This window comes from Gadus morhua, chromosome 17 (assembly GCF_902167405.1).
Source record: "Gadus morhua chromosome 17, gadMor3.0, whole genome shotgun sequence".
Classification (NCBI taxonomy): domain Eukaryota; kingdom Metazoa; phylum Chordata; class Actinopteri; order Gadiformes; family Gadidae; genus Gadus; species Gadus morhua.
In genome coordinates this window covers 20,392,491-20,464,579 of record NC_044064.1, presented here as the reverse complement: position 1 = coordinate 20,464,579, position 72,089 = coordinate 20,392,491, and the positions used below count along the sequence as shown (strand labels likewise).

Here is a 72,089-nt window from a genome sequence, read left to right as displayed (position 1 = left end):
AAGGTGGTTCCCGTCACACCATCCCACAAAGTTCTCAACTAGTTCCCTATACTCTTCCTCCCTATTGTCTGTGATGCATCCAACAATGGAGGAGTCATCAGAGAACTTCTGCAGATGGCATGCTCGGGAGTTGTAGCAGAAATCCGAGGTGTAGAGGGAGAACAAAAACGGTGAAAGTACAGTTCCCTGGGGTGTGCCGGTGTTGCTGGTCACCACGTCTGACAAGCAGTGTCGCAGCCTGACATACTGCGGCCTGTCCGTGAGGTAGTTTGAAATCCATGCCACCATGTCAGGATCCACCTTCATCACTTGGAGCTTCTCCACCAGCCGGACTGGCTGGACGGTGTCGAAAGCACTGGAGAAGTCGAAGAACATGATCCTAACCATGCTCTGCGGCCTCTCCAAGTGTGTGTAAGCTCTGTGAAGCAGGCAGATGATGGCGTCCTCCACGCCGATGTCGGTCTGGGGGGACAGGGACTACGCAGGATGTCTTCCAGTGTTGGCACCTTTTTCAACCTCAGGGAGAGGCCGAAAAGATGCGTGAACACTCCTGCCAGCTGCTCTGCACAAATCTTGAGCACCCTCGGGCTGATGTCGTCAGGTCCTCTGGCCTTGTATGTCCTGATCCTGGTGAGCTGCCGTCTCACGTAGCTGGTGTTGATGATGGGGTTTGTTGTTGCTGGGGTCACTGGGATAGTTGGGGGTGTGATGAGGGAATGACTGATCCCTGGGCTTGACATTTTCCAGCCACCTTAGAATTGTGGAAAGGGAGAGAGAGAGAGGGTGGTGCTGGGAGGGGAGGTGCAAAAGCTGCCATCCCCGGGTCTTGTGGTATAGCAGAGAGATGAGTAGTGCAGGAGGGGGAGGGGGGTGTTGGTCTGGCCCCAGATGGTGAGTCAAATCTGTTAAAAAACAGGTTTAGCTCGTCGGCCCGTTCCTTTGTCCCCTCCTGTGATCCTCCAGACTTTTTCATGCCAGTGATGGTTCCCAACCCCGGCCACACCTCTCGGGGGTTGTTCTGCTGCAGCTTCCCCTCTATTCTGTTCTTGTAGCACTCTTTAGCCCTCCTCAGTTCCCTACTCAGCTCTCTCTGTATTTCTCTCTGTGTGTCCTTATTGTATCCTGCCATGAAGGCTCTCCTCTTCCGGTTCAACAGGACTTTGATGTCCCTGTTGATCCAGGGTTTGCTGTTGGGGAAGCAGCGAACCTTCTTGGTGGGGACAACACTCTCCTCACAGAACTTTATATAGTCTGTGACGCATTGAGTGAGACCCTCAATATCGTCGCCGTAGTCTTCCTGAAACATCTCCCAGTCTGTTGTCCTGTAGCACTCCATCAGGGCCTCCTCAGCCTCCACAGACCACTGCTGTACAGTCCTGGTGGTGATTGGCTGTCTCCTCACAAGAGGTTTGTATATAGGAGACAGTTGTATCAAGCAGTGGTCTGATTTGCCCAGGGGGGGAGAGCTGTTGCACTGTATGCCTCCTTAACATTGGCATACAGTAAGTCCAATGTCTTATCCCCTCTGGTGCTGCAGGTCACATACTGAGTGAAGTCAGTCAGTGTCTTTGAGATATTAACATGGTTGAAGTCTCCATTCACTATAATGAGAGCGTTGGGATGCCGAGTTTGCAGGTCTGCGACGGTGGAGTGAATGACGTCACAAGCCCGCCCCGCAACAGCTGACGGTGGAGTGTAAACAACAACAATAATGACAGCCGAGAACTCACGGGGCAGATAGTAAGGCCTCAGTCCCACAGCCAACAGCTCAACATCAGGCGAGCACGTGATTTCCTTCGTAGTAACATGTCCAGGGTTGCACCATTTGGAGTTAACAAAGACGGCCAGTCCACCACCCGACTTCTTACTGCTCTGTTTGTCTCTGTCCGCCCGAACTAGCGTGAAGCCGGCTAGTTCCACAGAGCAATCTGGTATCTTCCCGTTCAGCCATGTCTCCGTCAGGCACAACACACTGCATTCCCGGTATTCGCGCTGTCCGGTAATGAGGGCTGATAGTTTGTCCGTCTTGTTGGGCAGTGAGCGTACATTCCCCATGACGACCGAGGGAAGACGGGGCTTGTATCTCCACCTCCTCTCCGACTTCTTGTTCCTCACCATGGCTCCTGCTCTGGTCCCACGCCGCCTTAACTTCAACTCCCTCGGGATCCCCTTCGGGCACACCACTGGTTGATCCCGGTGCTGGAGGAGCTTGTCTCGGGAATAGACGTTGGCCCTGTGTTGTTGTTGTTTGGTGGTCGCGGTGATCGTCACATTGTTGCACATTGTTGTTGTTGCACAACCGTTTAAGAGCCCTATTGATTTATAATTTATCTCAAGAATTAAACCTACGTATTAACAAAGCCTAGAGTTGAAGTTCTAAAAAGTATATCTAGATAACAATTTTTTAAATAAAAGGAAATAGGAAAAGGGGGTCGGGAGCTGCTGTATCGGGCTGCCACTCGCTGCGGCGCCATGGTAACCGAGATATAGATATAGCATATAAATTATTTCTCATGGCAACATCAGAACTTGGCCACCATGTTGAAAGTTGTCAAAATCAGTTGTACATTTCCACAGGCCACAAATTATTTCCAATCTTCATGAAACTTGGCATATATGATCTTCAGACCAAGTTAAACAAATGTATCAAACAGCTTCCACAAATTCAAAACCGTTTGGCCGTGACAGCCAATCAAACATGATGGTGCTCATTAATGGGTAGACACTGCACTCGTGTGGCGATAAGCGGTACTTAATGTTTAATGCAGCAATGACTATATTTACCCTTCCGCCCACTTCCTATATAAACTGGATGCTCAAATTCAAAACCGTTTGGCCGTGACAGCCAATAAAACTTGACGGCAAAGCAGCCAAACAGGAAGTAAGCCTGTTCTCAGCACTTCTTTAACATATCATAGCCAAACTTGGTAAATAGACTCATGACATCATTCTGGGGGCATCCAAACTATTAGCTAACCTTTGACCTCAGGGGCACGTCAAACAGGAAGTGAGCTCATATCTCTGCAAGGCCTTCATGCATCCAAACCAAACTTGGCTCATAGTCTTATGACCCTATCCTGATGCCCAAATAATTGAGAAGGGTCCAGCTGCAGGCTTGGGCGTTTCCGTCATGACACAAAAACGCCCATCGGGCGTTCCCGTCATGACACAAAAACGCCCATCGGGCGTTCCCGTCATGACACAAAAACGCCCATCAGGCGTTCCTGTAGCGTTTCATCGATCAATCAAGAAGAGGTGAGTTTTTCGCAAGGCATGCTACCCTTCCTTTTTTGGCGGTTTTACCTCGTAGTAACTTTCCAGAAAAACAAAAGGGTTATGATGAGAGATTATGTCAGTAAGTATGATATTGTTTATTTGACAACATTGGCTGTGAAGTATTCTCATTTAAATCACTGATTTAGCTGTGGTATCGTTGTATCCGAATTCGATATAAATACTCGTGACAAGCATGGTTTGGTAGCAGCAAATGCTATGCTATCTCGTCCATAAACGTAGCATATACTAGCCAGAAATCAGCAACGTTTAGGTTTAGGTTAACATTACCAAAGTACATTGTTAAGTTTGATGTTATGGTGTCAGCTTGCATGGTGAGACATGAAATCGGGGCCACGCTGCTTCGTTGTGGTGACACAAGCATCGGATTAAACTGTGCATGTAAAGTACGTTTAAACGAACTAGTACGTTTACATGCATGGCATATCAGAGAATTCTGTCAGTTCGGTCGCGGTGCAACGAATGAATAAAGATCGTTAACACTCTGAAAAACAGATGACAGATGTGCCCGAAGTTACTACTTTATTACCTCGTTGGTGACCAACGTTTAGGAAAACATGTACTTTTAATTCACCCGTGGGTGAAATCGAAGCGTAGTGTGTACTGAATGCATGTTGATGATGATGCATATGAATTGCAACTTACACGTATTCCAAACCTTTTCAGTACCCTGGCACATGCTTTGTCCAATGGACCATGGAAGGGACTTTACTTGGCTGATGAGGTAAAACGTGTGGCTGGCGCACGATTCATTGCATCTAGTAGAGTAGCATTCACTGGTAGACAGGCAGGCCTCTTGATTGTTTAGTAGTGTGAAGTGTTCCTATGTGACGCTGATGGGCCCTGGTTGCTGCTAAATGCTTGTTGAAAGTGCATTGTGCACTTTTTGTATGTAGCTACAAAATGAGGGTGGATATCACTTTATAGTTTATAGGCATTATGTACTAATAAGAATCATTGACAAATCACATTCCCCTTTTACCACCACAGGACGCACCTCACCAGTATCAGAGCAACAGCTGTGGGGTGTTCATGCTGATGGTGAGATGCATTATTTTCAGAAATGATGACTGATGACTAGTTTGCAAAACAACTAACTCATTTGTATGTTAATTTCAGTACGCAATGTATTCTACCCTCCAAAAGCAATATGATATCAGTGAGGTGAGTTCTTTCAAATCTCAATCAGATGTGTAGCATGAAATATAAGGCTTTTAATAATTTAGTCATCCTATCTGGAGGCTACAATTAACATGCATCAATAGGTCATATACCTTACTTTGTCTTCAGGTACTGCACTTACGGGGGGAGATGGCTACATCTTCACAATCATTTACACTGCCATAGTACACTGCTAAACAGTACTGTAACATGGATTTGTATCAGGCTATGAAGTCATTTAAAGCATAACTTTACTTTTCAGGGGGACATGCTCTCTATCAGGAGGTGGTGGTGTGGACAGCTGTTGGAGACCTTTATGCTTGAAAGGTTTATATACTGTGTCCATGTTGCTATTTACTTATTTTTGGTGCTCATGAAGAGCGTAGCAAATACACTTGTCTCTCTGTCTCTAGCCCTGCAGAACTAGCTGGCTCCTTCTCACCCTCTCCATCTCCCCATCTCAGTCACACCTTCCATTCACTAAGCAGTGAAAGGTATTACCGTATTGGTCCGAATATTAGACGACCCTGATTATAAGATGACCCCCCGTTTTTCAACACAAACATTTAGAAAAAAAGATTTGCAGACTAGATTTGCCGAACAAAGAACTTCATTTTATTTTAAAATAACAATATTAAAAACACAGTGAATTAAACACAAAGGCAAAATATGTACAGTATGATTAAAAATTAATATCAAGCAATAATAAAGCAACATTGTGAACATTTTTAAATAACAGAAAATACAGGCCACACATTTAACTAAACTTAACAAAAATTCGCCCAACTTCTCCTCCGATGTCTCTCTATCCCTCACACACGTCCTCTGCCCCGCTGTGTTCGCTCTCGCTGTCATCGCTCCCCAGCTGCTCCGCTTCCACCGGCTCCTCCCAAACCACGTCATCCTCGCTGCCGTCCAATGCATTTGAGATGCAACATTTTTTAAAGCCATCGATGATGCTCTGTGAGGGAACAGCATCCCATGCATGCAGGATCCATTCACACAGTAGACGGACTGACGGCTTCTGTTTTTTCCCGGTCGGTTTGAGTGCGTGGTTGCCAGACAGGAGCCACTCTGTGTATTTTTTTCGCAGGTTATCCTTGAAAGGCTTGTTCACAACTACGTCCAACACCTGTAGCTGGCTTGACATTCCCCCTGGTATGATCACAAGATCCCCGTTCATTGCTCGCACCTGACTTTTCACGGGCTCAGTCAGATGGCCGCGGAACGCATCCAGAACGAGCATGTTCCTCCTCTTCCTCAGTCCCCCGTAGCGTGCGCCCCACACAACCTTTAGCCAGTCCACTACAAGCCCCGACTCCATCCAGCCCTTCTCCTGGGCGCGCACAATAATGCCAGCTGGCATTGGGTCCTTTGGCACTGTCTTACGCTTAAGAATGACATACGGGGGGAGTTTGCTGCCATCAGCGAGACATGTCAACATGACAGTGACGCGGCTCTTCTCGTTGCCCGTTGATTTCACCAACACAGACTTTTCTCCCTTTCTATTTACAGTCACCGATGTTGGCATGTCGAAATAAACGGGTGTCTGATCAGCATTGCCGATATGATCCAGCGGGTAGGAGTGCTTCTTCCTCAGGTTGATAACAAAGCGCTGAAACGAAAGCAGCTTCTCTCCGAAGTCTGACGGCAGGTGTTGGGCCAAACTCGTTCTCCGTCTCAGTGACAGTCCATTACGCCGCATCATCCTACGACACCAGCCGAGGCTGGCTTTAAATCCAGTGATGTTGAGCTCTCTGGCGATTTCCAGGGCCTTAAGCTGGATGACAGCTCTGGTAATGGGCATTCCCTCACTTCTTTTTTCCCTGACATATTCATAAACCCTCCGGTCAACCTCAATGAAACGACCACTTTGAGGACCACGGAAGGATTTTCGCTGACTGTTAGCATCTTTTAGACGTTGTTTTTCTGCTCGCCATCTTCTTATATTACACTCAGTGACCCCGAATTTCTTGGCAGCTTGGCAGTTGTTAGATGACTCTGCCTTATTGACAACCATTATTTTGAAATTAGCATCATAGCTCCTCCGCTGTTGTTTATTGACCTGGCCCACTTTTGAGCCACTTGTCTCTAAATGAACAGCCTGTCTTTCCATCTTTAAACACCGGTAACGGGCTGGTTGTTAAGGACGCTGGACTACCTCTTCCCTCCGTCCGGAACGAATTTTTGGTGCCATCTGTGGCCGCGAATCTGTATTGACATTTAAAGGGAGCGCTGAAGAAGAGAAACTGCGCTCTGAATACTAGACCCCGAATATAAGACGACCCGACTTTTTCTGACCTATTCCGAGGGGCAAAAAGGCCGTCTTATATTCGGACCAATACGGTACATACTATGTCGGTACTTTTCTATTTACGTATATTCTCTCTTGCTCTTTCTCAGACTTTTGATCGATCAGTGATTGCCTTTTTGTTTAATGGTGTGGGTAGTGTTGGTCTGGGCTTGTGTGAATTGAAGGTTGATTATAATCCCTGTTTCTCTCCCTCTCTCTCTCCTTCACTCTTTTTCGGCTCTCTCGCTCTCTCTAGCCCTGCAGGACTAGCTGGCACACCAAGCTCAACCTCTCCATCTCCCCATCTCAGCCACACGCTCCAATCTGGCACAACAGAGGACAGGCCATTCTTACCACCCGAAGTCCTTCAGCAAATTGTACAAGAGACGCTGAGACTGGACATGGCGATGCTTGGCGTGTTCAACAGGGTTTCAAACACATTCCGAGAACTAATCAAGCCTCTCCACCCTTCCATATATATAAATGACAGTTTGGCAGGGGACCTTAAGCTTAATAAAGACAATCTCATATGCATAACGGTTAGAAAGATTTACAACAATGCAGGCTGTGGCAGTGGCCTTGTGCTACGCCTCAAAGGCTTCTCAAAATTGAAGAATTGGCCAAGCGCACGCCTGGTACTGAGGCACGTTGCATATGGCAGGTATGTCATAAAAGATGTCTGCCTAGCATAATGTTCTTTTATTACTCCTTTTTTGTTTCATTTGGGACGTCTTGTTTGGCAATCCCTTTCATTTGTAAATGTACATACTACTGTAGTAAATGTATCTGCCCAGAAATGCTGGTATTTTAATACTTTTTTGTTTTTGTGACAAATGCTATACGATGTATAACATACATTTGTGCCTACGATGTATGTTGTAAGGTTAATTGTTACAGAGCAATTACTGTATTTTGTCTTGAAAACATTCAGTGGGAAAAGTATGTGAACACTTGGAGTCAAATGGTCTACTGTTTGAGCCTTCATAGTGTCTGGTAACTGGATTAGAACTGCATAATGTCCCAAGTGTTATTTTAATCTATTCATTATTTAATTTGGGCATATCCTTGAACAACTGTATATCAAACATCTCACTTATACCCTATCTATACTAACCCAAAATATAATGAACATGTAGGCATACTGCACAACCCCAACATTCTCATTAGATTTAGCAATCATGGAGCCTCCCTGAAATGATCGTGTTGTAATATCAAGTTTGATGCAAAGTTTGGGCCGAGATCCGACACAAAAAATGTAAGCTAACATTCTGTAGGCTTAGCTGGCTAACGTACCCGTATTACGAGATCGAAGAAGAAGGGGGCGCTAACGTCAGTTCTATGCTGCCTATACTACTAGATCAACGAAGAAGAAGGGGGCGTTCCAGCCTGCGTAAACGAGAACGCCAACCACACGAGAACGCCGGGGGGGCGTTCTAGTCTGCGTGAACGAGAACGCCCACCACACGGGAACGCCCATTTGTGTCTGCAGTCGGATGATATTGAAATAATTTGGTGTGATTTGACCTTGAGGGGTGCGTTGTTAGCAGCAAGTCCATTCCAGCCCTTAGAAAGCAACTTCAATGTATTTTCATTGTGATACACATTTTCCAATAACTTCCATTGTCAGTTAAATCCAATCATATGTATTTTTTCATGGTCATATCATATACTGTGTTATATAAAACTGATAACATATCAATCATAATGTCAATCTGACGTACAGCATACAATTAGAACACTATTTCATTTATTTCAATGTTAGTTATGTTTAGCTTATTAAAGGGTAGACACTCCACTCGTGTGGCGACTAGCGGTACTGCATGTAGAATAAAACAATGACGTTATTTACAAATCCGCCCACTTTTAATATAAACGGAATTCTTACTGGATTAGATGCTTCGTGAACCACCTCCAGAACGCATGCTTGTTTACATTGTGTCTCTGTTAGGGATAAACCTCGTGTTGAACGTTTACCACTCTCTCCAAGTCATACCTAGCCCGAGACGACCATACCACAAAGGATCTAAATAGTTTTTTGTCATTACCTGCACAAAAGGTCATCAGATAAACAAAACATACGGGGAATGAGCATATGTTTGGTCTGCCTAGACAAAATAAATTTAATATTACAAGTTGCACGACAACAACCCAAACGTGCTTAGCACGTCAAACGAAAATAGCAAATCAATCTAATTTACAATACTGTGCCATACATTGCAAGAATTCGATATATAAGATGTCCAATCCAAATCTTCATTTATTTGTCATTGATTACTGTGATTTTATGCAATGCATGTCAGCCAGCTTTTTTAGGTGCATGTCATGCCAATTGTCACCTTTTGTGTGCGCCCTATTGTTTAGACTGGTCCCCTGTTTGTTTTCACGTCTCACCCAGTGTGTTCAATGCCTGATGAAGATCAGGGCCCCGTTTCCCGATAACGATGGATCTTCGTTCGTAAGATCATTCTCCCGATGGATCTTTCGAACCATCGATAATTTATTTGTCGCGTTTCCCGAAACTCCTCTTAACGTGAACGCGCATTCGCTGCACTCACGACTAGGGTTGGGTACCTTTTGGGTTTTATCCGATACCGGTGCCTACTCTGTACTTTTCAAACGGTTCCGGTGCTAAAGCGGTTCTCGAACCGGTACTTAAAAAAATGAAACCGCACACACTTGCATACATGCACGACTTGTTATGAGTTTCACATTAAGCAGAAAGTCAGCAGACACTGAGCAGAATGGCAACGGTGTTTGCTAGCCTACTTCATATGCAAGATTTACGGTTGCCATTAAATTACTCGACTTACCCGAAGAGGCTGCTGTGAGTGCTGTGACTGATAAATATATTTTTAAAAAATAATTACAAATAATATTAATTACTCGCTGAAAGCAGGCAGGCACGCATCATGGCGCAACATTACTGCCAAAGTCATATTAAGTAGTATAACTCAGGTGCGCAAGGCAGCCACAGGAGACGCCAACATTGTTTTGAACCGCTCGGTACCGCGCTGTATTAATTCCCAAGTTTTGAAAAGAAAAAGTATTTGAAGCGAATAACGACTCTGTTTTTGATTTGTTTATTTGGTTTTGAACAGAAAGTTTTGGATGCATGCATCGGCTTTGAGTTTGTTTGTTTGTTACTTTAAAATTACATTCGCTCGCAACACACACACACGTTCATTCACGTTCACCCACTACAACCTACCGATCTTCAATCAAAACAACATCAAGTAAGCGATGCCGCAGGGCGTTGACAAGTCCGTCCCGAGTCTCGAGGCGCCCATAGGCTATATGGTTTATATGTTTGAAAGCCGTGACACACTCTTTTACCAGTTGGCCTGAAATACCACGCCTCGCAGTCATGGTCCTGGACCTATAAAGAAAGTCGTAGTCCTACCATGCGTGTTTACCGCAACATTGAAAAGGGTCCCTTCTGAAACAGTGTCGCGCAGCGCTGCGTTCCGAACGTTGTGCAATCAAATACACTGGTATGGCGGTCTATAAAAAAATAATTTCCTAACGAAAATACACACCGTTATTCGGTGTGAACCGGTATAGCGCCCAGCACTAACGCAAGTTGACGCCGCAACACCATGGGTGCGGGGCAGGGGGCGTTAAAAAATGCCAGGCACCGTTATGAGGAACCGAAATGTGCGTTCTTATTCAATCTTGTTACAACCGTTAACGTCGGAACCGGTTCCCTACTGGAACCGAGTTTCGGTGCTCAACCCTACTCACGACGTCGTAGGATTGTAACTGTCTACTGACACGGTGCTGAAATGGGCTCCGTAGGAGGAGGAGACGCAGGAATGTCGCAGGAAAATTGCGTTAAAAAAGGTTAAAATATCTCCCCATCAAGGAGTAGCAGAGTAGCCTACGAAAAAAATAGACTGCAATTATATGAATGCTAAAGACATTAAAACACAATTGATTAGGCTTAAGCCGACATATATCAGTCCTAATCCTGAATGCACTGTGCGTTTCACGGCATTTTCCCCCCTGAAATAATTCCATATGACAAAAAAATTAAAATAGGCAATGATATTTGATATAGGCCTACCCTTAACAAATTAGCTGTTTAACATTACAGAGTGTCTGATTGATTGTTAATCATGTGTTGATAGTGTAGTGTTGTAGGCATGACGCATCAAATTAACAATCATTGACAGGTTTGATTAATTAGTCTCTGAACATAGTGCAAGGGACAATGCAGTACGTCAGTGCAAATAATGGCTGGGAGACAGCGTGTGCTAGCGCTCCGTGAGAGAGAGAGAGAGAGAGAGAGAGAGAGAGAGAGAGAGAGAGAGAGAGAGAGAGAGAGAGAGAGAGAGAGAGAGACGTCCCCGGAGTCGCCTTGTTGCGATCAATGGCCGAATCCGGGACAACTTTGACCCCCTCGAGGTCTACACTGACGCGGCAGTCATACAGCGCTACAGGCTGCCCAGGGAGGCCATCAGACAGCTGCTTGGGGCGATCAGGCAAGACCTCAGACGTGCTACAAGGAGGAGCTTTGCGCTCACACCGCAAGTGCAGCCCTTGGCCGCCCTCCGATTCTACGCCACAGGGAGCTTCCTGCAGGTGGTAGGAGATGGCCAGGGCCTGTGCAAGGCGTCGGTGTGCAGATCGTTCCAGGCAGTGACATACAGTCTCCTTCGTCTCGTACCGCGACACGTCCGTTTCCACAGCAGAGACGAGATGGGTGCGACCCAAGAGAACCTTTTTCGGTCGTTCCACATCCCACAAGTGGCCGGAGTCGTGGATGGAACTTTGATTCCAATTCTCACGCCCCACGTTGATGGCCACGTCTACATCTGTCGGAAGGGATATGCCGCTGTCAACTGCCAGGTGGTGTGCGACCATCAGGGCATCATCCTGGATGTCGTAGCGAGATGGCCTGGAAGCACTCACGACTCCTTCGTGTTCCGCGAGTCCTCCATCGGACGGCTGGCTGCAGCCTCCAGGGGAGAGTGGCGGCTCCTCGGAGACAGTGGCTATCCGCTTAGGCCTCACCTGTTCACCCCAGTGGCTAACCCGGGAGACGTCCACGAGGAACAGTACAACGAAGCCCACCGTCTGGCCCGGTGCATTGTCGAGCGCACGATCGAAAGGTGGAAGTTGCGCTTCCGATGCCTCCACACGTCCGGCGGAGGGCTCCAGTTTGCGCCAGCCAAGTCGTGCGCTGTGATCTGCATGACAGCAATGTTCCACAACATTGCAGCCAAGGCTGGGGTGGCGTTGGGTGAACCGGACGAGGACGAGGAAGAATCATTCGAATTTGGTTTGGAATCACGCTGAAGAGTGATCGCGGCTTTTTTTTAACCCCCCCCCCCCATTTTCACTAAACATCCCCGTCAACGTGACCAATCCCCACCATTTCCCAGCCTTTTGCCTGCTCCTTTTGCCTTTAATTTTTTTTTAATTTCTTTCATTCATTTTGTTTAATTTTTTGGGTTATTTTAGGCTATGTTTTATGAGTAGCCTATGTCACAGTCTGCACAAATCCCCCCACTTTCTCTCACACATTTTGAGTGCCCTGCCTGCGCAAACATTTTCTGGACTGTCCCGTTTTATTTCGGCAATATTAACATCTTTATTAATAAATTAATTAATAATCTTTATTAATCACCAAACTAAGAACATAAAGGCGCAATGCGTTTTAATAAAACGCATCCAATACACGGAATGTCCGATGGTGACGCCACTGAGGCTATAGCTAACGATGCTCTTAGCGTCCTACGAGTACCTACGAGTACCCCTTGAGTACTCGTTAGTTCCGACCGTTTTCACGACGTTCGTTACCAACGATGCTTTCGGGAAACGCGGTGAAAACTCTACGATGCCCTTTCGACGCACTTCACGATCCACTTAGGCTAACGACGCTTTCGGGAAACGGGGCCCAGATGAGATCGAAATGTTTGCTTGTCTTTAAGTAAATAAATGTGCTTCTGGGCTATTAACAGTGGGCCTTCCGCTATATCTCATAAAATCGTCTAGCACCTGTGGATTACTTTTTAGGATGTGCGCATAACTCCTCTCTAAGACACCATTACAGAATCTGTGTCAACATTTATTTGAGTAAGAGCATAGCATTCAGAGTATGTTCACTTCATCCTGATGGTAATTGGGATTGTACCACTGATTAATTAAGACCCAGTCAGTCAATGATAGGAAAAATCATGAAGAGTTTGATTATTGTGGTTAATACTAAGAGATAGGCAGCATCGTTTCTGTTAAACCACTCTAAATAAACAAGCAAGTACTCAGGGTTTAACCATATAAGTGATGATGAGTGATGTGGACAATACTGAATCATACCTCAATTAGTGCTAACCTGGCAATCCCTAGCACAAAACTACTGATAAAAGGTAGTAACAAACACACACACCACCTGCTTTTAATACTCTTAATGCATATATACAACATTGTTATGTTGTCTTATCCATCTTGTGACATGATATCGTAGATACTATACAAACTAATGGAATCTTAAGGAACAACAATTCAATTCAAGTTTATTTGTATAGCCCTTAATCACCATTACAAAGGGCTTAACAGGTAAAATATTTATGACACCCCCCTTTACCCAAGCCCCTACAAGGGCAAGAAAAAACTCCCTTGAAATAAGCAAGGAAGAAATCTTGAGAAGAAACGCATAGTAGGGGATCCCTTCTTCTAGGGATGGTCAGGAGTGGGTGCCATAATTGACATACAGGTAAATACATGCACATCATATTAAATTGGTCACCAAAGTGCTAAAAAACAAACAAAACAAAACAAATGTAAAACAAAAAAACAATTAAAACATAAAATGGTGATGTGGTGCTGGCGGGTTAACCATGAGGAGAGTCCAGGCAACCAATCCAGTCACCGCAACACACTAGAACAGACAGAATAGTGAATTAGAACGGAAAAGTACATAGTGGGAATGTATAGTGTATTAACAAAAGCACAAACAAGCCCAAAATGTGCATGAACACTGATAACGCACCTTTAAAAAATTAAGGAAAGTGATCTCACAAGACCATCATGGACAGTCAAAGTTCTAGCAGCAGTGGTTTTTGTAGTTCGGATTGGTCTTGGAAGTGTGGGATACAGGTGAAGATGGATGAGCTCGAGCAAGCTCCAACAGGTGGCTGTGTAGACAGAAGAAAGCATGTTAATTTGTTAACAGTGTCAAGCCATTTACAGCATATGCCATTCAAATTAATAGTATTTAATTAATAGTCTTTGTGGTTAATCCAATAAGATCTCTGAAAATTGCTTATGACATTCAAGCACCACTGGAGGAAAAGCTAGATGAGTGTTAACAGGCTCTCTAACTGTTAGAGGTTCCTGAGTAGCCTGCATCGGTCAAGAAAAACATTTCCATTCATTGACGCAGTATAGAAATGGACATTATCCCAAATATAATGGCATAACATCAAAACTGTAAGAGAAGAAGGTATATCTTTGATGTTTATATCATCTGAGAAGAGTTCACAAGAGCAATTCTTACAATCTGTTCCTGAAGGTCTGCACCACAGGTGAAAATAGATGAGTTTGATCAGGCCTCAACGATGAAAAAGGTAGATGAGCAGCAACAAGCTTTATTCCAGGTATTTCTCCATCAGCAGGCTGTGTAGGTAAAACAAAGCAGGACCATAAATTAACAGTGTTATGCAGTTTATATACCATTAATAAGAGTACTTTTTCATCCAGAACCCATTCTGGAGGCTCATATAATCTCATCTCACAAGAGTGTTTCTGACAGTCAGACTTCTTACATTTAGAGTGTTTGTAGTTTACACAGGTCTTGCAAAAAAAGTGTCAACATGCTCTGGTCAACAGGCTGCACAGGCAGGACAAATGCCACCGTCATATTTAAAGTGCAAAGAAGGAAAATAAGATAGATACTCACATTGGTACTGCTTTTAATGACAAAAGATGCTTTAACAGTAATGCATTCAATGACTTTGAAACTGTATGTCCTCTGGGTTCCGAAGCTCAGCCAGGTATACAGTATATACCAATACAAAGCAGAAATTAAATGAACAGAAGCGACTGTATGACTGTTCAGAAAATAATAAATAATCCCAAATGCAAAAAAAAGATAATATATCACATAGGTGAAAAAACAAAACAATTAAACCATCCTGCCCTAATCTAACACTATTAATGCCTATCATTACTTTTACACAAAATAAATGATCTGTACTACTCGTAGTAAAGTAACCCCAATCCCTTTGCTTATAAGACCGTGTTTACAGAAATGGATCACAAGTGGAAAGCATTAAATACAGATGTACATTATGCCAATTATTTGCATCACTCTTAACAGTAGTGTTCTGGGATGCAGTAGGCAATTCTCTATTTTGTTAAGAAAAATGTGTCCTGTTTTATCCCTGAAAAGTGCACATCAGGTCTGTTGAGGTAGCATCACTGCTTAGTGTTCACAAGTCATTGTATTCCTTTGCAACAATTTAAACTACATTTGTTTGTCGTTTTCAACATTACAGATAACGCTCGATTGTTGGAGCACAGACATGATCCACTGGCATAAAAAATAATCCTAGCATTACTAATAAAATCACCTGTTCACCTTATTCAGCCATGCTCATATCTAAACGTTTTTCCTTGGTTTTCTGTTGAAACTTCCATTACATTGCTTGCCTTCATACACATCCATTCTATTTTCATGAAGTATAAGGATTACAAAACACTTTTTACTGCTAAAAACATCCTCATTGTACTGGTGATATTTTCCACAAAATTGATTGATTAAGAGGGCGCAAAAAAGACAACATAAATAAAACTGTTCAAACAACTACTATTGATAATGCATATCACTGCCTGATTGGAAGTTCCAACACAATGTATCAGGTCCCCCCTCCCTTGGTGCCTTGGTGAATACAAAAATGTAAACAGGGTCTATTTTTTGGCCATTTTCCAAGAGAAGTTGCACTCAAGCTGTTTTTTTTCTTTTTTTTTGGTTTGTTTTCACCATCATGTCAGTCTAGTAACTACATTACTTTGCTCTGCATTACCCTTTGCTCTGCATCAGCACACACCCTCTGACAACCTAAGACCAACATCCGCACCATGGGAAATCAGGCTTTCTCCGCTGCTGCCCCAAGACAATGGAACGCCCTCCCTGACCACCTGAAGGCCCCACAGACTACAGCTCTTTTTAAACTTTTTCTCTCTGTCTCTCTCTCTCTCTCTCTCTTAAACTCTGTAGCACTGGGAAGATGTGAATGGCATCTTCACTGTTTTTAAACATGTTTTAAAAGATTCACGTGCTCCTGTCTGGCTGGTTAGCCGTGATAGTCCGCAGCTGTGGCTCATAGGCTAATTGAGCCACACCCATTCTGGTGCTCTTTAAGAGGGCCAGAGTTTTAGACTGGAGGGGCTGGAGTTGTGCAAGTGACTCGACAGTTGTGCTGTGTTTTAAGTAAAGAGATGCTTTTTAACAACAACAACAATGTGCGTGAAGAAAGCTCTTTTTCACATTTGGTGGCAGTGGTGGGACATTCCTCTAGCCGAGTGGAGGGGACCCACATTTCGAAAAACATTGTTCGAGGAGCTTCGTGGTTGGAGCGCAGTGAAGAAGAGCAGGTAGACGAAGAGTCCTGCTAGGAGTGGAGATCACTGGGGAAGTTGAACTGCTGTCCTGTGGGGTTGGCCAAAGCCTGAAGGAGGAATAGCTCGGGAACTCCTTGTTGCTGATGTGAGCCATGTGGGGAGCTATTGCCAAGCCTTGGCAGAAAAGCAGTAGCGGAGGACTAACTGCGAAGAGTGCAGTGTTTGGCCAAGAAGGAGGGATCTTTGAATGAAGATTGGTGGTCACCAGAGACTTTTTGAACTGTTTATTTAGCACAAATGACTGTCGTGCACAATATTTTACCTTTTTTATCGAATACGCTTGTAACTGTGTTTACAAGCTTAAAAGAGGGGGAAGGTAATGTGAAGATGTGAATGGCATCTTCACTGTTTTTAAACATGTTTTAAAAGATTCACGTGCTCCTGTCTGACTGGTTAGCCGTGATAGTAGGCAGCTGTGGCTCATAGGCTAATTGAGCCACACCCATTCTGGTGCTCTTTAAGAGGGCCAGAGTTTTAGACTGGAGGGGCTGGAGTTGTGCAAGTGACTCGACAGTTGTGCTGTTTTTAATTTAAGAGATGCTTATTAACAACAATGTGCGTGAAGAAAGCTCTTTTTCAAAAGCACTTTGAGATTTTTGAATGTAAAGTGCTCTACAAATAAAATGTATTATTTGGATCCAAATTTTCTTTGTTTATAACATACAAACAGCAATATTATTAACAATTTAGGATTCATATTGTCCATATAGCATTATTTTCTTTCATTTTTCGTTGAATTAGGGTGTTTTGGGGTCTTTTGGTGTGGTGGTCACAATCCGAAATCACTGTGGAACCACACATCAGCATGTCTTTTGTGCAACTTCTTTTGCAAAATGGTCTACCCTTACCCTTCCATCCCCTGCAAGGAGTATATTTGTGGTAGTGATAATGACAAATAATGTATAACCTAATGACGAGATGACATATTCCTGAACATCTCATGTTCTTTGAATGCAAAATAATACATCACAACAGTGAGACAAGTATTGCTTCATGAAAACTGAAGTATGTCGGTACAACTTCAACAGTAACATCTCCTGCATCTTTACAGTACACGTGATCTATCAACGTACCTTTTTCAGTTGTGGCTCTGTGCACGTGTTGACTGTACCCATGCTGTTCCAGTAACTTGCCAATGGTAGACGACAAAGATATCCTCATTGAAGTCTCCCATGATGAGTTTCCTCCCAGGATGTTTGTCAAGGTCAAAGACGAGCTGTAACAAATGCTGTCGAAAGGCATCAATCTTATAGGAGCTAGGTCTGTATAAAATGACAGCAATCAAATTAACGTGTGGTATCTCCAAAGTACAAGCATTCCACATTGCATCTCCCTGGAATTGAAACCCGCACATCAATTTTGTCTGAAGAGTACATGCCAACACCAACTCTTTGTTGTTGTTTCAACCCTGCAAAGACCTGAGGCCTGTTTCAGGTAGCTGGTTTTGAGGCAACCCCGAGTTTGTTCGCTCTGAGTTAGTGGAAACTCTGGGTTTTCCGTTTCAGGTAGCAGGTTCAGCGCAACCGTGAGTTAGTTGCTGCGGCAACATACGCCGTGGACCTAACCTGCTCGGGAGGTGGTTAGACCTACTCTGAGTTTGTTGTCTATAAGGCTGAAGGCAGCTCTCCGACAGAAGGAAGTGTTAGAAATGGCATGTCCTTTTCTACGAGAGCCTGTGGACGTAGAGGCTGCGATCCTCAGAAGGAATCTCCGTGAGGAACGATTATTAAGACCCCGGTTGAATATACTTTATTTTCCTGATAATTTTCTTCACGAGCGCTATCGTTTTTCAGCGCAATCTATCATTTATTTAGACCACCTTCTCAGCCCCCTTGTTAACTGTCAAACGCACCGGGGGCATGCTTTAAGTTTATTTTATTTTTTTATCGCAATTAACGCATGTGCAGAATGATCCGCCCCGTGCATCCCACCCGCTCTGTACTACAGTCACTTCAACGTTGTGGCTTTCCCATGATCAGAGTAGCTGACTAACCACGGACCTATAACTGCTGCAAGTCAAGAAACTCATTTTAAGAATGCAAGGCAGAAAAGACCCTGGTACTGCTTTTAACCAGATGCTGTTCTTCTCTACATGCACATGCTCAGCATAATCGTCTGCATTGTTCACTGAAGTAAAACCCTTTGAGTAAACTGTTCAACAAAATAACTTGTCCCACCACAGCTCGTGTTCTAATAAAGACAATCTACTTATTATGAGGATTTTTTTATTTTCTGAAAGCACAACAAAAAAGAAATCATTTATATTGGGTATGTTTTTAGAGCAGGGAACAGTATCCCAGTTTGCACCTCACCCACTTATAACTTATGTTCCAAAATTTGGATCTCCAAAGCATCCTTTTGCATCTTTTGAATTGTTACAATTGCATGGAGGTTGGTGAGGGCATCTGGTTCAAGTGGGCGATGACGCCATCAGTAACTGGAAGAAGATGATTAGACAGTGCAATTATTACTTGAGCCAGAATATTGCCCCATCTAATTTGCAACGCGCTGGGTTGCGTGTACATATTTAATTCTTTTGAATAACCAACCTCATATACTGTAAAGGCACTTCTATCCTGGGGGGTGGGGGGGATCAGAGGAGCTCCCCCCAGGGATGCCCTCAGCCACAGGACGCATACTCTGTTGGCTGAGGGCCATCTCCTCAGCCTCTGTGAGGGCTGCAGGTGGTGGACCCCCTCCAGTCTGCCGGGCCTCTGCATTTTTTCGATTTGCTAACATGGAGGAAAATGTTACCCTAATATTCAGTAAGCGCTATTTTGAAGAATGCATTATATTTATAATGCATTTTGCCTAGGTGTAGCCTTCTAATATATCTAAATCCTATTAAATATTGGCAGTGTTGGGGTGGCTGGGAAATGTAGGCCTACTACTTACATTTACTGCTTAAATATAGTATACAAATATATAATACATGTTGAACATAGCTGTTAAATTAGGTAGAGCAGGCAAAAGAGCACAATTGATTTGATTTCAATTAAACATTAGTTTACCTGTTTAAACTATATTTTTGTACTTCATTTGCTGCCAAGTCCTCGTGGGGCAACTCGGGGTCGCGTAAATTGACACACACACACACACACACACACACACACACACACACACACACACACACACACACACACACACACACACACACACACACACACACACATTCAATTTACATATTGAATAAGTGGAAGATATTAAACTTTCATCTTATTTTATTTTACTAATTTATTTTACTCTCTCGCGCTCTCGCTGCCGCGGCGGTATTGCTTTTTTTTTGTTAAAATGGGTAACTGCTCGGCATACACGTTCATTAGAATTTCCAATTCCGTGGGGGAAAAGTAAGTGGATCTACGCTTTTGGTCCATGTTTGATCATGTTATCAGAGATCCATTGATGATGGCTCTTTATAGTCAACAGGCACCCCCTCAACCCAGAGTGAACATACTCAGAGTTGATTAACCCAACGCTGATCACCTGTTCTGAAACCGAAAACACAGAGTTTCTTTTCAACCCTGAACTCTGAGTCAACCAACTCAGAGCGCAGGATTAAACTCAGAGTATGTTAAACCAGCTACCTGAAACAGGCCTCTGTTCAGAATCATCGTAATAGTTTTCTCTTTGATTGTGCTTGAATGTGTACCCTGGAAGTTGTGGTTCCTCGGAACCTGCGTTGAGCCACGTCTGTTAAAAAAATACAATCAGCTTTGGTGAGTGACTAATGGGCTGCAATATCCTGAATGTGAGCATTTAACCACTGTACGTTATGAAGAGCTATTGTGCACACAGGATTCACAGACAAAACAGACATTCCATAGCTGAACTTTTGCATGTTTTCAAGAGCTGACTACTTTCTCGTCACAAAATATAACTGACTCTCTGAAGTCCTCAATTATCAGTCCACTGAGTTCTCACACGACTCAATGCAACATAAGCTTGACCTGACGCAAAGATCTTTTTGAGTGATACAACAGCCCTTTCAACAGTTAAGCCCTGGCATTTGTGTACATTTTGCGCCCAAGATAAACCCAAAGGTAGCTGAATTCGAAGTCCCCCAGCAGTGGTCACCTGGTCTTCTTGTTTTTCCACTACTGATGAACGTTCAAAAACCTTCTTTAACTTTGATCTCTGAATCTTACCAACATTAGAATCATCAAAGTCAACGTGGATAGCTGCAGGAATGTCATCGTCCTCTTTACCTCTGATTTCCACAACTGTGCCGCACGCTCCGTTTACAAGGCCGTCAGACACGTCTATGTTCTTCAACATCACTCTTGCTCCGATTCCCAACGAAACACATTTTGGCAAGCAGGAATTTAAGATTTTTGTGTGGAAGCCAACTTTCATTCATTTCATTCCGCTCCATTCTTCCGGTTTTGGGGTTCCGTACAAAGTCGAGGGCCTGAATGCTGACTGCGTCTGGACAGGCGTCTTGCTGTCTCTTCACATTATATTTATCGACCTCTGTGTTTGTAGCATACATGGGAATGTCAGTTGGGTCTTCACCAGTTTCACGCTGCTTCAGTGTGAGTATATCACGGCTGCTGAGAGGTTCCTTCTTTTTACGGACTCTGAGGCGGTTTAGCAATCCAGCAAATGGCTTTTGCCTGTTCCTTCTCCACCGGTGATGAACAATCGCAAGGGCTCAGGATTCTGTCCCAGAAGTTTCTGCAAGCACCATTGACGGACGGCATAGAATACGGCAGATTGCTGTCCGTTCAACGATCGCAATAAATCCAACGCGTCTTGCCTGGGCATCGTCACATGATTCGTTTCCAAAGTGCACGCAGTGTGTGGGTTAGCTGTCAGGTCAGGCATAAGTTCTGTGCCATCAGCGTCTTCATCATCTACAACTCTGTCTTTCATGAGCTCCAAACAACGAAGACGCTCTCTTTCTGTTTCAGGACACAGCTGAGCCCATGCATCTTCTAAATCAATGTTGTCTTCCAGCAACTGCTTAGCTTGGTCAATGGCATCGCTCTCTATTTCAAACACAGCTTTGTTGTCATCCACAATGGACTGCACTCGTTGAAAGTTACCGCCACATTTAACCGCACCGTTCTTGTAGAAATGCTCGTATGTGTCAAACTGGGACGGTTTGAGGTGATATTCTTCGTAGTGAGGCAAGAAAAACAAAACCGCAGTCGTTGTTGAGCTGTATTATGTCACCTGAAATAGGGCTGCAGGATATATCGGCTATGTACGATATATCTATATAATTTCCAAGGGGATACAAGATTTGACAATATCGTTTATATCGATATGCGTTGAAATGGTCAGTTTCCCCCTCAAGCGTCTACAGCGCTTGCCTTGGAGACTGTGAGCGCGACCCCTCCCCCTCCCGCTCTGTCTTTCCGAACGTGCCGTGTGCAAAGACGCCTCATTTCCGCCCCCGCCGCCCCCTCACAACACAACAAGCATGGATGATACCCGTAAAGAAAACGAAACTGCGGCGGGAGACGAAATTGTTTCAAAGAGGAGAAACAACGGCTCCATAATGTGGAAATAGTTCGGGTTTAAAAACGACAGATGAGCAGCAGCTGCAGGTCATCTCTAGAGTGTAGCAAAATCGTTGTGACTAAAAGTGGAAGCACGACAAATCTTTTCCACCATTTACAGCAGCGGCACAAAGTGATGAGGAATGCGTAAAACTCTTTGGCTGTGCTGCTGCATCACCGGCCGCGACAGTTTCTTCTGCCCCGAAACCAGGGCCGGCGCTCGGCAAATGTGTTGGGGGCGCCCTCTGGTGACGCTCTTAATTAATTAATTGTAATATACGAAACAAGCGAAATGAAACCAAACATGTTCCCAAATGGAACGAAGAAGGGAGGGGGCGGGGGATTAAAGTTACGGCGCACTGAAATCTTCACCATAGTACGCAGGACAATGCGACGAAGTCAATGCCCTTAATGGTAGCTAATGTGTGTAACCTACAGCTTTATATTGTTTTGCATAGGTGATTATTTTGTGAACCTGAAAAACGTCCCTTTTTTTTTTAACATGTTTATTAAATTCTGTTAAATAACGATACAAAATCACATGTTGCAGTCATACTGACCTATGTTTTAATAAAGGTGCTTGCAACATCTCACATGTGGCTTTTGACTTACAAAGAAAACATCTAACCCACTCTATAGAAAATATCGAGATATATATATCGTACATCGCCATTCAGCCAAAAAATATCGGGATATCATATTTTGCCCATATCGTGCAGCCCTAACCTGAACCTTTTTCTGCTGAAACCTGCGACGCATAAATAACTGTATTCTGAGCAAAAACTGGCCAAGCACATATCTTGAAATTCTGCTGACTCAGGTCTGTTGTGGTATCTCTCAATTATGTTGGTCATCCAAATGCTGCTGTCGTCTTCACACGTTTGGCGCTTAGCTTTAGCTTGGAGCACACTCAAAGGTAAACTCATCCTGACAGGATTGTCGCCAACGGGAATAAACTGTACATTGCGAGAGCATTCTTTCATGTGCATATGCGTTAAGCGGTACACTGCCTCTTGAGCTGAAACTTCTCTGCTTCCAAGCTGCTTGAACGCTGCCTTTGCATCGAGATCGCCATTCGTGGCCTCATTTTGTGTGCGTTGTAAGAGCAAACCCATTTCTTGTTCGGCCTTTGTGATGTACGATACACGACAACAGAATATGCATCTGTGACATATTGGATATCCATGTTACCTTGCCATGCGCGGAGTAAGTCTCGGTTGTACTGGTTCACCCAGATATCTGCAGGATTTCGTTTCAAGACAACGCTTTTCGTTGTCACACATCTCTTGTACGCCCTTTCAAACAAGCCTTGATCTATCCCCAGAGACTCAAAGAATGCATCAGCTGTATCGAAATTCATATCAGGGGCTGTCAGTGCAGACTTTACTTCCTTTAAAACTTTGCAGGCACTCGTGTTTTTGTCGTCGCTCTTAAAGTTGTCAGAGTTCGCGCCTCCTGTGATGAACGTACGGCTTGATGGTGGGCGTGGGAAATTGAACCTGCAAACTGTTTTTCTTGCGGCAAGTCTTGGAGTGTCTTTTGCTGTGTCTTTGTACACTGGTCACGAGCTCCTCAAGTTCTGCGTCACTGTCTGGCGGAATCTCACAGTTGATGTATCTGTCTATGAAACGTACTACTTCGGCATCGGTCTCTCTATCAATCCTTGGAGCATTTTCAACCCAAAATAGACAGTGGACGTGAGGAGAGCCACACTACTGGAATTCAACACGGTAAAAGTAGTCCTTGATATTCCCTATGGGTTGAGCCGGCGAAAGGATTACATCACGTAGGAAACTATGCCATCGGTGGTCAAACATTCTCGCTGCTGTGACAGGATTTCGGCGTACGAGTCCACATTTATCAGACCAATCGAGATCTGCGAGAGGTGTTTGTTTTCCTTCTATTCTTAGAAGAGAGCTGAGCATGTCAGGCCATCGCAGATTAGCACTACTGAAACTTGCAAAGAAAGTGGGAATCAAAAGCTGACGTATCATCGCAAACAAATCTTTCTGTACCGACATCCAGTACGGAGGTGTGCCACAAATCCCTCGTAGGAACTTGTACCCTTCGTTGTTGCGCAAGATTTTACCGATTGAATCAGAGTCCAACAACATCTGTGGTGATGCTTCTCTCAGAGACGTTTTTCCACCACCTTTGCGTAACGCCATTGACACGCTTGATACCACCTGCTCCACCTCTGACCTGTATTGCGCGTAAAAAATGTAGTCTGTTGCGTGCAAATCGTCCATCGGCATTCATAATTCGTGCGTTCAGGTATCGTGACAGTCATTCTGGACTCTCTTTCATCATGGAATGTAGGTCCGCCCGAGGGGAATAGAACCGGGAAACATTTGCCCTTGTTAGTCTTATCATACAGCAGCTTGACTGGACTGTTGCCTTCACCTGGTGCCATGTTCAGTATGTCCTGGAAATTTTGATCAATAATCTCTGTACCCAGATCAATAGATTGCAACGATGTATCTGACAAGAGCCCACCCTGGTCTTCGATGTATGTCAAATCCTCCTCTGCTTGCTCTTCAAGGGTATTTTCATCATCGCTATTATCAGCTGGCTCTTGTCTGCTGTTTTCCTCTGCGTCAAGCTGATCGGTTCCATTTAGACAGTTTACCCATTCATTGTTGAGTGTCACATCATCGTACCATTTGTTGTTTGCCAGCAAATATCTGTGCTTTTCTTACACGATCGGTGTGGACAAACATGTACTAATAATGTCAACTTACGTTTGAGTTTCACACGTATCATCTTGTCATCACATTCGTTTCTTGGAAGGATATTTGTTACATCCGTGTTGTTAATAGGAACAGAAACACATGGACCGTGACAAGCTCTCTGGCGCCCTCGAGGCAAACACAACAGCTTCATAAAAGGAATATGGCGAGCGATGAGATGTTGTTCGAAAGAGTTGAGACATTTCAGCTCAGCAGGAATTTCAGACAGATGCATGCTGTTGGCAACACTTATCTCGGGCAGTTTTCCGAGATAAGTCACCGGAAAATACTTTTTCCGGTGACATGTATGACAAATCCATAACTTGCTTGATGGACTATCAGACAAATGGCATCTCTGCTCGCATTCCGTATCACAGATGTGTAAATATTGCAATGTAATGCACCTGTTAGCCAGCGTAGCAACCTCTGCTCCTTTGCGTTCATAGCATTCTCTTTTACACTCCAAAACTTGCTTCTTGAAGAATAAGCGATGACAAACAGAGCATACATACTCAGGACCACGGGCAGGGCTGGACTGGGACAAGAAATCGGCCCTGGCATTTTTGGCCATGGCAGCCCACCATGATTATTTATACGATATGCGGAGGCACACAACATACCAGAGGATATATGCGCATATTGTGCTGTTTCAACAATTAAAATAAAGCGCAGTAGCCTACATGGATAAGTGTAACCATGTTGAAAAATGCATACACTCTTTCACTATACTTACAGAGACTTTCATCTTTGGAGAGATGGCTACAATGCCACAATACCCATCTTGAAGTGAAAGTGGTTGTTAAAGAAACATTGCTAGAGATGTCTTTTCAGTGTTTAATGAAAATACTGTTTATACAAACGTGTACATTGTTTATAAAAATAGAAATTAAACAATTAGGTACGATCATAATTTTAATCTTTTATATAATAGCCCAAAATAACCTTTTGTTCTTACAATGGCCACATGTAAAACCAGGAGTGGAGATTAAAAAAACTATTAGATCCTCGTGATTAGACGCTTACAAAACGTTTACACTCAAAAAAACAAGGCAGATTACAGGACTTTGAAGAAGAGAGGGTTCTGCATTTGTATTTGGGCACAATGGAGGTTTTGCAGCTAGCTCAAATCTCCTCTGAAATGACTAATGCTTATAATATGTACAGTTTGAACCGTCTCACAGTCAGCAGAAAATGCTAGAACAGAGAACAACAACAGGAAGTATACACAATATATGTATTATCTTATTTACACTAACTAGAACACACCAAATTATGAGAGAGAGAGAGAGAGGGAGGGGGGGAGGGAGGGAGAGGGAGAGAGGGAGGCTGCATGGACCTTGGTGCTCTGAGGGAGACAGAAAGGAGCAGTCAGATATGATAGATTCATCTGATACTGTCTATTCTATAATTAAAATAAGAGCTATTTAGTAAACTCACAATGAAACAAAAAGAACACACGTGAACTCAACATCATGGGAAGGCAATCCTTCACTCCAAAAATTACCTAAGGGGAGAGAAAGAGAGGCCATGTGGGTCAAGGGAACAGTGAAAATTTGAATGTTTCAAAAAAAATTACATTGATAGTATTGGTGTCTTTAAAGTAATACAATAATGGATAGTTGCATTCATTACAGTCACTCTGTAAAAGTAGTAGGCTTTATGACCATCCAGGTGGATGCCAGCAAGAACACAAAACAACAGTATTGTAAACTTACAAATTTGAAGAATGCCTGTGAAGTCCACACCAATGAAATGCACATCCCTGGGGGACAGGGCAGCCTTAAGAAAAAAGAGTTTGACAGACACAAAAAGTGAGTGATACAAACCAATTGCATTATAGCAGGACAGGACTGATGACTAAAAAAATAAATAGAGCTAGACAACAGTCTGATATACATACTGGTTGAGAAAATGTTGAATGGCCCTCCAATAGTCCACAAGAACAAATATGTAGCAAGGCAATGAAATTGGATGAGCAGGAACTTGAGCAACTGAAAACAGCAAGGGCACCCTGAGAGAGGAGAGAGCAGAGAGCAAAGCAATAACAACATTATTTTCTGTCAACATTTTTTATTAAATCCACTAATTTAACACAAATGTATTTATTTATCATAAATCTCCCCTTATAAAAGCAGTTTCTTCATTGATTCGCTCTTCTCTGCAACTCTGTCAATCACTGTCAGTTTCAAGGGACACAAGGACATCCTTTTCAATGGCCATCAACATGAAGGCTTCCAGTTTGCTGGCAGACAGGCAACTCCTCAGTCGGTTTTTGATGTAGCGAAGGGTTGAAAATGACCGCTCACAGGCTACCTGAGTTATTGACAGGGTTAGCAGAAACTTGTATGCCAACCCAAGTAGCGGATATGCGTGAGTCAGCATGTTAAACCTGAGAAGGATTTTGTAGCAGCACAGGGGGCACTCTTTGCAAGACACACAGGTTTTGCTTATTATTTCCATCTCTTCTTGGCCATCTGATTCCTCTTCAACTGCTTTAGTTGCGTAGTTATCCAATTGTGATTGTACCAGCCTGTCCCATTGCTGTGCCAAGTTTCTGAGTTCAATCTGTAGATCTGTAACAGTTGCCCTGCTGTCATACACAACTAGACACTTGCTGAGTTCTTGAAGTGCAGATTCAGGGAGAGCACCGCCACTGGTCTGGATGAGGGGGAAGTTTTTGGGATGTAGGAGGGATAAATCTGCATACAGAGTGCCATGAGTGAGGAATCTGTTGTGCATGGCCTCAACAGCTGTATCCAGGATCTGGTGGTGAACATTGACCTCATAGGCCTTTTCTGAATCACTGAGGCTTTCATCCTGGGCCATCTCTCCTGGCAAGACTTTCTTCTTCTTCAGCCTTTTCTGAGGTAGTGCTGCCTCCACTTCCAAATCTAGATCATCCTGCTCCTCTAGCTTTTCATTTGCCCAATGGACAAAACAGTCAGCTGCATCTTTGACAGCCGGGAAATCTCTTGCTATCTTTGTAAGTGAATCGTGTGTTGTGGTGACCATCCTATGTGCAGAGAGGATGTCCATTCCTCCGGTCTGTAGGTATTTTGACAGTGGTGAGGTGAACTCAAATACCCGGAGGAATAACTGAGCTGTGAGCACAGTTTCGTAACGAAGTAAGCCGTCTCTGTATCCTCTGGCTTTGTTTCTTGCATTTGATGCAAGTGACTTCAGCTTCATTATGGCAGAAAGTGTGGACACCACTTCAACAAAAAGGCCGCCATCAGGTCTGCCAAAGTTTCCAAAAACTTTCCTCAGGGCATGATGTTTAGCCCACCATCTCGTCTCTCCAATTGTTGAGATGCGTTTGTGCCTCTTGTCCTGGCTCTCGGTCTCCCACACACTCACTCTTGTGTATGAGTCCCTGATGAATACGGCAATGTCGTTCAGCAGGCCAAATAGTGATCCACTTTCAATGACGCTATGGGTGGTATCGGACAATACAAGGTTCAAGACATGTGCATAGCACCACACATGCTGATGGGTGGGGTTTTTGGATGCCATTAATGCAGAGAAACCTCTGTATTGACCCTGCATATTAGAGGCTCCATCTGTGGCGTTTCCAATGCACAGGCCTATGTCCAATTGCAGACTCTCAAGGACTTCTGTTAACAGCGTCACGAACGACTGTCCTGTAGTTGTGCTGCATTGTACGACTGCTACCAGCCTTTCATGGACTGCATCCGTCACAAACCTCAAAATCACAGAACACTGCTCTCTCCCTGTAACATCTTGTGTTGTGTCGAGCTGCACAGAATACATTCCCGCTTTTTTGATGTCTGCTGAGATGCTCTCTTGAATTAAATGCTTGATAGCATCGATTACTGCATCCACAGTTGTTTTGGACAGGAGGGTAATGAGAGAGCCTCTGCCTTGTGTGCCTGAAGCATGGATCTGCTTGCTTTTCTCAATTACACTGCTGAGGTGCTCCTTTAAACACACATCATATTTCCCCAACAATATAATGAGTTCTAGGAAATTGCCATGGTCGAGACTGTTGATGTCCAAGGTGTACGCAGCTTCATTGTGCTCCTGCCTGTAGCTTAAGCCTCTCTTCCCTAAGACTTTCACAACCTCCACCACACGTTCCAACACCTGACGTCTCTTCTTAACCTGCTCACGGTGTCCTTTCAGCTGTCTTCCCTCAAGGAGGTGATCAACACTTGCTCTGGAGCAGTTTAATACATATGCCTCAGCACACTGTCTATGTGCCATGCCTCTCTCATGCTCCTCTATTCTTTGGTGCACATGCCTCCAGTCTGTCATGCCTCCAATGAAAGAACTTGGGTCATTGGGCTTGCTAAAAGCAAGGCAAAGAAAACAAAATAAAGCATTATGTTGATCACTATAAGTCAGCCATTTCCATGCCATGTCGTCCGTTCTTGTGAAGAGCCTCTGGATGACAGGGTTTGTGGCATTCTGCTGTGGGTGAAACTTAAAGAATTCCTGCCTTTTTGTGGAATGAGGGCGGCTAAAATAGTCTACAACTGCCTGATCTTCCTGTGACTCCTCCGCTCCTACTCCAACAGTCTGACTTGACTAAACATAGAGAAAGAGAGAGAGACAGGAGCATTAATTTCACTAGTGTTATTTCTCTCGTTACCTACTAATGAATAATCATTCATTAAAGGGACACTGTGTAATATGACATCATCTAGAAAGTTCTAGAATGCAACGCTCCCTGGGTAACCCCACCCCTTTGACTAATAACAGAAGCTACAGTGGCCTTCAAGGACAAGAACAATTCTAAATTCTAAACAATGCACCTGATGACATTCCAAAAACATGGATTCCTCCATACGACTTGCCCGCTCAATGGACAAAATGTAACATTAATATTTGTAATTCTCCGCTCAGGAGGATAATTCAGATTATTGGCAGAGGTGATTTTACACCAATGAGGACATATTTATGAATGAGGATATTGATTTTAGCTAATAAATTACTTAAAATGTTACACATTGCCCCTTTAAGGCATAGCAATATTTCACTATTACATGATGATAAATAATAACTGTAAGCTATAACACCTGCAAACTATAACATAATAGCAAGCAAGCTAAAATAACACTAAGTTGGACACAAAGTCTACTCATAGCACACACACACACACACACACACACACACACACACACACACACACACACACACACACACACACACACACACACACACACACACACACACACACACACACACACACACACACACACACACACACACACACACAAGAAATATTAGAACACATGTTTTCTCCAGGGAATACATGTTTATCTAAATTTAGTTTATTAAGCTTGCTCACAAACAAGTTTTATCTATGTTTTCATGTCCCAAAAAGGCTGTTTACCCATATAGCCTAAAGCCTAATAAATTAATAAAGCAATTAAACACTGACAGCTTCCTCACATTAATGTTGTTCAAATAGCAATAGCAAAGTGATGCTCTTTCAATACACAGTCAACAGAGCTATTTCACTCCCCAAAGAAAAGCTAGCAAATGTTTAGTGGGCTAACTGTTGCGTTAGCTAAAATAGCCACTTTGACCGGGCTCAGTCTAGATTACTCTGTACAACATGATGTTATAACGCAGGAGCTAACTGTTAGGAAACTACATACTGTGTTAAAGTTTAGGAATCTAGCTTAACAAATATTTCTTTATCAACACAAACTTAAATTTCAACTTCTTACCGCCGCCACTTCGTCTGAGGCTGAGCTCGGCCCCGGGGCCGGGCCGCCGCCAGCGCCACCCATCTCTGCACTTGGCCTCGGCCTCCATTCAGTCACCTCTCCGTCCACATCATCACCGTCATCCTCCTCAGCCGCCGCCGTCGCAATTTCCACCGAAGCAGGTGCTAATGAAGCCGGGCCAGCTGTCGCGGCAAACATGTCAGATATTTTAGCACATGTTGCAGAGTTTGCCTCTAGGGCTTTTCTCTTTTTATCTCGGACTTTCTCCGCGCCTCCTTTCCGTTTTTTCTCCATTTTTCTGTCAGTGTCAATAAGTGACGTGACGTGACTGATTGACAGCCGAGACCCAAGGGCGGGACCTCGGCCCTCTGCTGTGTATGTGATTGGGCCAGGCCCAGCATAGAACTAATCATAATGAGTAATTGCCTGAGACCGCCAGGGACAAAGTTTTTTTTTTTTTAAACTTTCAGGTGAAGTTGACAGCCTGCCTGGCCTGCACGCACCTATGTGCCATGGGGGACCTCGGCCCTCAGCCTCGGCTGTGTGACTTGGCCGGGCCGGGTCCATTAAAAAAAAAAAAAAATAGAATATTTTTTTTTTTTAAATTTATTTATTTTTTTATTTTTTTTATTTTTTTATGGACCCGGCCCGGCCCAAAATGCCTGCCGGCCCACCGGGCATTGCCCGGTACGCCCGATGGCCAGTCCAGCCCTGACCACGGGTGACTTCCTGACGGAAACGACCAATGACAAAGTCTATCTCAATCTGTTTATTGTTCAAAGTGGCACGTTTCTCACTGCTACGTTCGATTTTATTAAAACGGACGGTTCTGTTCTGTCTGTATTTGGTTCTGTTGTTCTCATTTATTTTCTTCCGAAATAAAGTGTTTCTCTTGTATTTCATATGACTGTATCCACGGACATCAGTCTGGAACTTCTTATTTGACTTATATTTAATTTTGCAATATTTGCGCATAAGAGTTTGAAACCTACTGTTGGTATTATATTTAGCTTTTGAGTAACTCCGCATACACCTGCTGGCTGTCTTATATTTGGCTTTGCACTTCTCATTGTTCCGTTTTCTGTAATTGCTGTCACTTTGGTACCGCTGTCGTTCTTTCTTTGCCCGGACATTTTTCGGTTCAGCTTCTGACTTTCTTTTACGTAATGACCTCAAGTTGTTGTCAGTGTTCGTAGGCTGGCATGTTCCTGCGCAAACAATTGCTGCATTTCTGTGTTGAACGCACGACTTCATAGTGGTTACCACCAGTGTGATTCAAATAAATGCAATTCTCTGACTGTGGTCTTGCAATAGGTGCATGCATGTTCCATCATTCAAAGTAATGATAGCTGTTTGCAATAAATCTGCAGCAGCAAAAATATCAATCTCTGTTGCCCAAGAACACTCTTGATTTTGTTATGTAGTCAGGCACTGACGTATATCCATCTCTCAAGTATGACTCAAAAACGTTGGTGTTATTCTGGAGGTGTTTCACAACTGCCCGTCTCATTTTCAAGTGCCGGTCCTCATCATGACATATGCTCCAGGCAAGACTACGATAAAAACAGTTTCCGTCTGGTTTTATACTTTTTATCTTACAAGGACATCCCATATCGTCAACACTGCTCGTTGTGTTTGGGCTTTCATCAGAATGTACAGTCGACAGTCCAATTTGTTTGCACAAGACATCCTGATCCTCACAAGTTAAAGGTTTAAAGGGCCGTTTGGCGTCAGTTTCCTCGATAATGATGACATCATCTGTAGCCACTAAACCACACTGATTGAAAAGACTCTTTGGCCGTGTCTGCATCCACATCGATGACATGTGATTTAATTTCGGGTTTGACACGCTGAGGTCGCTTACCTTTATCAGAACGGTAACTGGGCACTCTTTTCGAACATTCACTGTCAAGTGGTTGTGCGGCCGTGTTTGCATCCACATCGATGACATGTGATTCAATTTCTCTTTTGAAACACTGACCCTTATCAGAACAGTAACCTGTGTCTTTACCAAAGTTACCAGCATCACTTACGCCTGGCAGTTGTTCACACACTTTATGCATAGGATTACCTTTGACTATGTCACTGTAGAGTGGACGGTTTACCATTGGACTGTAGTTGGCGTTGTCAGGGTCGACATGGATTATTGCAGCTTTCACACCTGTTGCCTCAAATCGGGGTGTACTTCCGCCAAACCATTCTGCAAAGTCATACACATGACGGATCAGGGACTGTAAACAGTTGAAGTATGAAACACAGCTTGCCCTTTGACCTTTCCTGTTGACATTTGAGTTTATGTGCGAATCAACAAATGCAAACTTGCCTCTTCCATTCACTATTGCACATATATTAGCACAAATGGTTAACAAACAAGCATCATTACCATATAGTGAACGCAGGAGTGCTTCATCAAAAGGCATAGCCACATCACGTAAACTTTGATCATAGTCATCAACACGAATCAATCCAGTGAAAGACTGCATAGTTAATTGCAAAATTTGTATTCCAAACTTTGTAGTGTCTAGGCAATTCAGACACAGCAGTGTAACCTCTTTCTTGGTCTCTTATTAGACGCTGTGCATTCATTGACCTGTAAAGTACAGTTCCCTCAATCAAAACATCATCGAGATCTCTGCTTGTCCAGGTCCACACGTCACTCAGATTGGACTTCAGGGGCCGTATTCACAAAGGATCTTAGGGCTAAAAGTAGGTCCTAACTGACGAATTTAGGAGTAACTCCTAAAAAGAATGGGCGTGTCACTCTTAAATTTAGGACTCCTAACTTTTTTCACGAAGAGCAATTCACAAAGTATTTTAGGCCTGAAAGTAGCACCTAAGTCTAGGAGAGCCTAAAAGTCCTCAAGAGGACTCCTAACTCAGTAAGACCTATTCACAGAGAATCGTAAAATGCCTGCGAGACGAAATGTTAGGGTATTAAACTTGTTGTGGAGTTAATGCGCGATGCAATAATATCCCCGACTAACAGGAATAATCAGAATAGTCCCGAAATAAAATGTTTGTCCACACTACGTTTTTTAGCAACAGGGGAAATGCAACTTTGCAATGCCGACGATTTAAAAATATCGCAACGATAAGTCAGCCGTGCCATAAACTTTCCTTTGGACATTCAACAATTACACAGGATCAAAGCCAACTTCATGGCAATTGCAGGTATGCCTGGTGTGGTCGGTGCTATTGACGGGACGCACATAAAAATAATTGCGCCATCAAAAGACGAGGATGTGTTCGTCAATAGGAAGAAAGTGCATTCCATCAACACGCAGGTTGTTTTTGATGCAAATTTTAACATAGCCTACTGGATGTTGTTGCAAAGTGGCCTGGATCTTCAGCTACCCATGATTCACGCATTTTAATGGGGAGCGGTCTGAGGCAGCTTTTTGAGATGTACCAGTTGGGTGTCACTTGCTGGGTGACAGTGACTATGACTGATGGCACGTGAATCATATTGATGAAACGACCCCATCAGCACAGATCTGTCAACAGGCGGAATCAAACGAGGAAGCGCGACCTCGGCAGCAGACCCCAGGTCTACTGCAGTCAGCCCTCTTTCAGCACAGCGCCGCTTGGCTGCCTTAGACTGCTTGCTTCAACGCGGCATCTACAACGAAACACATAAGTCAGATTTTAGCATAATATAGTTATAGAGAGCAACCATTCATAAGCCCCCCCCCCCCCCAGAGATGGCACACACACACAAGCATATATATACATCACACGCATACATATATCCATACACGGACACATTGTTATTACCATACATTTTACAACAGCAGCTGTAAACATGTGAAATGCCTGCATTCTTTTGGCCTATTCGTTTCAAGAGGCATGCACCCATGTCAACAGACTGTCATGGTTGTTATCATATACATAATAAGAGCAGACACCACATTGCCCGCTGGGCGCAGGAAATGCGGCCGCCATCTTGGACCACTCATATTTCATATACAATTGCAAACACGGCTGGGGCAGAGGATTATTTATCAGGAAGAGACACTTTAGCATTGATAACCATCACTCTGACTTGTTGTTAGTGGTTGTGTCAGTGTTTCACAACATAACGCTCCACCACATTGCCGAACAATCCTCTTTCAGGGGTTTCAGGTCATACTAAAACTTTCATCTATCTATCTATCTATCTGTGGTGGTCATAGATTATTTTTTTTAATCTAGATTAATTCCAAAATTAATCTACATTAAAATGGCGAACGGCAAAAGATCTGTTTGTTTACCGTGACAGCGGTCAATTATACTTGTCAATGGTGAATTATCAAATATAATACACCGCCGGAAGCTGTGAAGTGCCCATGCAAGTGAACGGAGCATAAACAAAAATAATTGACAGCTGAACGTTGGGAAGGCCCATGCAAGTGAATGGAGCAGTCTACAGCATTGAGAAGAGCCGTGTAATAATCCTTAATAATGTAAGGTTTAGAAGATAAATATTTGAAAGTTGTAAAATAAATTATTATAATTTATATTGGAGTTAATTTTCTAGAAATGTATTTAAAATGTTTAGTCAGTTAATCCTTTACATATTTATGTTGCACAATAACTACTTACATGTTCACATTAACAGTCAGGATATTCTGTTGAATCTGCCTCTCTGATTCCCTCACATTTACCTCAGTCTAAATTCTAGCTTCTGATTGGTTAGCTCAGTCACGTGATGGGTCCGAACAAGGAAGTGTTGTGGTTGTGGGTTGTAAAGTAAAGTACCGCTTGAGAAAGTCATCCGACCATCTCCCTGCTGTTTATTCTCATAAAGAGTGATCCACCAACACATATCGAACCCTCACGTTACAATAATTCCACTCCAGGTTTGTTTTGGTGGTGGGTACAAAATGATTCTTGACAAAAGCGACGCCTATGCCCAGCTCCCAACCCAACTTTGAAAATAGATTAACGGCGATATTTTTTTTATCGCCCGATAAAAGTTACGCGTTAACAGCCCACCACTAATATATATATATATTGTTTCTTTAACTTATTAAAATAGCTGACTTTGCATCCCCTATCTGTTTCTCCTTCTTTATCATATATGTAATGTGTGATTTGGAAAGCACCTATCATAACCTACATTTTTCTCCTCTTTTACCAGGGTAGTCACATTGAGAAAAAAAAAAGTATTTTACAAATGAACCCTAACCAACAAAAGAAGCACCTAGCTATAACACGCATAAAAACAGAATAACAATGTAAGAGTATAAACATAATTAACAAAACAGACAACATATGCAGGCTATAAAAGACCTAGACACTATTCACATTAGTTCTGTATGTATTTCACAAGATAAGCCTGCAGCACATTGCCAAACTTGTCACTCTTGAACTGCAGAAAGAAAGCACGAGAAATAATCTCTGCTAAAAATGTCCTCTTTCAGGTATTTTACCTCATAAAACTTCTGTATGTTTGTTTGTGATTTTATATATATATATATATATATATATATATATATATATATATATATATATATATATATATATATACATATATATATATATATTGTTTATCCATATATTTCAATACAGCCTAATAATTTATTGTTCCTTTCACTTTCACTAAAATAGCTGACTATGCTGCCCTGTTTCTCCTCATATTTGTATTGTGTGATTTGAAAGAAACCTATGATAGCCTAAATTCGTTATGCATTTTTCCCTCCTTTGTTTTACCACAGAGATCACATTGAGACAGAAGTCTCTTTGACAAATGAGCCCTGATCAGGAAAGGCAGCACCTACCTAAAAGACAAATAAAAACACAACGCAAGATTAGAAACATAATATACAAGAGGAAATACATGCAGGCTAGAAAAGACAACTTAGACACTATTTTACATTTGTAATATAAAGTATATGCAATACAACAATTATAAATCAGAAAGAGGGATGAACATACTAAGTTTCAGTTATTACTGTAGTCCGCTCCAAGTTGAAAGAGCATAACATAGGCCATCTTACCAAGTTCAGAGCAAACAGTAGGCACAATTAAAAGTATGCTATTGTTAGACCTGACATTGCATCCATTGTTTATTACAAATGACTGAACACTGATAAAATGAGGGGAATACTCTGCCAGCTGCTTTGTCAATTATAAGTAACCAATTATGTTGTTCGCGTAGAGCGGCATCCAACCAAATGAACTGTACAAACGGCAAAATAGACAGCTTTTGTTAGGACTCGTAACGCATAATGATAAACAGAGTCCAGAAAACGCAATACAGACTTTGAAGCATGCATATAGAGTGTCACCATAAAGTACAACAGGTAAAAAGGTGGATGCAACAACTTATTTTATACTTTTTCAATATAAATCACCCATCATTTCCAACCTAGCTTGACTCTAAATAAATCTACAAAAAGTATGTGTAGCATGACAACAAATCATAGGTTGGCCAGACGTCCCCATTTTGGTTTGCCTTTCCCTGGCTAAATCCAGAAAAAATATATACCTGTCCCGTTTGTTTAAAGACACGTTAGGTTTTTCAATCATATCACAATATTCGATTGCTGTTAAGCCCACTATGATTATTCAAACAAGCCGAGCTATGTGTCCTGTATCACAGCTACATGTATGACCTTTTCGCCAATAAAATCGCCTGATAATCATTTTAGGCTTCAGAGAGGTACGACTAAATAAATGCTCTGACCGTTCATTGCACCTGCAAAACAGATTACACTTAGTGGAACGGTCGACCGGTTCAAAATGGCTGCCACATTGATCGCAGAGCCGTCGACGGGTTCAAGATGGCGATCCCACGGCTCGTTAGCAACACTAGGCACGAGCGGTCGATGCGATGTCTATTCTTTATTATGTCTATTGTTGCTATGGTCGTTGCCATCGATCGCCACCGTTTTTCAAAGGCATAAAACCATGGCCGAAACACAGTGGAAATGAGAAAGGGAGCCATAGACAAACACACAATGCAATGCGTCGACAAGTAACCGATGGGCTTAAGAGGGCCTCCGTATAACCCCCCTCCCCCCCCACACACACACTCGATTCTGAAAAACATTCCCATTTAACATGCATGGGTTTACAATTCATTTAGTCCAGAATTTAAATAGTCAGCGAAATGCTCCCATTCTAAATGCATCGAATTGATTACATTTATTAGACAGGTTAAATCCCCTTCATATCCAACATTCCAGAAAAAAAATACTTTCTCAACTGTCATTCGACAAAATAGGCAATTTACATCGTCTTTCAACAGTTGACATCTCCCGATTTGACAATTTCAATGTATAATACTTTTTTTTTTTTTTTTTTTTTAAGTCTTTTGAACATGGTTAAAATAAATAAATAAAATAATACAAACAAACAATTGAGCAGTAAAAAAGGAAATAAATAAATTAAAAAACAAACAAATGGGATCCTCAGGATCCTAAGCAACAATTACATAGCTCAAATAACATAGTTCATGTTCAAAAGGGATAGGAAGAAGTTAAAAAAAACTTTTCTGGTCCTACCCCCTATTATTTTTTTTATAATTGTTTTCCGAAAAATAAATCTTCAATATAAATCAGTCAGTGTCTATGATGTTTAGCTCGTGGGTTAAACAAATCAAAACTTTTCGACAAGACAATATCAAAATAAAATAATGGAACAGATAAACGAAAACCATCAAATTTAAAACAGCATAACAGAAATTCACTGCTCCAGCTCATAGCAATTCAATGTTTTTTTTCTGAAGAGTTTTTTTAATTTTGATATAGTTGTACATTTTTTCAGCTCATCATTGCAGTTGTTCCACAGACTTACAGCCTTTGTCGTTATACAGTGCAGTTTTGTATTGGTTCTTATAGATGGTTTGTTGAATATACATGTTCCTCTTAAATTGTATTAGCTCTCTCTCAGTTGGAACAACTCCTGGATGCCATGAGGCAATTGGTGATTATTTGCTTTAAACATTATTTGAATAGTTTTATAGTCAATCAAATCTAGAAATTTAGGTGTTTTTAGTTGAACAAATAATGGATTTGTTGGTTCTCTGTAAGCGGTTTTATGTATAATTCGTATAGCTCTTTTTTGAAGGATGAAGATCGGGTGTATATTTGTTTTGTATGTGTTCCCCCATATCTCCACACAGTAGGTCATGTAAGGAAGTATGAAGGAGCAGTACAATGTATACAGGGAGGTTTTATTCAGTAGGCATTTGGTTTTATTGAGTATTGCTATTGATTTAGATATTTTAGCTTTAATATAATTTATGTGAGGTTTCCAACTTAATTAGTTGTCAATTAATACTCCCAGAAACTTTATTTCAGATACTCTTTCTAGTTCTATGCCATTTATCATGAGTTTCTTTTCTGTTTTGGTTGGTCTATTCCCAAAAATTATAAATTTAGTTTTACTTAGATTCAATGTGAGTTTATTTTCATCAAACCAGATCTTCATCCTGTTCAATTCCTTTTCCATAGTTTCCAGAAGCTTTTCCAAGTTATCTCCACAGCAGAGTAAATTTGTGTCATCAGCAAAAAGAACAGTGTTGATAGTAGTTTTTGATACTTCACATATATTATTGATGTACAGATTGAATAATAATGGCCCTAACACTGAGCCCTGGGGCACCCCACATTTAACCTGTTGCAATTGTGATTTATGATTTTGAATTTCGACATATTGTTTCCTGTTCTGTAGGTAGCTGGATAACCATGCAAGTGCAATGCCTCTAATGCCATATCTTCGTAGTTTTTTATTAACAGCTCATGATCAACAGTGTCGAATGCTTTTTTTAAATCCAGAAATACCCCCACTGCATATTCTTTATTTTCTATTGCCTTAGTGATTTTGTCTACAAATTCTATGATTGCAAATGAAGTAGTTCACTTTGCTCTAAAACCATATTGTTGTTCATACAGTATGTTATGTTTGGTAATGAATTCATTAATTCTTGTATAGAATATTTTTTCCAGTATTTGAGGACTGGGGAAGCAATGAGATTGGTCTGTAGTTTCAGAGTATATGTTTGTCTCCAGTTTTATGTATTGGTATGACTTTAGCTGTTTTCATATTGTTTGGAAATACACCGGTTTGAAGAGACTGATTGCAGATGTGAGTTGGAGGCCTTGCTATACATTCAATTACATTTTTGACAGTGCACATATCAATATCATGACAGTCTGTGGACTTTTTGCTCTTAAGTTTTTTAACAGTGTCAATTTCTTTTTCCTCAGTCCCTCTTAGAAACATTGTTTCATCAACATGTATGTCTTTACTTTCTACACCATCACTAATACCAGTATTTGGAATTTCCCCGGCCAAACCAGGACCAACCCCGACAAAAAATGTACTAAATTCCTCTGCAGCTGAAGCCATATCAGTGATTGTTTTGTTATTTGGAGAGATGAAAGAGTTAACAACTAACTAACAACTAACTACTACAAAATATTCAACACGTAAACAATTATGTCAAATGCTGCTGTCAACATTCATTCTCCGGAGACAAAAAACATACGTCTTACCTTGATTTTCCTTTACGTGTTCTACTTCTTCGTCTACCTGCACTTCTTCATGGGGTAGTACAGCTTATCACTATATACCGCCACCTACTGGACTATTATAGGAATGTGTAATAAAACTAATGGCAAATTCAATTTCATTATTTTCAAGCATGCTACCTGTAGCTGAACAAAATGGGATCTAGTTTTTCAATCATTCATGACATCTGTTGTCCCTACTAGCACACCAAGGTCTAACTCCTAGTTACTCAGCATTCTTGAACTAACTCTGTTCTTTGCACTCGTTATATCCCTGCAATCTCATCTTTAAACTGTTGAAAGTACAACAGTATTATTTGTAAACCAGATTAAATAAAAAGCCTTAATGATTTAAATACAAATAATTTTTACACGGCCTATGCCAAAGAGCCTTTATTTTAAGTAATAAGCCTTCACTAGCTGAACACAACTAGCAGCCTGCAATGGCCATAAAGTATCCAGGCTCAGTTTGACGCCCTTGCATAACATGTAGAATTATAAGAAAAATATAGGCCTACACGCGTTTACTTCTTGTGTGTTGGTTCATCTCAGAACGAAATTCTACACCGCCATGAGAAAGAAAAGCTTTTTGTAAATCCGATATTTTGACCATAAAGACCACTCGCCATTACCTGCACATCTTAGTCTCACTGACCGATTCCCTTTTATAACGACAAAAGACAAACAATTGCTTAAATCAAAACGTAAAGTTTATTGTTCAATATCAAAAGTAAACACCACCATCAAACAAACAACAGCACAACAAAATCTCAGTCGACTAGAAGATCTGTTGAAGATTTAACCGAGATATAAAACACTTAGACTAATTCAAGAGAGAGAGGTTAAAAGAAATCGAGGGGTCCGGAGCAAGAATTGACAAAATTATCGTGAAGAAAAACAACAACGATAACAGCCTGAGTAGATCTATAGAGTCACTGCTGGACCACGCATTCCAGCTTCTCTTTATACACACATACATATAACAATTCCTTTGTTCCAATGGAGGTTTCCGCCCACATCAATCTTTGTCTTAGCACTTTTTCAACAAAGTGATTTTGGACACCAGTCTGAGGTGTGCATGCATTAACCCCGTAGCCAAGATGACCCAAGGCTGAAGGCTGAGGTCAACATTGCTTAACCCGGTAGCTTCCTGCTCATATCTGTGTCCCACCGTCTGTTCTGACCACAGGCTCTGCAGGTATCGTGTGTCTTCTACCATTAAGATATAAGGCCTAATAATAAGTATAGTTCACCATAGAATATACTCATTAATTTCTACCACAGATCTTCCAGAGCCTCAACATCCTCTTTATGTCGCGATCCCGCAGAGTGCCTTGCATACGTCGTCGAAGCCTCCTCCGCGTCCGGAATGTCGCCCTGGGAGCATTCGACCATAGCCTCGCTTACGACAACAGCCGGAGCGAAGCGCACGACTAGTCCTTCTGCATTTCAAAAACAACCAGCTCTGGCAATGCCATTATGGTTTCCTCCAGGGCTGGGCCATCATGGGCGTTGCACACAACACAAAACTCCCTGACGAACCCCATCACCGCCGAGTTTGTTAAAGCCATGGAGCGCTCATTGACATCTCTGGGTGACACAATAAGCAGCCCAGAGTATGTCACCAGATAAGCCGGTGTGCGCTGCAGGATGGAGCAGCGCACACAGCGGTGAGTCAAACACTTGATGGCCAACTGGTCCTGTCCGGTGTGAATTCTTGGACACCTGGGCTTTGCGACTATCTTGACCCCGGTCGCCGGCCCGCACAGAATCTCCTCGACCGTGACAGTCACCAGTCGGAGCGAAGAAGGGTGACCAATGTGGACGGTGTAGTGGTCAAAACGGTGCGGCTCCCATCCTTCCTGGTCGTCAACGACCAGAAGGCGTAGCACTGTCCGAGCTGGACCGTGGAGATCAGCCGGTACCACACACTCAACGCCGTCTGTCCGGTTGCATCGCAAACCTCAAAGCACTTCAGCTCCATTGACGCTCCTTGGATCTCCACCACCTTGTTGTCCAGGAGCTGAAGAACCTTGACCTTGATGACTCCCACCTGATGAAAAACAACAAAGACAAACAAAGCGACACTAGGACCAAGTTCTCTCCAAATACTTCTTTCAACAAGCTTCACAAAAGCGCAACGCTTACCCTCTGCCTTGGACCCAAACCCAAAACGTCGACCACGGTCAGCCGGTCAGAGGTGCTGCTCGGTGCCCTATGGGGGAAAGGAAGGTCCCCAAATGCATCGAGCCTGCTCTGGCTCGACACCAACACGTCGAAGCCCCCTGGATTGCTGCAGCCTACGAAAACAAAATGAAAAGAAATGCATGCTTAACACCTGGACGTAACGCACGGGCTGCCAGTAACGACTCATTAATGGGATCGGTCAAGATCCCATTAATCTAAACAACAAGATCTAAACAACAAATAAAAAAATATATATAAATTAATGATTGACCAAAAATTATATTCATCGAGCTGAAAGAAGGGTCGGTCATTTTACATATGAAATCAATAAAGGCGAGGGGATCGGCAATAAAGGCGAGGGGAGTGATGATAACTGACTAACGAGCAAGGCAGGCCACCTGATGATGACTAACCTGCGTGTCGGCCATTTTACGTAACAGAGCAGTGAAGACGGGGGAATGGGAAAAAGACGTGCACTGCACGGTTCGGAGATGAATTAGTTTGCCGTTAGCTCCGCGAGAATGTAATGACGGACTAACGGCAACTAATGCCGATTTCAGAAACAAACACAGGAAAGCCAACACAAAACTTACTGATGCTTTTTCGCGTAGCAACCAATTTGACCGCCTGCCTGTTGTCTGCCGTATGAACGAACTGGTCCCGCTTCTCGGGGGAGAAGCAGACAACACAATTGAATTCCTCCCTTCCCGTCTGCAGGGTGGCCTCGAAATATCGCCGGCTGTTCTTCGACATCTTCATAGGCGACACACAATGAAGATGGCAGACAACCGTCTCACCGTCACTCCTGGGTACTTTACTGGGACTTGCCATTATGAACTGGATATCCCAAGTGAGATCTTGAGACAGGCAGGGCTATTTATGGAGGCATGCAGTGTTGCCAGATCAGATTACAGTTTCCAGCCCAATCACATCTTAGAACCCGCCCACTCCAATAAAAACCCACCCAAACCACGAAGTTGCCAGAGTCACACCCGTGTAAACCCGTAAAATCACATACAATAGAAAACACATCCAGAGCTTCATATCTGCATCAAATAACCCCATATAAATGAAAGATAAATAGGTTTTTGCAAATTGCAACCAACAAGAGCGCAGTAAATCTGGTTGGCTACGTTTTTTTTTTGCTTTTGCTTTTCAGCACCAGATTCTTGTTGTCTCTTACTTGCCATTATGGAGAATCGCCATTCAAAAACAGCTTGATAAAACCGGCAAAAGCATGCTCTGTCTCCGATGCGGAAAGACGAGAGCTTCGAAGGCGGTACCTTCGAAGCTCTTGTCTATAGCTCTCGTTTATATATATATATATATATATATATATTACCTAATATACTGACGTCACGGTCAAATTGCCAATTGAAATGATGCAGATTTAAAAAATAAAAAAATACGAAATTGCCCAGGTTAAGTGTAAATATTAATATAAAGCACATGTGCCTTTTTTTCATAAATATCCTTAATACATAATGGGGTGCAGTAAGAAATAAAAGGGGTCTCCCAAGTAGCGCTAATAACATAGATAATAAGGAGTGAATCACCATTGTACGAATTCCCTACTAGACCAAACGAGACTCGTAGTGGTAGGTAAAAACAATACTTTATTAAAGCTTGCAATTGTGAAGTAGAACAAAATAAAAATAAAACAAAGTGCTTGCATGATATTGAAGCCTACCAGCGATCGTTAGTTAACTTGTGTTGGTGCCTATTTGTTTACCCATGTGCCATGGCAACGCGATTGCTACCTGCTGTAGTACTCTCATTGGCTGAATCGATGAGAATGTTTTAGACTCAATCAATAAAAGGTCGCGGGGAGACAAAGCTCTGTTCGTTTGTATATTTTATTTACGTGACCATATATCTCGCAGATTCTTTCCATCCGCCATATTAACGCTATGTACGCCACATTTATACATTAACAATATTTTAAATATTTTTCACAATAATAAAAACTCCAAATGTGGACAGAAGCAGCCCAAATTGTATACACCCGCCCAAGGTATTTTCCCCCCGCCTGACGTAAACAAAAGAAGCCCAATTGGGCGGAAAACCGCCCAATCTGGCAACTCTGGAGGCATGTCGCCAGGTTTCCGTGAAATCCAGAGATCTCGCGAGAGCGGAGATTAACCAATCACATCGGTGTATCCGATATAGGCGGCCCAAAAGCGTTGCCAATCTCTCCGAGTATCTGGAAGGAAATACTTCGCTTTCGCTTCAATAACGAAATAAGTTGTATAAATACATTTCGTTATAGGTCCATCTATAAAACCAGGCCCTCATGACTATTGCATACTTGAGCAATACGCCACTGCTCAGCGGCCAAGCCTGGTTGTACGGGCTCCCTCCATTCACGGGAGTTCACGAACTACATATCTCCGTTCATTATAATACAAGTGAAGAACGGGAATGCCTCCCGCAAAACAATTCTGTTTCCGATCAAAGGCTCATGATTATCTCTATATCTATTACTAATAAAATATAAGTTTTCTCTTTTCAAAACGGCGCAGCAGGTGTGGGCAGCTGAAAGGAGTCGTATAGTGAAACAAATGCCATCCAAGAGGGCCCAGTGCCTCTTCCATTTACCTAACGGCCTACGCGCAGCTTAACCGGGACTTTTGATTCATGTTTACTTAAAGCACTCAAAATATGTGTATCATTTATAAAATGTCTCCAAAATAGTGTTAAAGTCCAGATTTTGTCGTTGTTGGCAGCACGGATAGTTTCTAACACCGTGATGACGTGCATACAATAACGACACTTTTATGTATTTTTATTGCCAGTGCCAGAAACACACTTGCTAATGACAGCATTCAAGTTTAACCGGTCGTGGTGTGACATTATTTAACCATCAATCTACCGCAAATACGACTAGAACGATGTACATTGAACACATACACAAAGCACCTCGTCCAAACCGGCGGATGGTGACCGACGGCCAACAACAAGCCAACCATCACCAAGGACGGGGTGCTCTCTCCCTCACTCTCGCATGAACGTACACAACCAATCCAATTTATACAGCTCCAAGGCTAGGCTGCTTCACTGAGAACACAACTAACCACAAGGCCTTCATAACCATGCACTATGCCAAGCCGGAAAGGACACACACACAGTCGCACACACTCATCTTATTCAAAACAATCAGTTTTATCATCAACATTCAGTCACTGCAAAGATTAGCCTCTTACCATAAGTTGGAATGAACCCAAAGTATGTGATTGATACAGTCTGGTTTAGCTATCGCTTGCTGTCCGTTTTTATTATGACTTCTCAACATTACGTCTTTCTTGCGTAAGGCGCACATGGCTAATTTGCATACGCGCACAGGATTGGCTGGCTCCGCAAGGCAAATAATATAACATATTCAATTTACTTTCTAGCCGTCTATCTATCTATCAACGTGTGGTGAACCTCAGTAGGGGTTGTGAATGCAACCCCATCTTAGCTCCTCCCCCTGCACCCAGGTGCAGAAAAGGGCCAAGATGGCTGAACTCAGCCCCTGTTGGTTGCCTCCTAGGGTGGTGAGTAGGGTCCCCGCTTTCTAATAGTTTTGAGTTCCCATTTGTAGTGGTGCCGAGATGATGCCTCATGAAACGTCAAAGCCTCTCAGCCAGATGAACCATCAAAGTGGTTCGTGCTCGAAGCTTCAAATTAGTACGCTAGGGACATCTAGTGGTGAATGAAATTATGACAACCCAACCCAAAATGTGATTTTTGCTTTGTGTGCCGATACATTAAATCATTTGAGAATTGAAGTCATTTTAGTGATACATGTGTGTGTGTGTGTGCCATTCATAAAATGGCACAGAGCTCATGTTAGAAAATAAATCATTTGGCAATAGTGTGTCTTAGCAGACGCTTTTATCCAAAGTGACTTACATCGGTAAATACATACATTGACACACCGACGGCAGAGTCAACCATGCAAGGCGACAGTCAGCTGTAAGGAGCAAAGTGACAGGAACACAACCACACTGAGCTAGGAGGAGCTGGGGATTGAACTAGCAACCTACCACTTAGAAGTCAACTGCTCTACCTCCTGCGCCAAAGCTGGGGAACAATAGTCTTTTAAGGGGGGGGAAGAAGGAAGGAAAGGGGGGAGAAGAAAAGGAAGGAAAAAGAGAGAAAAGGGGAAAGGGAAGGGAATGAGAGAAATTTAGGACATAAATTACAAAAAACATTTCATTACATAAAAAACAAATATGGGCCTTATGACCCTTATGGGGAGAGAACCTGAATCTGAGACCTTAAGGTTTAAATGCATAAAGGTTGTACCCAGCAGCACAGCAGAGCAGCAGCACAGCACAGCAGAGCAGAGCAGGCCAGGCTTGGCCAAGGCCTTTCCACCATCAGCCTGCTCCAACAGCACAGCAGGCTGTTTCATTGTATTCCCAAATACAATGAAAACTGCTAAAGTAATTCCAATCTTCAAAAGTGGAGACAGCCATCAATTCACAAACTATAGACCAATATCTCTGCTCTCCCAATTCTCGAAAATACTTGAAAAATTGTTTGTTGAAAGATTAGATAATTTTATAGAGAAGCACCATCTATTGAGCGACCACCAGTATGGTTTCAGATGCAATATGTCCACCTCAATGGCAGTGATGGAGCTGGTTGAAGGGATATCTACTGCAATAGACAACAGGGAATATACAGTTGGGGTTTTTATCGACCTAAAGAAGGCTTTTGACACAATTGACCATGGTATACTCTTGGAAAAAATGGAAAGGTATGGTGTAAGAGGCATTGCTCACAACTGGCTTAAAAGTTACCTTGATGATAGAGACCAATATGTGCATATGTATAATGTAGACTCTGACTTGCAAAAAGTAACGCATGGGGTCCCACAGGGCTCTGTGCTGGGTCCTAAACTTTTTATTATGTACATTAATGATCTATGTGACGTCTCGAAATTACTAAAGTGTTTTGTTTGCGGATGACACCAGTTTGTACTGCTCTGGAAAAGACATTGAGCAACTCCTGGATAAAGTGGAAAACAAATTAACAATTCTAAAGAAATGGTTTGACATTAATAAGCTGTCTTTGAACCTAAAAAAAACTAAATTATTATCTTTGGCAATAAGAAAATTAACGAACAGGCTAAACTTAAGATTAATGATGTTGAAATTGAGCGTGTAAATGAAAATACATTTTTGGGAACCATAATCGATAATAAACTTAACTGGAAGCCACAGATAAATAATATAAAATCTAAAATATGAAAAACCATTGCAATATTGTATAAAATTAAAAATATTTTAAATCAGAACTCACTATATATATTGTATTGCTCCCTCATTCTTCCTTACATCACTTACTGTGATGAGGTATGGGGTAATGCATATAAAACAAACATCAACCAAATTTTTTTACTGCAAAAAAAAGCCATAAGAATTATAAATCATGCTAACTATTGTGCAACAACCAATCCTCTTTTCATTAAACTCCACGCATTGAAATTTGAAGATCTAGCTGTCCTCAGAACGGCAGTTGTAATGTACAAGGCACACCACAGAACACTTCCGCACTGCATCCAGGAGCTGTTTGGGGCTAGAGATGGTCACTACCAATTAAGAGGCGCACATATGTTTAGAAGTGCAGGGGCAAGAACGGACACTAAGAGCAGGTGCATTTCCGTTAAAGGTATCAACATTTGGAACAAATTGGACTGTGAACTAAAAACGTACAACTCTATTAAAAAATTCAAAAGGAATTTAAAGCGTCATTATGACTTTTTTCTTTTCTTTTTTCGAATATTATATTGTATTATGTGTTGTGTTATATTATGTTATCTTATGTTGTATTCATGGTATATTATGTTTAGTATATTATATTCATATTTACGGTATATTATATTTATAGTATTGCGTCATCTTATGTTACATTGTATTATGTTATATTGTATCTTATTATATTATATTCTGTTACGTTATGTTATGCTATGTTTTGTATTTGTAGAAAATGATATATTTTGAGACGTTAAAGTATGAATATATATATTATATTTTTAGTGTATTATATTAATAGTATATTATCTTGTTATATTATATCTTGTTATATTATATTATGTATTTGTAGAGAGCTATATGTTTGTAAACGTTACAAAAGAAAAAAAAAATATATATATACAGTATATGTATTTTTCTTTTATAAATAAATATAAATATATATAAATAAATATATAATTGATAATGGTAAATGAAGGTGTTAATAATGAAAAAATCCTATTGTAAAAAGGGTCGGCATAATAAGCCTCGGCTTCAGCCTAGACCTTTTCGGCCATTATTATTATTTATTTATTTTTTTGACTGTATGTATGTGCTGTGCTTTGATGGACCGAAATAAATATCTACTACTACTACTACTAATAAAAACCTGAGAATGTGGAGTTTTGTTTGCAATTCTTCAGCCTTGGAACAGAAGGTCGGCGGTTCAAGTCCCACCGGTGACAAACATTTTTTTTGGTTCATTCATGGATGTACTCAAGATCTCTTGCGCAAATATAATTACCCTTGCCCTCCATTGACACACATATGCACTTATTTTAATGGGAATATTCTAATTACTGTTACTTTCTATTCCACTATTGTTGTAGCCATACAGCTATTCACAGCACACCTGTGCACTCTTTAGCAAGCTACTTGTTTAGTTATTATTTGTATTGTGACCTGTGGGCTCAATTTAGCCTCCATCTTCAACCTACAAGTATTTCAACTATAAATCATTTTGTGTGCATATTATACTGCAATAGTAGTATGGTGCTTCCTTTTGTGGAGTGGATCTGGCTAATGATTCGAATAAGATGACCAGCAAATAATTCTTAAAACATTTGTTAATATATAAACATGTTTATTTTAACATATAACATATAGATTTAACACGGGTGATCTTTGTTCCTCCTCTGCGCCAACCACTGCTCCTTGGTCAGGGACTCGGAGGAGTGGCAGGGTGCATAAAAAAGCGGTCTGGTGACGGGACCTGGTTGTAGATGAGGGCAGGAACCGGTGGCTCATACCAGAGCTGGACGTCCGGGCGCAGCCGCTGGTTCCTCCACAGTGTGGACGCAATCCAGCGCTGGTCCTGCTGGGGAATGGTCTTCCTCATTTCCACCGGCAGCCAGAACTGATCTGGAGCAGCAAGAGGAGGAGCAGGGAGGGGACCAGGAGGAGCAGGGAGGGGACCAGGAGGAGCAGGGAGGGGACCAGGAGGAGCAGGGAGGGGACCAGGAGGAGCAGAGAGGAGACCTGGAGGAGCAGGGAGGGGACCAGGAGGAGCAGGGAGGAGACCTGGAGGAGCAGGACTCGTATCTGATACAACCTACATAAAGAAAATGAAAAAGATCATAAATCATCTATCCGCTACACGCTACAGTATGTAAGACCTGTATAGAGGTTATTAGAGTTGCACTAACCAGAGGAGAAGAGCTGGTCCTCACCGCCGACATGACAGGGCTGGATGGAGGCAGAGAGAAAGGGGAGACAGGCCAGTAGAAGCTGGGACTGGAAGGGGGCGTCACTCGAGGTGGGGTAGCGGATGGAGTGCTTCTCCCAGACGGGACAGTGGCAGGGCTGGAGGGACGCTGGGAAGAGGGGGAAACGGAGCGGAAGAAGTACAATTACAAAACAAGGATAGTGTTGGCTGTATGGCTGTGTTCTAAGGCATCAGGCACAGATATAGGTACATCAATTACCTCAACAGGCCTCCTGGTCAGATTGACATTCGGCTTGGCTGCAGCAGACAAAGTCCCACCGAACCGCGCTTTCTCAAACTGAAAATCAACCAAGAATAGTCTTAATAAAATGGTGTTAAAAATGACATCATACACACCAGTGATACGCATGAAAGTTATGTAAACACACAGATCTGAGATGAGTTGATCATGGCTAACCAGGTGAATGACATGGTATTTAATGGGATGGAAATATTCACCATCGCCAGCGTCAATGCAGGCCTCCCAGGGCTCCGTACAGGCGCAGCAGAGGTGGAGGCAGAGGTAGCAGAGGTGGAGGCAGAGGTAGCTGCAGGGCTTCTCACAGACTGACAGACAGAAACAATTAAACCATTAAACAAGCATTAATACTAATGGGATTTTGTCCACATCACAAGTTGTAAGCCTACAAAATGCATTGATTTCACCAGGCTCTCAATATTACCTGCTGGGGGTGAAAGCCACAGGTACATGTCTGCGCTACCCTTAAGATAGAGGTCTGCCCACGCAGCATCGTGGGACACTACTCAATCTGTAATTAATTGAAACGAATGATTTACTTAGACACAAATGGTTCACTTTGGAGTTTTGGTTTACTGTTGGGGCAAAGCTTACCTTCTGGTAGAGGTTGGGCCACTTGGCCTGTTTCGGAGATGGCCTGTTCCCTGCACTGGAGGGCCAAGTGCCAGAAGAGGCAAATACCTTCAGGCGGCTCACCCACTCCTCAGACCCCATGGCTCGATGCTTCTTAGTAGACATCTGAAGACAAGGGGGAGAATGGCAAAGTTACCATACATTGTCAAAGACATATGATGTATATATATATGTATGTATATATGTATGTATATATATATATATATATGTGTGTGTGTGTGTGTGTGTGTGTGTGTGTGTGTATATATATATATATATATATATATATATATATATATATATATATATATATATGTGTATATATATGTGTATATATATATATATACACACACACACACATATATATATACAAACTAGGACTCATCATATTTGGTATGGGATCGTTACCTTTACCTACCTTTACACTTCATGAATCATATGATACATACAAAATAATCCCTAGTGTATCCCCATGTAATTTAAAATGGTTGTTTAACGTACAGGTGAATTCAAATGGTCGTTCACCGTAATCGTACTACTAGTTCCTACTGAGGCTGACATGCAATAAGTTAACAAGAAGTTGACCCAAGTTAGTAAAGTTAAACCGATGCTAACATGCAAGTAAATTAACCAAAGTCAGTGAAATGACAAGGAAAGTTAGTGACATGTCCGGACAAGGTAAGACAATCCGCACGGTCAGACTTTTGGATAAAGTAATACCAATATTCAGTAGAACGAATTTATAAAATCAATCATTTCCGCGATTTATTGGTTCTTAAATGTAAAGCATCTGCTGTAATGTAAATTGCAAACAGTTACATTGCAGACTAGTTTTCAGAAGAGCGTACTTACTACCGTTAATATCGCTACCTTTTCCAGAGCATGACCTGTCCGAATTTATAAGGTGGATCATTTCCGCGATTGGATGTGTTAAATGTGTTAAATGTGTTTTAATGTAATTCAAACCCTTACCTTACAGAGTCGTTTTCAGGAATGCCGAAAACGTGTGTGTTGTTCTACAGTTTAAATCCATTCCGCATTCGGAGCGTCGCTAGCCTGAAGCTGGGGAACAATAGTCTTTTAAGGGGGGGGAAGAAGGAGGAAAAAGGGGAAGAAGGGGGGAAGAAGAAAAGGGAGAAAAAAAGAGAGGAAAAAAGGAGAAAAAGGGGAAAGGGAAGGGAAAGAGAGAAATGTAGGCTTCTTTTCAATTTCCCACCTATTCAGTTGTTTTTATTCATTAGAATGAATTTAAAAACATTAAAAAACCTTTTGCTGACCAGTTTTGAGGAGGAGAGGCTCAGAAGGTCACCGGTTCAAGTCCCACCAGTGGCAAACAAAATACTTTCTTTTTGGTGGTTTTATGGATGTATTTAGGATCTCTTGCGTAAATATAATTATCCTTGTGCCATATTTCCTGCGTGTGAAATGTGTCGGCTCAATTTAGCTTCAGCTTTCACCTTAGCAACTTATCTATAAAATATTTTGTATTTTGCATGTTATATTGCATGCATTATCATTATTTGACTTTTGATCTTTGATATTATGCATTTACATGTCCGAAATAAATCCAAACGAACCTATAGTTGTTTGTTAAACCACTAAAGTTGTATAGAAATAGTTATAGTTGCAGAAAAAAAGATAGAAAAAGACTTTCTTAAAAAGAAATATATGTTTATTTACTCTTCCACATTCCCTCCAACCACTGCTCCTTTGTCACCTGCTCAATTGAGGGGCAGTAAATGGTCCCCCTGAACTGGCTGTGTCCAGTAAATGCAGTCCGGGGCTCCCCACACTTTCGGCATTTGTTTGCTTCCCCAGTCCGGTTATATGTCTTTTTTTTTCGGGGGGGGGCATGTGGAGGCACTGCTGAGGGGACAGCAAACACAAAGGGGGGTGCACTGGGGTGGGATTGAGCTTGGGGGAGGGCAGGAGTGCCAAAGAAGGCAGGGGCTTGGGTCATGAAGAAGGCAGGGGCTTGGGTGAGGCCTGGGTGGGCAAAGCCAACCGGAGCAGGGGCAAGGCTGAGGGCAGGGGTGCTGCTGCAGACAGGGGCAGGGACTCCAAACTGAGGAGGATGGGGATACAGCTGCCTCTCTGTGGCCATCCGGGGCCTTACAGCTGGTACTGCGGTGGCTGCAGCGGTGGCTGTAGCGGTGGCCTTCCTCTTCTTGGTTTTTGCCCGCCCCGCTGTGCTCTCTGGAAGATGGTACTTGTGCTCAACACCAGGCTGTTGAGGAGCAATAGCGGGGCGGACAATAGCCGCTGGTAAGGCCTCGGTGGCCACAGGGATGGGGGCAGGTAGGTCAACCCCCTGGCACAACAATGATACATCCTGCCTGGCCACCCTCTTGTTGTGCCACTGTATGAGGGTGGTCTGGTTGACCTCCACCAGCTGCAGGGAGGTGCTGGTCATCACGGCCCCATTGGCCAGGATCAGCTGCCTTATCCTGCGGTAGTCCTGCAGGATCAGAGTCCATCTCGTCAGGCGCTTGTCCGTCTTCCCCTTTTTGGACGGACACTTGTGGATGTTGCAGAGCCTGACGAAGATTGACTCTAGGACACGGCAGCAGTCTGGCCACTGTGCAGGAGATGCAGTGGATGCTATGGTGCACCTCCTGACACTCTCCACACCAGGCGTGAACTCAGCCTTTTTTTTGGGCGACCTGAATCGCCCAGTGAGCAGCCTGTCCTGGTGCCGTGCAGAAAAGACCACCTTCTGCTGGTCGTAGGGCAGCAGGTCCTCCCACATGCCCACGATGCTGCTGACGTCCTGGTTACTCAGGGCCAGGCTGGTCTGGTTCCAACAGTTTTGGTTGACTGTTGGGGCAAAGGTTACCTTCTGGTAGAGGTTGTGCCACTTGCCCTGTTTGGGAGATGGCCTGTTCCCTGCACCGGAGGGCCGAGTGCCAGAACAGGCAAATGCCTTCAGGCGCGCCACCCACTCCTCAGACCCCATGGCTCGATGCTTCTTTGTAGTAGACATCTGAAGACAAGGGGAAGAATGGCTAAGTTACCACACATTGTCATAGACATATGCTATATCAATATCTTTCATAGATACACACTTTTATTTGAGACACACATTTGACATTCAATCAATGAAATCATAAGTTATATCATCATATTCCCAAATCATTTGTTCTGAATTGATTACCTTATAATAATGTAATAGTCGTTTGTAGATGACAATTAACTATTCCAAATCATGCATACGAAACAAATAATCGCTAGTCAATCAATCATATCCGATTAAACAGGCCGTCGAACTTTTGAATGAATTTCGCCGGCCATTTGTAAATGTAAATCATGTCTCGAAATGTAAATCAAATAGTTCGACCCATATATCGCATTTTAACTCGGACTTTTGAATGAATTACGCCGGCCGATTTACAATCTCACTCATTTCAACAATATCATTTCATCTGTGAATGTAAATCATGTCTCGAAATGTAAATCAAATAGTTTGACCCCTATATCGCATTTTAACTCGGACTTTTGAATGAATTACGCCGGCCGATTTACAATCTCACTCATTTCACGGCAGATTTACAATCTCACTCATTTCAACAATATCATTTCATCTGTAAATGTAAATCATGTCTCGAAATGTAAATCAAATAGTTTGACCCCTATATCGCATTTTAACTCAGACTTTTGAATGAATTACGCCGGCCGATTTACAATCTCACTCATTTCACGGCCGATTTACAATCTCACTCATTTCAACAATATCATTTCATCTGTAAATGTAAATCATGCCTCGAAATGTAAATCAAATAGTTACCTTGTCGTGTAGTTCTCCAAAGTATTGCTTCTACAAATACGCTCGTGAACATCGCTACTTGCTTACTTGACCGTTAGGAAAAGGAACGGGACGATGTGATTGGTCGGTCAACATATGGAGAAGAAATGGAAGGGGAGGATTTCATTGGTCAACATATGGACAAGAAATGGAAGGGGGAAGATTTCATTGGTCAACATATGGACAAGAAATGGAAGGGGAAGATTTCATTGGTCAACATATGGACAAGAAATGGAAATGGGAAGATTTCATTGGACAGTTTAAACTCGAGGAAAGCAGACTTTCGAGAGTGAGGTAGCGCCACCCCATCAGCTTACCAACCTCTAAAATACTTTTTAATTTTTCCGAAATGTGGTCGAGACTAAATATGGGCAAGAAGAGTCCCGAGTGCTAACCATTACACCATGGAACCATTTCATCATTGACTGTTTCAGTAGACTGTGCAACCGTTCTTTAAACTAAATATAAGTGAAAATGACAATTTGAACAGTTCCACCGAGATTTCAGTTTGGGTTTGATGATTTTCTAGTATAATTTATGACATTGTGGTATTGGTGGTATAGTGGTGAGCATAGCTGCCTTCCAAGCAGTTGACCCGGGTTCGATTCCCGACCAATGCATTGGTATGCTTTTTCGAATGCCACAGGGATTCAGGACTTTAGAAATCAGTGTCTGTGTTTTCTTTTTGGTAAATATTGTGCTCTAGACTACATTTTGGCGGAACTGAAATATTTAACCGTGGTTCAGACCTTAGAGAATGAACAAGACTCTTGCTTTAGCGATGAGAACTTTCAAGATCAGTGTCTGTATTTTTTGGCAGCAAAGGTTGTGCTCTAGGCTACAATTAATTGAAATGAAAGGAAAATAGTGCAAAACGTCCTTGATTCATTGTATTTTTTTCCATGAAATGGAAGACGATGTACTTATGCAAGAATGGTGCAAATGATGAGGATGGGATTCGAACCCACGCGTGCAGAGCACAATGGATAAGCAGTCTATCACCTTAACCACTCGGCCAAAAATGGGGCAAAAGGGTCCGCCCGGCGGGGGGGAAAGGGAAAAAGAGAGGGGAAAGAGGGGGGGAAAGAGAGAAAGAAAAGGAGGAGAACGTACACTATATATTTTTTTTATCTACTCTTATCTTCTCAACAATGTTTACACACAGTTCTGCACTCATTGCAAGGTTTATCATCACTTTAATTTTCATGTCTCTTGCGGGAATCGTACCGATGCTGTGGCAATATCGCTTGCATCTCCGCTTGCTCTCTCGTCTCGTAGCGCATTCCGGAAGTATACATGCAATGCAATTTGGGTAGCGCAGTCATTTTTAACACACAAACTCAATTTTCCATACAAATCACCAAAGTCATAACACCTTTATTATGCAATAATGCACATGAATGCATTTAATATGATGAAATGAATATAATACAATATTCAATTAACTCAAAATATCATATGCTACATTTAAAGTTACAACAGTATTAACAGTCTATAACTGTGAATAACACCCCCATCATGTTTCTCCTCCTTTTTTATGGTAACCTCAATTATTTGAGAGACTACATCTGTGCAGCACAAGTGAATAAAACAAATTTCAAATTGAGCAGTAAAGATGTTGGGTTTTGTGAATCAATGTAAATGTAAATGATTCTGGCTTTGGTTTTCACAATCACATTCAATGGATGACACTGTCACTGTCCTGTTATTCAAGAGGAAATTAAATAAAAACGCGAAGGCTCAAATAAAATGATTGAACTTTATTGTAACAGAATACACAGAATACACACACACACACACACACACACACACACACACGCACCAGGTTAACACCCAACTAGTGGACCAGGTGTGGGCGTATCCAAAAAAAAGAATACTTACCGGCCTGGCTTACGAGGCCTTGGTCGGGATCACACAGGGAGACAGACACGAACAACACAGAGACAGACCGACAAACAACAGAGAGAGAGACAAGGAATGGTGACTAAAGGCCTACACTCTTCCTCCAGTCATCCAGGGTCTGTCCTGACTCTGGACAGTACCTCCGCCCCTTCAGCTGGGTGTGTCCGGTTTTTTTGTTTTTGTCCTGGCCACACTTCTTGCAGGTGTAGTGGTGCTTCTCCTTCGTCAGCCTCTTCCGTGGCGGTTCCCCCCTTGCCATTAGATCCTCATCCTCATGGGCAGCTTTGTTCAGCCTCCAGGTACGTTGCCTTGGCTGGGCACCTGGAAGGCACTCTGGAGGAGCTTGACATGGAGGAGCCTGAGGTAAAGGAGGATCATGTGCAGATGGAAATGGGGGAGCATGCGGCATAGGAGGGGCATGGGTGAATGGAATGTGCGGATAGGGGGGAGCATACGGATAAGGAGGAGCATGGGGAAATGGAAAGTGGGGAAATGGGGGAGCATATGAAAAAGGAGGAGCTGGCCCAAATTGTGGATGGAACTGAGGAGGTGGAGGTGGCGGAGAGATGACATTAGGCTTGTTTGCCGCTAGAGTGCGCTGGCGGGGGAAAGCTTCCCCCTCACGGTTTTCGGGCTCGTCAAATGTCATCTCATGTGCATGTTGCACAGGGGCAGCCTGGAGAGTGTTTGATGAAGGGAGAGGCTCCTTGGCCAGGTATAGCTGTTGAGGGAGAACATTGCCCTGCAGCAGCATGTTCCTGTCCTTCCTCTTGTCCCTCCTAAGCAGCCTACAAGACAAACATTCATTATTTTATATGTGTAAGCCTATCCTCCCTCCCAAAGGTTATTACATACTGTGTATTACATGTTTTCTAACAAGCATGCAGGTGAAGGTTTTTCTTGAGGTTAAATATTTACATACTGTCTTGGCTGTATGGGGAAGGTAAATGAAACAACACATACCATGCAGAGACCGTGGTGTTGTTCACCGGCACCAGAGCCAGCGCCGTCTGGACCACGATAACCCTGCTGTCCTCCAGCAGCTGTCTAATGTGGCTGTAGACGCTCACAATTGACTGAGGGATGGGCAGGGTTTTCCCCCTCGTGTCCTTCGGCCTGTTGCGGGACTGCTCGAACTCCTTGGCCAGTCTGAGGCAGACACACTCACTGACCCTGTGGTGTTCGGGATCCTGGGCTGCTTGGCCGTGAGTCATGTATAGTCTGTGGGAAAGAAGTATGATATGATCTGGACTGTGAACAAGGATGTAAAGTCGTGAAGAACCAAGTAACAATGTCAATAGGGATTGCAATAAAGTATTTAACTTTATTTATTAAGTTAACACTTAATAAATACTTTTCACAGTGACATGTGCTGTCTCTTAATCAATGATTTGTATTGAACCAAAATGATAGCAAATTGTGGTCAAGCACCTCTCTGCCACCTGCTGTCCAGGAGCAGAGCCACTCGGCCTCCTCGGTGCTCTCCATGGTCCTCCTGATGCCTGTCCTTTTTTCCTAGCCTTCTGGGTGTAGCTAAACGGTGAAAGAGACATCCATATTCTTCATTCATTCCATGGAATGTATGTTTAATTCTGGTGTACAAAATAATTACTATTTTGTACCTTGAATGCTTCTTGTCCATGTCATGGAGAGCTGTATATAGCTGGACTATGTCCGCCTCCTCCTTCAATGACAAGGCAGTGATGGTGCGATTCAAGCCAACTAGGTAGCCTGTAGGGATGGGACGATACACTTAAACTCACGATACGATGCACCTCGATATGCCAGGGTCACGAAACGATATGTCACGATACGATATCAAAAAAGACAAACTATTACTGCGTAATTACAACGTATTTATTTTTGTTTTAGTTGCACACTAGGAAACACACGGCCCAACCTTTCAAACACAAACAAGAACACTTAACCCTACATTACGTTAGCTCAGCCTCTTTTAAGTCATGGCCCTGGCCTAGGACTGGTTCTTCTTCAGAAAAACTAACATATCGACATGTTCTGGTGTAATTAGTGATCTTTGAGCACACACAATGTCTCCTGCCGTCGAAAAGACCCGTTCACTGGGCACTGACGTAGCAGGAATGCAAAGGTAGGCTTTGGCAAGGGGGGCAAGTATGGGGTAAGCATATGCATTAACTTTCCACCACTCAAGTGGACTACTGTTGAGTGGGATAGGAATCCCATTTCTGTAGGCGACTATCTCCATTTCAATCCCTCTGCTGGACTGCACTGGCTCAAGAGTAGTGTAGGAGCTCCCAAGGAGATCTTCTAGCGCTGTCTTCTTTGGTGGGGGAGGCTGTGTCACATCCTGCATCTGCCTTTCTCCTTCTACTGGCTCTGCTCCCTGTGCCGTCTCAACCTCGACCATGGCCTGCTCTGCTGCTCCTGGTGTTGAAGCACTGGCCCTCGTTGTTCTTTCATCAGTGTCACTGGTCTAAAAAAATAAAATAGAAAAACTAGCTCAAACATTTGTCTTTCAATCCCACACACACACACACACACACACACACACACACACACACACACACACACACACACACACACACACACACACACACACACACACACACACACACACACACACACACTCTCTCTCTGTCACACACACTCTCTCTCTCTCTCCCTCCCTCGGATCGACTAATTTAAAAAAAACAATCGATATGAGAAATACGTTTTCAGGCTGTAGCCTACACATACACAGTTACACACACGCTCAGCACACCTCTTTTTTTTAATGAAAGTTAGTCTACCTGGTTGCGTGGCAAATGAGGTCCTGCAGCTTTTTCACGTATCCGGGCATAGACGGACTCGCGTTGTTCATTATTCAGATGGGACAGGCTTCGGAATCGTGGGTCAAGCGCTGTGCACTCCTGCAGCATATCATTACAGTCCCCAGAATACCGGTCCGAGATGTCGCGTAGGATTGCGCTTTTCATGTTGGCGATGGTCTGTGTGTCATTTTCGTCTGGTGACATGCTTTGCTCGATCATGTACTTCAGTGGCATTATAAGTGAAACAGTGGGCTCTTTTTCATCACAGACAACTGTTGTGGCTGTCTTCAGTGGCTTAAGCAGTTTCACTATGTCTTCTACATCTGATATATCAGTGTTATCCAGGGTGTCGATTTCTCTGGCATTCCTTCGGATTTCTGGGCTGCTGAGCGCTGCTGAAACAGCTGCTTGTTGTTCCAGGTAGCGCGCAAGCATTTCGTACGTGCTATTCCACCTGGTCTGGACATCGGTGATGAGCTTATGCCGAGGCAGCTCCAACTGGGGTTGCTTGTTGGCCAGGACGGCGGTGGCCGTGGTGCTCTTGTGAAAGAATGTAGTTACTCTTCGCACACGGCCAAGAAGGCGCGCGACGCGGGATACAGCCAAGCCTCGCTTACTGGCCAGATTCACAACGTGCGCCAAGCACTTGATGTGAGGATGGAGACCGCTCTCTCTCACTGCAATGTCCATGTTGCTTGCGTTGTCTGTGACACAAGCGATGGTTGTTTGTGGCCTCGTTAGCTCCCACTCTCTCAGTGCATTTCTCAACACGTGAGCTATGTTAACACCAGTATGACTTTCACTTAACTCACGAGTTTGCAACACAAAGCTTTTACTCTCCCATTTCTCGTCGATGACTTGTGCCGTGATGGTGATATAACTCTGTGTTGCACGCGACGTCCAGCCGTCGGTGGTCAGGGCGATGCAGTCGGCATTTTTGAGACACTCTTTCACGCTTTGTTTGGTTTCATTGTAAATTTCCGGAATAACCTTCTCTGAAAAATGTCCTCGGCATGGCACCTTAAACTTGGGCTCCAGCACCTTGAACATTTGGATGAATTTTCTGTTCTCTACAATGTTAAATGGAGCCATATAGTCCACTATGAACTCGCCAATGAGCCTGGTTATCTGTTTTGCACGCGGACTTGACAGGGGTAGAGTTGGTGTCAGTGCTTGTTTCATGGTCAGTTGTCCCTTCGGTAGGTTTGTTTTCTCTGGGGCCTTCTTCACATCTTTATGGTGACGTTGAAGGTGGTGGCCCATGTTTGTCGTGTTGGAGGTGGTGTACGGAGTGACGGCATTGCATAGCTTACACACAGTCTTAGTCTTGTCAGTTACTCTATTGTCGTCTTTGTCTTTTTTAATGAGAAAGCCGAAATACTGCCAGACAAATGACCTGTATCCAGGCGGAGCGTCCTCAATTTCGACCTCATTCGACTCCATTGTCCGGCGGTTTGAGGGCAAGGTAGTTGCTGCTAACGCATGCGCTGTGACCTGACTGTGACGTGACGCACTGCACCGTTCCCGAATTTTTTTTTCCATTTAGTTTTCCCCTGCTTGACCAACCGATGGTACTGCATGCCTGCCCCACAAACGCACAAACTAAATATTTATATACTATACAAATCACGTGGCAGTGCCATCATTTCGCGATCCATTTTTTTCAAACTCGATGCGTATCGTCACGTTTTGTATCGCGATATTTCGCCAAACGATATTTCGTCCCATCCCTAGTAGCCTGCCAGGTTAGCAACCGCATCCCATCCCACAACAACCCTTGAGTCACATTGGCTGGTCTGAAAATTGATAAGTGAGAAAAAGAAAAACCAAGCAAATAAATGTACACTCTTGTTTCTAATATGTGAGCAATGCTGATTTTACATTCATTTATCTTATTAAAATGTAACCACATTTACGTAGTTAAATATTGTGTTTTTGAGTAAGGCGTTACAGAAAGTGTTATTGACCTCTGTGACGAGGGGTCCGGGTTCATCGTCATCCTCCACAGCACCTGGAGGATCACCTGTGTGATCAGTCATGCTGATGGTGTCATCTGGCTCCTCCTCCGCCTCAAGCACCTGCACCTGCAAGGGGATTTTGAAGACCTGTAACCACATTTACTTCGGTCAAATTTTGTGTTTTTGAGTAAGGTGTTATAGAAAGTGTTATTGACCTGTGTGACGAGGGGTCCGGGTTCAGCGTCACCCACCACAGCACCTGGAGGATCACCAGCCCCTATCGCAGCTGACTGGCACAGAATGTCAGTCATGCTGATGGTGTCATCCGGCTCATCCTCCTCCTCAAGTACCTGCGAGGGGACCTCAGGGACCTGATTTGGAGCCAGCAGGTCACCTCTGTTGGTCTGGGCCAATAAATACTCCACTGCTATGCGCTCGCCTGTAACCAGTAAAAACACAAAGATGAAGAAAGGACATACATACACACATCCATCTCTTACATGAATAGCACAATCTTCGCGCAACAGAAATGCATGTCCTCTGAATAGGGGGGGTGCCTAAGAAAAAGAGGAGGAGGGGATGTAATACTCTGGTCAATCAGTGTTGCTCTGAGATCTCTCTTACTAGTAGGTTTCCCGGGTGGAGTGAACTCTGGCACCAGAGTGGAACCAAGAACGCGCTGGCTTAAGTTGCTGAGGTGGGACATCAAGCGGACATCAAAGCTTCTGAGGGTTGAGGCCCCCTCCACATCTACTGCCTCCTTGGCCCGGCCCATGTTCCACCTCGATACTCCCTCCAGCATGTACATCTGTGTGTGAACAGCATTGCACCGCCAGCCTAAGGAACAATAAATACTATGTTTAGTCAACCATTATTGTAAAGTGAATACACATGAATACCCGACAGTGGTCATTTTGTTATTTTGAATAATTACAACACATTCTCTGTCCTAACAGAAAAGAACATTAAAAAAAGAAATGTACCTGGAATAAAAGCGCACTGGTGTTTGTGAAAACTCTCCAGGGAGGAGGACCCCCTACCACACCTTAGGACGTCCAGCTCTTTGCCGCCCTTCTGGAGTGTCCCCACCTTCGTGTACAGTGCCACACCTGCAGGGTCTTGGAGGCACTCCAGGTGCTTCTGCTGCACTTCCCAGACATGGCGCATGCTGTCATGGCTCACCAGACGCAGCCCTGTGGTGTCCGTCAGCTCCCACACTGATTCCAGCAGCCCTGAGATCATGCCCCGCGTCTCCTCCACTCCACGGGTCCTCCTCCTGCAGTGCCTCTTCAGTTCGCCTGGACTGATGGTGGCCATGAGCTGCTCCTCAGTGGGAGTATGCCCGCTTTGGCTGCTCTTCCACTCTTCTCTCTTGGCCTCCTTCAGGCGTTGCACATCCTCCTGGTCCCATGCAAAAATGCAGGAGGAAAGCTTGGCACAGAAAATACCATACAGAGGGTGGTGTTCTGTTGTGAGGCCGCAGTTAAAGCGCCTCATGAAGTGGAAGCTGTCCAAGCGCACTGTAGTTTGCCATGGGTGAAACAGCTTAGCCACTGAAGACACGCCTGTAAAAAACAACATAATTACATAGACCAACCTAACCGTGTGTGTGGTTACACCATGATTAAGCAAATTCCCAATTGTGTGTGTGTGTGTGTGTGTGTGTGTGATTTTCACCCACCTGACTGGCTGCAGCAGTCTCGGTCGACATAGATGGCCTCAGGTTCAGCTTGGCCTGCATTCTTGTACCGAGTGACGACGCCTTGGCACAACTCTTCCAACCCTGCACCTTCACCCGACGTCAGAACAGAGTTCAGGACCTGGCCTAACTCGTTTCCGATATTGGACATCAGTGTCCAATCAGTGTGGGTGCCGCACTGTCCCCGATCCCGCCAGCCAGCTTCTTGGTGATCTGTAAAACAAACACAAGCACTAAGAAGTAAACCAATTTCCTGTTTTGTAATTATACATGTTATATTTTATATAGTTTTTACGCTAACCTTCTTTGTTGAATCCATTTTCAGAATTCTACCATAGGTAGAAGTGATCACTCCCTTCATCTCATCCAGATGGCTGAGAATGTCGTTGGAGTGGACCGTCTCAAACCATTGAGCAAGTGGAAGGGGCCTGAAGGTTGGTGGAGGAAGATAGACAGCTGCAGAGGGGATGAAGGTAGCCATCTTCTTGTGCCGCTCACAGTCCGAGAGGTAGCGGATGGTCTGCCGTGCCCACTCCTCACTGTGCGCTTCTTCCATCGCAGACTGGACGTAGGAGGAACTGTTTCCACTGGTCCTTGGCTTGAGGAAAGTCACTGCTTTTCTGTCCAGAGCCAGCTGGGTGGTGAGGACAGCGGGGAACAGGCTCCTGTGTGCCACATCCAACTGGGACAGAATATCCTGGCTCCATGGGCAGACTAAGAGGGAAGGGTTCAAACACTTGCTGCAACGTGGATAGTCCCCTCCCACTAGGTAATAGCGGCTATCCACATCGATCACCTCCCTGACCTTTCTGTATATGCCGGAGCTGTTCATTTTCCCGGAACATTTTGGGCATTTTAAGGAAATCCCCCACATCCTCATGGGTGCCCAGATTAACAGCCTCTGCCGGTGGTACCACCCCGCTCAGGACGAGAGGGTTTGGGCTCCAGTGGGGGGTGAAACCAGCAGGCTTCAAATTTCTGCTTGAGCTGACCTGTAGGCTCATATAGACACTTGGCAATCCACACCTGATCTGCCGGTTGGATGACTTTCCGAAACTTATCGGGAAGAAAACCTTTCCAAACTACTGGAGTTGGTTTAGGTGGAGTTGCAGTGTGGTAAGGCGCGGCACAGCTATTTGAAGGAGGGAGCAGAGATGGAGTTGGCCTCGGTGGTAGTAGTGTGGGCTTCGGTGGTGATGGCGTTGGCTTCGATGTTAGGACTGTTGGCTTTTGCATCGATGGCATAACGAATCCTGCATAGTGAACCTGTTGAATATGGTTCAAAAGACCAACAGTACCCTCCACCTTGGCCCCACAGGTGTCACACGTCTCCTCAGTATGGTGGTCAGACAGGTGCTCTGAAAAATGTGCTGCCTCCACAAGCTGGTTGCACCCGTAGCACTGCAATTCCTGTCCTGCCACTGATGGCCCTGCCTCCTTGTCTCCTCTCTCTGCCTCTGCCTCTTTGTGGGACCGGGCTCCCCCTGCATCCGTGACTCCTCTCCTTGTCTCTGTGTCTCTTCTCCCTGCCTCCTTGTCTCCTCTCCCTGCCTCTGCCTCTGTGTGGGACTGGGCTCCCCCTGCATCCGTGACTCCTCTCCTTGTCTCTGTGTCTCTTCTCCCTGCCTCCTTGTCTCCTCTCCCTGCCTCTGCCTCTGTGTGGGACTGGGCTCCCCCTGCATCCGTGACTCCTCTCCTTGTCTCTGTGTCTCTTCTCCCTGCCTCCTTGTCTCCTCTCCCTGCCTCTGCCTCTGTGTGGGACCGGGCTCCCCCTGCATCCGTGTCTCCTCTTCCTGCCTCTGAGCCGACTCGGACTCGCCCTGCCTCCGTCTCAACTACTCCTGCCTCACTGGACCCAGCTCCTGATGACAGATCTGCTGGCTGGGGGGGGGGGTTCACAAAGAGAGGCCATGGTACATTCATCTAAGAATCCTACACTACTAGTTTTCTCCAGTTGTTAAATTACATCAGGCATTACTGCAAAATCACTGAAGCCCACCAGAGGAAGAAACAAGCAAACCTGTAAACAATCAATTAGTAAATAACTCACTTACCTTGTGGAACCCACAGGGGAAAATAATTTCACATACCTTGTGGAAGCCACAGGAGCACTGAAGGCTTCTCCCGAAAAGATCCTTACTACCACTATGGCTCTGCAGGGGGCAAGCATCGATGTTCTCCAAGGCCTTTTTCCATTTCTTGGCCCCTGGCCGTTTGCCAGTCGAGAAGCGGTAAAGGCCCTGGGCATATTTTATACAGAGGTCCCTCCAGTAGCTGTCTGGCTTTCCTGTCTTAGTCATCTGCGAACATTAAATATAAAACAGGTTAATGTCGAGCTAGGCTATGTGTGTGTACAGACAGACAGAGTGGAGGAAATTATTATAATCTGTGTGTGTGTGTGTGTGTGTGTATTTATGTAGGTAGGTAGGTATGTTTTGCAGTACTGTTTTATTATTGTTAATAATTAAACTTGGCACAAGCATGTCATAAGCATGTCTGGACACATCTGCACTCTGCCCCAACAAATAACGAGGCTCCATTACCGGAGGGGACGAACCCTGGCACAATTATTTCACATCACAAGACATCATTAAACGGCAAATGAATAAGTTATTATTGGTCTTCTGATTCTATCATATCGCCAATATCCCCACACTGCTGGCCGTAGTAGGTATGTTTTGCAGTACTGTTTTATTATTGTTAATAATTAAACTTGGCACAAGCATGTCATAAGCATGTCTGGACACATCTGCACTCTGCCCCAACATATAACGAGGCTCCATTACCAGAGGGGACGAACCCTGGCACAATTATTTCACATCACAAGACATCATTAAACGGCAAATAAATAATTTATTATTGGTCTTCTGATTCTATCATATCGCCAATATCCCCACACTGCTGGCCGTAGTAGGTATGTTTTGCAGTACTGTTTTATTATTGTTAATAATTAAACTTGGCACAAGCATGTCATAAGCATGTCTGGACACATCTGCACTCTGCCCTAACATATAACGAGGGTCCATTACCGGAGGGGACGAACCCTGGCACAATTATTTCACATCACAAGACATCATTAAACGGCAAATAAATAAGTTATTATTGGTCTTCTGATTCTTTCATATCGCCAATATCCCCACACTGCTGGCCGTAGCCACACAGTTTTAGTATGCACAGCAGTCAGAAGCTCCGTTAGAAAAGTGGCCAAGTAACAAGAAAGTTGAAATACAAAGTTGAATATCATGCTGCCGGGACGAGAAATGCAATCGCAAATGCAAGTATTAATCAAGTTTCCAAACCTTTTTCCTGAGTCTGTAGTGATGCGGTGGAAAAGAATGGCTGCGACTTCAGAGTTGTAGATATATCTCTCTATAGCTCTGCTGCGACTCTAAAGCGATAACCACGCCTCCTCGGTCACGTGACACAATTCGGAATCAGTGTTCGGACCTTGTTCGGACCTTGTTTGAAACTCTTTGATCTCGTTCGGAATGTGTTCGGACCTCGTTCGGAATGTGTTCGGACCTCGTTCGGAATTGTTCGGACCTTTTGTAATGTGTTAGGACCTCGGAGACAGTCCAGAAACTGACAGGTACGGCCACCCCATCAGCTTACTTTCCATGAAATAACTTTTTATTTTTTCCGAGATGTGGTCGAGACGAAATATGGGTAAGAAAGAATTATTGAAAAAGTGTTTAAAGTCTAGGTGTTGGAAAAATGGAAGAGGGACACAGCGTAGAATCGTCGTCTGAAGCTACGCTGCTCTAATAGGTTCCACCGAGACTTGAACTCGGATCGCTGGATTCAGAGTCCAGAGTGCTAACCATTACACCATGGAACCATTTAATCATAGACTGTTTCAGTAGGCTGTGCAACCGTTCTTTAAACTAAACATAAGTGAAAATGACAAATTGAACAGTTCCACCGAGATTTCAGTTTGGGTTTGATAATTTTCTAGTATAATTTATGTCATTGTGGCATTGGTGGTATAGTGGTGAGCATAGCTGCCTTCCAAGCAGTTGACCTGGGTTCGATTCCCGGCCAATGCATTGGTTTGATTTTTCGAATGCCACAGGGATTAGGACTTTAGAAATCAGTGTCTGTGTTTTCTTTTCGGTAAATATTGTGCTCTAGACTACATTTTGGCGGAACTGAAATATTTAACCGTGGTTCAGACCATAGAGAATGAACAAGACTCTTGCTTTAGCGAATGAGAACTTTCAAGATCAGTGTCTGTATTTTTCGGCAGTAAAGGTTGTGCTCTAGGCTACAATTAATTGAAATGAAAGGAAAATAGTGCAAAACGTCCTTGATTCATTGTATTTTTTTCCATGAAATAGAACACAATGTACTTATGTAAGAATAGTGCAAACGATGAGGATGGGATTCTAACCCACGCGTGCAGAGCACGATGGATTAGCAGTCCATCACCTTAACCACTCGGCCACCCCATCAGCTTAGCAACCTCTAAAATACTTTTTATTTTTTCAGAAATGTGGTCGAGACTAAATATGGGCAAGAGAGAATTTTTGAAAAAGTGTTTAAAGTCTCGGTGTTGGAAAAATGGATGAAGGACACAGCGTAGAGCCGTCGTCTGAAGCTACACTGCTCTAATAGGTTCCACCGAGACTTGAACTCGGATCGCTGGATTCAGAGTCCAGAGTGCTAACCATTACACCATGGAACCAGTTCATCATAGACTGTTTCAGTAGACTGTGCAACCGTTCTTTAAACTAAATATAAGTGAAAATGACAAATTGAACAGTTCCACCGAGATTTCAGTTTGGGTTCGATGATTTCCGAGTATAATTTATGTCAGTGTTGCATTGGTGGTATAGTGGTGAGCATAGCTGCCTTCCAAGCAGTTGACCCGGGTTCGATTCCCGGGCAATGCATTGGTATGCTTTTTCGAATGCCACAGGGATTCAGGACTTTAGAAATCAGTGTCTGTGTTTTCTTTTCGGTAAATATTGTGCTCTAGACTACATTTTGGCGGAACTGAAATATTTAACCGTGGTTCAGACCATAGAGAATGAACAAGACTCTTGCTTTAGCGAATGAGAACTTTCAAGATCAGTGTCTGCATTTTTTGGCAGTAAAGGTTGTGCTCTAGGCTACAATTAATTGAAATGAAAGGAAAATAGTGCAAAACGTCATTGATTCATTGTACTTTTTTTCCATGAAATGGAAGACGATGTACTTATGCAAGAAGTACCCAGCTGGTGGGTACAGGGCCTGCCTATAAAAGGGAGAACGCCGGAGCAAGAGTGCATCATGCACTGACCCCGGGTTCCCGATGCCCTGACGGATGACAGAAGTGAAGAGCTTCCTATTGAAGTAGCTCTTCTTCTGCTCTGTAGGTGGCAAAACTTTGAAGTGGCATCCATCAATGGCCCCAGCAGCACATCTGAAGGCCTTGTGAGCTGCCAAGCGAGCAAAGCGACCCCCAGCCCCTCCATCTCCTCTGCCTTGGGGAAATGTATCACCCTGTGGAGGATGGCCATCATCTCCTCCACCACGCCATAGACCGTCCTGCAGACTGTGGACAGGGGCATCCCAAAGGCGTCTGCCGTCACCCTGTACGATGCTCCACAGGCCAGCCAGTAAACCGCCACCGCCACCTCCACCTCCATCTACCTCATAGCTCCATCCATGGGCTTTTTGCCGGGGCAGCAAGGCAAGAAGCCGGTAGAAGCTCTCCCTGGAGAGCCTGAGGGCTGGCTTCAGGTCCCCTCCAGAGAGAAACACAGCTAGGATGGGCACATTGGTGGTCAGCTGTGTGTACAGTGAGGGGAAAAACGGTCTGTCTAGTTACTGGACCAGATGAAATGAGACGGAGAGGTAATAAAGTCTGTCGGCACGAGGACCTTGGATTTATTAAGTAAAGTGGAAACGGTTATACAGAGTCATAAAGCGTGAGAGATCGAATATGTCTAAGTCCCTAATCAGCGCTGATGGTTCGTCCAGAGCTTCGCCTCCATGGAAGGTCTGCTCCAGAAGAAGATGAAGAGTCCCTGTGTGATAGTCTTATGCTGTATCCTCCTCTCGATGAGGTGTGTGCATTTGAGGTGTGTGTGGTTCTGTGTGTTTTTGCTTGACCTTGGCTCTCAGGCCCTGGTATATGCATGTGTATCTCTTGTGTTCCTCATAACGGGGGAGAGCCCCTCAAAGTGTCTCCTGTTTGATAAATTAATGTGGCTCTCAGGCCCTGGTATATGCATGTGTATCTCTTGTGTTCCTCCTAACGGGGGAGAGCCCCTCGAAGTGTCTCCTGTGTGATAAATTAATGTGGCTCTCCCGTTCTTGAGGATGACTGGTGCATTGTCTGAGTGTCCACCATTTGCCTGGTTGGGAAATGGGGCCTTCGGCTCCGGCCTTGACCTGACTATATTATCATGTTTGTGTTATGTGTTCGTTGGGTTAGAGCAAGAGTTGACTATATTGTAATGTGCCTGCCATGTGATGTGCTCATCAGGCTAGGGTAGGAGTTAGCTATATTTGTAATGTACATGTGATGTACTCAGCAGGTTATTTTGCCCAACAACAGCTGTGAGCTGCTTTGGTCCTGGTACCAAAACAAATGCTGTATATATATGGTGGCAACAAAGGAATGATGTTGCTCTGATGTTTAGTAGTTCATCTCGGGTGTAAGGAATTTTCATAGTGGCACCGATCATGAAAACATAAACATAAACACGGACAAACTTTTCTCCTGCACGAGATCTCCACGGCAGCCTCACAAGCGCGATACCGTTCATTGCGAACAATTACTTGTCAGCTATTCTCTCTAAAATGGAGAAAAGCCTCTCCATTCTTTCCCTGCTCTCCTGGGCTCTTCTTTCCTCTGCCTCCCTTTGGAACCTCAGGTCCTCTTTTAAGAGGTCAAGCAGTTCTTCATCTCTGTCCCTTTTCCTCTGCCTGGACTGTGGCCCTCTCTGTCTTTCCTCCTCCTCGTCCTCCACCACTGCTGTACTTGGCCCTGGTGTATTCTCGGAAATGGAGGCAATTAGGACAGGGGCGGTGATGGAATGCTTCTGTCCCAATACTTCATCCATGAGGACAAACCATGGCCAAGTGGCAGCAGTGGGTTTCCCACCTACTCCCTCTCCTGACCCTGGAAACTTGCAATCCTAAGGCAGAGGAAATCAATCATGGCAGTTAACCACAACAGCGGTAGCAAAACAAATTTCAGCAAAAGTGTTTATGAACTTGCATGGTTAAAATCAATAATGTATATTTAAAATTACATGTACATACAACAAATTGTCCCATTTTTTTCTTTGCTGCAGGCCTATTTCCTCCAGAATTGTCCCAATCACAGAGCGATGATTAATCACAGAGAAAACAAGAGAAAAGAGGAACATTTATCCATCATGTTAATAGCCCATGTTAGGTTCTCCGGGGCTGCAGCTGGATACTATTGACATAGCCACTAGGAAGCAGGATCGAATCAAACACACAAGCTGCAATAACTACTCCAGCCACAGATGGCAGCACCTTTAGACATGTGAGGAGGGCGGAGCCAATACGCCCGCAGGCCACGCCCACTTCATATAGGCCACGCCTACTTGATACTAACCAGAGCGGGAGTCTGATTTGAGCTCAGAATCAGAGACAGACCCTTGCAGTAGCTCTATGGTATTTCTCTCCACGGGTGTTAGATACAATTCCCTCCCTTTTGCTTCATAGTTACATACCGAAATACTTTGACGGATAAAGTGAGTTAAAAGCGATCCGGATTGGACTACTTTCTTCAAGAACGCGACAGCACTTTGACAAGTCAAGGATATACTAGCTATGGAACACATGTATCGTTTCAGGGATACAATGCCTTTTCCACCAAGCACATAAGGTGTTAATGGGAACATGTCAGACAGCTCTGAAGGCTCTAGCACTTTCACAGTGCTTGTTTTCTCAAGGATAAAGCTCCTGAGATGTTCAACCGACCAAGCAAACAAGCTTTTCACAATGAATAGAAGTGTGCCCTTCACAACAACTATTTGGATTAACTCCAAAATCGGTGAGACCACCTGTTGATCCATTAGTCAGAACCATTCCAACTGCATACTTTATGCCAATGTACACCACATTGTTGGCTATTTGGATATGCATCTCAGTTGGGAATTTATCTTGTAGTTGCTGTTACCATGGCGCTGTGTCGAGCGGCAGCCAGCAACAGTTGCTCTCTCTCTTTTCTTCACTTTTAGCTATTTGTTTCATATTTATTGTTTTCTATTACCGTTTTTTTTTTCTTCAGTAAGTTGTACTATCCTTAGCCAACTATGTTTGGGAACTTTTTTTTCGTGTTTTTTGTCCGTGTGTCTCAATCTTTGGACACTTTTTCCCGACCGCGTCTCCGTTGGGGCGCAACAATGCGGCGTATCTATTGTTTACACCCGAGATCAGCTGTTGTCGCTACAACCATCGGCGCTGATGCGGGAGAGACCTGAAATCCCCAGAGTACTGAGGAGGAAGTTCAGGGGATGTAAGGCTGGACGTAAACATCGAGAAAAGAAGCGGAGATATAAACCATCTCTCCCTTCCATCACCATGGGGAATGTGAGGTCGTTGCCTAATAAGACGGACGAGCTGGCAGGCTTGGTGAGGACTCAGCGGGTGTATCGTGAGAGCAGTGTGCTGTGTTTCACGGAGACGTGGCTCCATGAGGACATTCCGGACGTTAATGTTACTGTGGACGGCTTTCAGACTGTTCGGGCGGACAGGAATCACAGAGAGAGTGGCAAGAGGAAAGGTGGCGGACTTGCTATTCTAATTAACAACAAGTGGTGTCATCCTGGTCACGTCACGGTGAAGGAGAGAGTGTGCAGCCCGGACATTGAACTGCTTGCCGTGAGTCTGCGGCCATATTATCTGCCGAGGGAGTTCTCACATGTGATACTCCTGGTTGTTTACATTCCTCAGACTGCAAACGCGGTGGACGCGAGTGACGTCACCCACACCGTCGTCGCGGGACTTCAGACACGGCACCGTGACGCATTCATCGCGATATCTGGGGACTTCAATCACATCACTCTGGCTGCAACACTGCCCACTTTCAAGCAGTTTGTTGACTGTCCTACCAGGGAAAACAAGACACTTGACCTGCTGTACGCAAATGTTAAGGATGCTTACAGCTCCACTGCCCTGCCTCCTCTTGGAAAATCAGCCCACAACCTCATCCACCTACAGCCCCTGTATAAGCCCCAAGTCCAGCGGCAACCTGTGACCACCAGGACTGTGAGGAGATGGTCACAGGAGACCGATGAAGCTTTGCAGGGCTGCTTTGAACTAACAGACTGGGAGTTGCTCTGTGATTCACATGGACAGGACCTTGATGATCTCACGGACTGCATAACTGGGTACATCAACTTCTGTGTGGACAGTGTTGTTCCCACAGTGACTGTACGCTGTTTCCCCAATAACAAGCCGTGGGTCACCAGAGACATCAAGGTCCTGCTGAATGAGAAGAAGAGGGCCTTCAGAGATAGGGACAGGGAGCAGATGAGGCGGGTACAGAGGAAGCTTAAGGAGAAGATCCAACAGGGTAAGGACAGCTACAGGATGAAGTTGGAGCGCAAACTCCAGCAGAACAACCTGA

General features: G+C 43.6%; 3 protein-coding genes, 1 long non-coding RNA gene and 3 other non-coding genes across 7 annotated transcripts; 2 read left to right on the top strand and 5 right to left on the bottom strand.

Annotated features, from left to right (window-relative positions):
* The first annotated feature begins 10,980 nt into the window (after window positions 1-10,980).
* LOC115529287 (putative nuclease HARBI1) lies at window positions 10,981-12,046 on the top strand. The gene is made up of 3 exons (XM_030337896.1): window positions 10,981-11,011; window positions 11,172-11,675; window positions 11,775-12,046. The coding sequence occupies exons 1-3, from the start codon at window positions 10,981-10,983 to the stop codon at window positions 12,044-12,046; spliced, it is 807 nt and encodes a 268-aa protein (XP_030193756.1).
* A 37,951-nt stretch (window positions 12,047-49,997) lies between these two features.
* LOC115529196 (uncharacterized) lies at window positions 49,998-51,403 on the bottom strand. Its single transcript, XR_003973487.1, has 4 exons — window positions 51,317-51,403; window positions 50,327-50,470; window positions 50,157-50,243; window positions 49,998-50,029 (listed from the first exon to the last, which is right to left on the bottom strand). It is a non-coding gene; the product is annotated as an uncharacterized LOC115529196 (long non-coding RNA).
* A 4,568-nt stretch (window positions 51,404-55,971) lies between these two features.
* LOC115529181 (wiskott-Aldrich syndrome protein family member 2-like) lies at window positions 55,972-57,301 on the bottom strand. Its single transcript, XM_030337730.1, has 2 exons — window positions 57,012-57,301; window positions 55,972-56,836 (listed from the first exon to the last, which is right to left on the bottom strand). Exons 1-2 carry the CDS (start codon window positions 57,260-57,262, stop codon window positions 56,131-56,133), a joined length of 957 nt encoding a protein of 318 aa, XP_030193590.1. The 5' UTR covers window positions 57,263-57,301; the 3' UTR covers window positions 55,972-56,130.
* Window positions 57,302-57,890: 589 nt separating this feature from the next.
* LOC115529286 (uncharacterized) lies at window positions 57,891-68,124 on the bottom strand. The gene is made up of 12 exons (XM_030337895.1): window positions 67,978-68,124; window positions 64,585-64,794; window positions 63,300-63,486; window positions 62,828-63,208; window positions 62,477-62,707; window positions 61,779-62,360; window positions 61,420-61,632; window positions 61,011-61,234; window positions 60,805-60,921; window positions 59,650-59,965; window positions 58,817-59,541; window positions 57,891-58,500 (listed from the first exon to the last, which is right to left on the bottom strand). Exons 1-12 carry the CDS (start codon window positions 68,122-68,124, stop codon window positions 58,021-58,023), a joined length of 3,813 nt encoding a protein of 1,270 aa, XP_030193755.1. The 3' UTR covers window positions 57,891-58,020.
* Window positions 66,261-66,332, bottom strand: trnaq-cug (transfer RNA glutamine (anticodon CUG)). Its single transcript has one exon. It is a non-coding gene; the product is annotated as a tRNA-Gln (tRNA).
* Window positions 66,469-66,540, top strand: trnag-ucc (transfer RNA glycine (anticodon UCC)). The gene has a single exon. It is a non-coding gene; the product is annotated as a tRNA-Gly (tRNA).
* trnaq-cug (transfer RNA glutamine (anticodon CUG)) lies at window positions 67,107-67,178 on the bottom strand. Its single transcript has one exon. It is a non-coding gene; the product is annotated as a tRNA-Gln (tRNA).
* Window positions 68,125-72,089: the final 3,965 nt, after the last annotated feature.

Excerpts from the sequence above, each read along its gene's own strand:
- LOC115529287 (XM_030337896.1), top strand. The coding sequence starts at position 10,981 with ATGGCTGGGAGACAGCGTGTGCTAGCGCTCC. Across the intron at positions 11,012-11,171 it reads ACAGCGTGTGCTAGCGCTCC|TCATACAGCGCTACAGGCTG; the intron begins GTGAGAGAGAGA and ends CTGACGCGGCAG. Across the intron at positions 11,676-11,774 it reads TCACGACTCCTTCGTGTTCC|TGGCTAACCCGGGAGACGTC; the intron begins GCGAGTCCTCCA and ends TGTTCACCCCAG.
- LOC115529181 (XM_030337730.1), bottom strand. The coding sequence starts at position 57,262 with ATGACTCACGGCCAAGCAGCCCAGGATCCCGAACACCACAGGGTCAGT. Across the intron at positions 56,837-57,011 it reads AACACCACGGTCTCTGCATG|GCTGCTTAGGAGGGACAAGA; the intron begins GTATGTGTTGTT and ends TTTGTCTTGTAG.
- LOC115529286 (XM_030337895.1), bottom strand. The coding sequence starts at position 68,124 with ATGGAGGTGGAGGTGGCGGTGGCGGTTTACTGGCTGGCCTGTGGAGCA. Across the intron at positions 62,361-62,476 it reads AGACTGCTGCAGCCAGTCAG|GCGTGTCTTCAGTGGCTAAG; the intron begins GTGGGTGAAAAT and ends TGTTTTTTACAG. Across the intron at positions 60,922-61,010 it reads CCGGACCCCTCGTCACACAG|GTGCAGGTGCTTGAGGCGGA; the intron begins GTCAATAACACT and ends ATCCCCTTGCAG.